At 45.6% G+C, this 72,089-nt stretch overlaps 2 protein-coding genes across 2 annotated transcripts in view; one reads left to right on the forward strand and one right to left on the reverse strand.

Annotated features, from left to right (window-relative positions):
* Positions 1 to 10,812: 10,812 nt before the first annotated feature.
* Positions 10,813 to 40,941, forward strand: GMPPA (GDP-mannose pyrophosphorylase A). Its single transcript, XM_082262064.1, has 12 exons — positions 10,813 to 10,881; positions 12,629 to 12,726; positions 14,345 to 14,448; positions 14,741 to 14,933; positions 19,826 to 19,885; positions 21,446 to 21,576; positions 23,605 to 23,736; positions 24,006 to 24,103; positions 29,834 to 29,880; positions 31,569 to 31,661; positions 34,259 to 34,427; positions 40,108 to 40,941. The coding sequence occupies exons 1-12, from the start codon at positions 10,842 to 10,844 to the stop codon at positions 40,206 to 40,208; spliced, it is 1,266 nt and encodes a 421-aa protein (XP_082118190.1). The 5' UTR covers positions 10,813 to 10,841; the 3' UTR covers positions 40,209 to 40,941.
* Positions 40,942 to 59,947: 19,006 nt separating this feature from the next.
* The window catches only part of LOC309558747 (rac GTPase-activating protein 1-like), a gene marked incomplete at both ends in the record, with an annotated part of 142,255 nt that continues 130,113 nt past the window's right edge, over positions 59,948 to 72,089 (reverse strand). Inside the window, 2 exons of the mRNA XM_082261794.1 lie at positions 59,948 to 60,017; positions 65,005 to 65,089. Coding sequence (XP_082117920.1) covers positions 59,948 to 60,017; positions 65,005 to 65,089 — 155 coding nt within the window. The remainder of the gene's footprint in view (positions 60,018 to 65,004; positions 65,090 to 72,089) is intronic.

The raw sequence follows: 72,089 nt of genomic DNA on the forward strand, positions 1-72,089 counted from the left end.
CTTATCATATTTCCAAGGGCATCCCCTATTCATATACGTTAGCTTGTACAAGGGCAAGTCCGCATCCACCAGTTTAAGCCAAAACGGCACATCCGGAGGAGACGGAGTCGACCAGCGGAGGAGTATACCCTTCTTGGCATAGAAAAGAAGAAACGAGATGAGGAGCTTGGAGTGGTGAGAGCGCTGATCATCCTCATGAATACCCAGGAGTGCGAGTTCGGGGGAGGGCAGGAGAGTCAAACCCAGCTTAGCATTAATAGCCCCGAAAACTGCCGACCAATAACTAGCAATCACAGGACAGTCCCAAAACATATGAAGGTAGGACCCCGGGTGGGAGCGACAGCGCTGGCACGTGGCCTCCCTGTCAGGATAGATACGATGCAACCTCTCAGGAGTGTAGTACACTCTATGCAGAAATTTTACCTGAATCAATTTGTCACGGGAGGGGATAACCAACTTAGGACCCGCCTCTAGGCATTCCTCCCAGCCCTCCCTGTCCAACGAGGGGAGATCAGACTGCCACCGGCTCCAGAGGCGTTCAAGTTTGGGAGACTCAGAACCCAGGAGAGAGGCATAGAGGGTAGACAAGGGTTTTAACAAGTCCCCAGGGGCCAAGATCTTTTCGATGGGATCGGGCTGGAGGAGAGGAGGCACCCTGAATTGTGATCGGAGGGCATGACGGAGCTGGAAGTACCTAAACCTCATCCACAAAGGCAGGCCAAACCCGTCCCTCAACTGCGCAAATGACAGGACCCCATCCGAGGCCATGACATCCCCCAGGGTCGTCACCCCATATCTCGCCCAGACCTGCGGGTCCGGAAGCATACGCAGGTGAGGGAGAGAGGGGTTCCCCCAAAGAGGCTGGTCGGGAGACCACTGATTAGGCTGCGCAAATCTTTTCCGGGCCACCACCCAAACACGCCATGTAATACGAGAGGGGCCGGGGACAGAATCATAAGCCCTAGGGCCACGGTACACAAAGTTACGCAAGTCTGCCAGGGAGCCCAGATGGGCCGCCTCCAAGCACGTAGCAGCATTCATAGTGGAACCCTGAAACCACCAGTGCACAGTGACCAAGACCGCCGCCCAGTAATACACCTGAAAGTTGGGAAGAGCCAGGCCCCCCAAGTCAGGCGGAAGCCACATAGTGGATCTAGCCAGACGTGGGACCGAGCCCCCCCAAATGAAGGACCCCACACAGGCATCAACCTCACGAAAAAACCTACCAGGGACCCAGCACGGGGAATTACGAAAAACATAGGTGAACTTGGGCAGAATCATCATTTTCAGAAGGTTAATTTTCCCCAAGAGATTTAACGGCAGACTGGCCCACGCGGCGCAGCGCGCCTTCAGGTCAGACAAGAGAGGTAGCAGATTCTTTTCCATAAAGGACTCAAGGGGTTTGGACACCTGGACCCCAAGATACCTAAACTCAGTCACCCAACGGAGGGGGGTCTGCGGAGCCAGCTGCCGTGCCGAATCATCAAGCGGGAAAAGCACCGATTTGGACCAGTTAATGCGAATACCAGAATACACCCCAAAGGTATCAAAAATGGTGAGTGCCGCCGCAAGAGAAGAGCCCGCATCCCGGAGATACAAAAGGGTGTCGTCCGCATAAAGAGAAATTTTCTCCTCCAGTGCACCCACCCGCAGACCCTCCACCGCGTCAGCCGCCCGGATTAAAATAGCGAGAGGCTCCAGAGCCAGAGCGAAGAGGCTGGGGGACAAAGGACACCCCTGACGAGTGCCCCGGTGGAGAGGAAACGGCCCAGAGAGGTCACCATTCGTGCGAACACGCGCTTTAGGTGCCTTATACAGCAGCTGCAGGCCATGAATAAACTTGGGACCAAAGCCGAATCTGCGTAGGACCTCCCAGAGGTAGCCCCACTCCACCGAGTCAAACGCCTTCTCGGCATCTAAAGAAGCAATAACCCTGGAGCCCGCGTTATCGTGGGTGATAGACATATTGAGAAAAAGACGCCTAATATTAATATCGGTCCCCCGCCCAGGCATAAAGCCCGTCTGGTCGACGTTAATCAACTCCTCAATAACCGTGGACAAACGAGAGGCCAAGATCTTAGCAAAGACCTTGGCATCCACATTCAGCAAGGAAATGGGGCGATAGGACGCACATTCCAGGGGGTCCTTGCCCGGCTTGGGAATAAGGACCACCACCGCCTCCTCCATCGAGGCAGGGAGGGAGTCCAGAGAGGCAAACTCCGCGAGCAGGGACAAGAGGCGCGGGGCAAGCAAGTCCACATGCATGGAGTAAAATTCGCCCGGAAGCCCATCCGCACCCGGCGTCTTACCCTTCTGCAACCCAGAGATCGCCGCCCGAACCTCCCCCAGAGTAATCACATCCTCCAACCGATCCCTGGCCGTTGTCTCCAGAACAGGAAAGGAGACCCCGTCCAGATAGGCGGACAGATCAGACAAGGAGTACTCAGCCCTAGAAGAGTAGACAGATTCAAAAAACTCCGCAAATCGAGCATTAACCCGGTCTGGAGAGGAGACAAGGTCTCCCCCCTCCAACCTAATAGATCCCACCGGCGTGGTCGGCGACTGACTCCTCGCCAACCAAGCCAAGAGTCTGCCATTTTTACCCCCATACTCAAAGATACGCTGAGCAGAGTGCACCATGGCCTTGGTAGAAGCCTCCATTCTGAACACCGAAAGAGCACGGAGAGCCCGCTGAAACTCCGCATGCCTCTCAGGCGAAGGGTCCGAGGCATAGGCCTCCTCCAGGGCAGCCGTCCTCTCCTCCAACTCCCGCAGGGATCCCAGGGCCCTCCTCTGAATATGGGAAATGCGGGAAATGTACTCCCCCCTAATCCAAGCCTTAAAGGAGTCCCACACAACCGGAGGCGCAGCAGAGTCAACATTAGAGTCCCAGTGGGCAGCCATCACCCCGGTCATCTGAGCCTGCAGTCGTTCATCCTGAGCCCAGTACCCTGATAGTCTCCAGAGCCTGGAACCCACAGCACGTGAAAGTTCAATATGCAAACAGACAGGTGCGTGGTCCGATATGCCGCGGGAAAGGATCTCCGCCCCCGTTATCAGGCGTAAAAAAGAGGCAGAAGCAAAGGCCAGATCCATACGAGACAGAGCCCGATACGAGGCAGAATGACACGTATAGGTCCTAGCCGTCGGATGCAGAAAGCGCCAGACCTCCGTTAAGGCAAACGCCTCGGCCCAGCGCGGGAGGTCCGGGGAGTCCCGCCCCGCAGCATGCAGCCGATCCAGGCCAGGGGAGAGCACCAGGTTAAAATCCCCCAACAGCAGAACATTAGGAGTGTCAAATTGCAAAAGCGTCTCCATAAGGGAGTAGAGAAGTTGGACGGAGGCGGGGGGGGTAAATACAGCCCCACTAGAACTAAAGGAACATCATAGATCCTAGCATGAATCATCACATACCTACCACTCGTGTCAGTTTTAACCTCCAGGACATGGAAGGGAAGGGACTTACGTACCAGAATACTAACCCCTCTAGCATAGGATGAGTAGGTTGCATGGTATTGGGGTCCCACCCAGGGTCTACCAAGGCTGCGCACCCTCGAACCGTGTAAGTGTGTCTCCTGCAATACACAAATATGAGGAGAATGCTGCTGCAGAAACCGAAAAACCAGAGATCTCTTAACAGCAGCATTGAGCCCCCTAACATTCCACGAAATAACCTTTATAGAGGACATCGCATGGTCAAAACATTATGTGGAAGTGGCGGCGCCCGGCCCCAGACGGTCCCCCCAGCAGAGAGACAAGCTCCCCGCCACGGGGACCCACCTCCGACGGGCACCCCCACCGGATAGATCACCACACACATGCATACAGCCAACAACTCCCACCACCTGCAAATCCGTACAGTAGCACTCCCAACATAAGTAAACAAAAGAAAAAGAAAAAAACAAAAGCAACAAACCCCCAAAACTTGCATAGGACATAAAAACAACCCCCCACCCCCCACCCCGCAACACCAACCCAATCTTGGTGAGCATAGTTCCCCAAACCGTGCAACCGCACAACCATCGGGAGGGGCGATCACCATATGAGATCTTTCCCGAAGGAGCAGCGGTCCATGCAGCAGAGATGCTGAAAAAGTAGGATCACCAATCAAGTCAGCAGCAAAGTCCCCCCGCCAAAATGTACCAGTACCAAAAATGGGGAGAGACCACCCCTCCATCCCGCTCAAGGGTGCAGAAGAAGGCCCAGGATAAAATAAAACATAAAAAAAAGGGGGGAAAAAAATAATAACCCAATAGTCCACGCGGGGTCCTGTACAGAAAAATGTTCCAGCAATTCCGGGGTAGCCAGACATTCCAACCCCGAGACAGCAAATGTACTGGGGTACCGCAGCAGGAGCCAGACAGGAACGCATAGGATAGGAACAAATAGCAGCAGCACAGTCTCCTGGAGTCCCAGGGGCACACACTTAGAGAAACATTGCAAACAACCGTAGGTAAGAACTCTTTTCCCTCCCCAAGGTCCAAATGGCAGGACTCTCAGGGAGAACCACAGGGCTGATCATCCAGGACAGCACCAGAGGCCATCAACGCTGCGGTGGCAGGGTATCCATCCAGGCAGACACATCCGAAGGGTTCACAAAGAAACGGACCGCCTCCCCATCTTGGACTCGGAGGCGAGCGGGAAACAGCACACTATATTTGATGCCGCGGGTCCGGAGAGCGGCTTTAACAGAGTCAAAGGATTTCCGGAGCTTCTGAGTCTCAACGGAGTAGTCCGGGAAGATGAGGAGCTTGGTATTCTGGTAGGATAAGGCCCCCTTCAATCTAGCAGCCCGGATCACCTCATCCCTGTCCCGGAAATTAAGCAGGCGCAGGATCAGTGTGCGAGGGGGCGCCCCGGGGGGGCCCGGCTTGGGTGGGACACGATGGGCTCTCTCCACAGTATAGAAGGGGGAGAAGCGGGCTTCAGGGAGCAGGGACCGGAACAGTTCCTCAACAAAGAGCGTCGGGTTAGCCCCCTCCACCCCCTCAGGCAGCCCCACAATGCGAAGGTTGTTGCGCCTGTTACGGTTCTCCGCATCCTCCGCCTTATACTCCAGCGCCTTCACTCTGGTCTGCAGGGAGCGGATGGCTCCGGTATGATCCCCAACCAGATCCTCGGTCTGGCCCAGGCGCTGCTCCGCCGTGGACAGGCGTGAGCGCAGTTTGTCCATGTCCTGCCGAATGATCCCCACATCCAGCTGCACCGCCTCGATTTTAGAGGTGAGGGCAGACTGGCAGGTAGCAATAGCGGCCATGACATCCTCCAGTCGCAGCTGCGAGGAGGAAGCCTGCATGTCCGGATCAGTCTGTGACGCCATATTGGAGCGAGGGAGCAGCCTTCCCGCCACTGACCTGCTTGGAGCCGTCGGGGGAGAATCCTCCAAAATGGTCGGAAACTTCAACTTTTTTCCCCTCCCCGTGGTCCCCGCAGACCTCCGGCGCATGGATGGTGGGACAGTACGGGTCCGGGAGCTGCAGGAGAAGAATAGCCGGCAGAAGGGACAGAAGGTTCAGCAGAGCTCCGGCAAGTGCAACCGCTCAGGTCTCCATCTTGGCCACGCCCCCCCGTCCTTTTGTAACTTAAGGCTTTATTCCAGAGATAGAATGGTGGTCACATGAACAGGTTACAAGTCAGAATGGATATGCGAATAGGATTGTGAATAGAGGTGAAACTGTAAATAAACATATAAAGGCATACAATCAGTATACAAACATAAACAGTATATGCATTGAGTATATAACCAACAGTTCATAGGCATACCAGCGATGCTTCAAAGGGGGGTTCAGGAATCTTCCCACAGCAACCTCAGATGCTGTCTGCTCCTTCCTGAGGTAAATCTAAAATGGAGATTCTCTCAGAGAGGGGTGGAACTAATACCAGCAATAGAGAACAGGAAATACCATAAAGTGCTGTATAACAGTCTATGTCACAGTGACATCTTGTGGACAATATTGGCATTGCAAGTTCCACTAAAATTAATTATTTTCTTATGCTGGAGGCATGACAGGACCCCTAACTTACATTTTTGACACTTTTGGGGAGGACTAGTGACATTACTACAGTAATCAGTGCTAAAATTATGCACTGTTACTGTAATAATGACACTGGCAGGGAAGGGGGTTAACACCAGGGGTGATCACAGGGTTAAATGTGTCCCTAGGGGGTGCTTTCTAACTGTGTGGGGGGTGGGCTTGCTGGATGAACACAGAGACCTGTGTTCCTAAATAGGAGGAGCACAGGAGCCCTGTGTTCATCACTGACAGAACAGCAATCTGTAGCCACATTGAGCGATCGCGGGTGCCCAGCGGCAATCATAGCCACCGGGCCCGCTGATTGGCTCCCTCTGTGGTGAAAGGACGCACATGCACGACCCCCCCCCCCCCCCACGGAGGAACGTACAGGTACGTCGTTTCGTAGGACAGTAAAACTATGGTGGCTTGTCGGCAAACAGGTGAGAAGATTCACCCTCTATATTTGTTCTGTTTACCATTATCACTGAAAGAGAAAGATAATCCAAAAATTTGGGCTGTTGCCAGAACAGAAATAGAGGGAAAATCTTCCAGCGGGGACACTAGTTCTGGTGACAACCAGGGATTCCCTTACTTCCTGTTTTGGTTATGGGACAGGAAGTGAAGGGAAATCTCCTCACTGGGGCACAGATGGCAAAAAAAAAAAAAAAAAAACTGACAGGCGTTATATAACCCTCCCTTACTCTATCCAAAACGCCCCTAGATCCCAAAGTGGAATGGTCCAGATCACATTTACAGACCAGTCAGAAAGTAGTGAGGCGGAGGTGTGTACGCATTGACTCCTCCCCCCGGTAGCGCTACGCGGCTGTCACTGGCTAGGGAGGAGAATCAGGTGACCTCTTCTACACTGTCAGACAGGAAAGCTTCTAAACAAACAGGTTCTTGGTTACCAAGGAGCCCACTTTGTAAACAGAGGGCCACCTGACTCCGGCTGGCCAATCAGGAGCCTTCCAGCCAGCAAACTACAACTTCCGGCATGCTTCACGGTGCTGACGTGCCACAGGGAGCCACAGAGGAGGAAGTGGAGGAGAGGAAGAATCAGGTGAGAGGTGCTGGTTAGTGCTTACTGTCATTGTATTGTATGGGGGATACAGCCTGGCTGTGTGACTGGAAACACCCAGTGTGCCCCCTCCATGTACTGAGCGCTGACAGGACAGGCTGGGACTTGTAGTTCATCTACAGCCTATAGAGGATGACAGGCCTGGCTGGAGGGTGTCACTGAGAGCTGCATTGTATATACACAGAGTTCACCCATCAGAGGAGTCCTTCTCTCTTCCTTCTCCAGAGCCTGAGAGCCCCCCTCTTCCTTCTCCAGAGCCTAAGACCCCCCCTTCTTCCTTCCCCAGAGCCCGAGAGCCCCCCTCTTCCTTCCCCAGAGCCCGAGAGCCCCCCTTCTTCCTTCCCCAGAGCCTGAGATCCCCCCCCCTTCTTCCTTCCCCAGAGCCTGAGAGCCCCCCCTTCTTCCTTCCCCAGAGCCTGAGAGCCCCCCCTTCTTCCTTCCCCAGAGCCTGAGAGCCCCCCTCTTCCTTCTCCAGAGCCTGAGAGCCCCCCCCTTCTTCCTTCCCCAGAGCCTGAGAGCCCCCCCCTCTTCCTTCTCCAGAGCCTGAGAGCCCCCCCCTTCTTCCTTCCCCAGAGCCTGAGAGCCCCCCCCCTCTTCCTTCTCCAGAGCCTGAGAGCCCCCCCCCCTTCTTCCTTCCCCAGAGCCCAAGACCCCCCCTCTTCCTTCCCCAGAGCCCGAGAGCCCCCCCTTCTTCCTTCCCCAGAGCCCGAGAGCCCCCCTTCTTCCTTCCCCAGAGCCCGAGAGCCCCCCTTCCTTCCCCAGAGCCTGAGATCCCCCCCCTTCTTCCTTCCCCAGAGCCTGAGAGCCCCCCCTTCTTCCTTCCCCAGAGCCTGAGAGCCCCCCCTTCCTTCTCCAGAGCCTGAGAGCCCCCCCTTCTTCCTTCCCCAGAGCCTGAGAGCCCCCCTCTTCCTTCTCCAGAGCCTGAGAGCCCCCCCCTCTTCCTTCTCCAGAGCCTGAGAGCCCCCCCCTTCTTCCTTCCCCAGAGCCTGAGAGCCCCCCCCCCTCTTCTTTCCCCAGAGCCTGAGAGCCCCCCCCTTCTTCCTTCCCCAGAGCCTAAGACCCCCCCTCTTCCTTCCCCAGAGCCCGAGAGCCCCCCCTTCTTCCTTCCCCAGAGCCCGAGAGCCCCCCTTCTTCCTTCCCCAGAGCCTAAGAGCCCCCCTTCCTTCCCCAGAGCCTGAGATCCCCCCCTTCTTCCTTCCCCAGAGCCTGAGAGCCCCCCCTTCTTCCTTCCCCAGAGCCTGAGAGCCCCCCTCTTCCTTCTCCAGAGCCTGAGAGCCCCCCCCTTCTTCCTTCCCCAGAGCCTGAGAGCCCCCCCCCCTCTTCCTTCTCCAGAGCCTGAGAGCCCCCCCCTTCTTCCTTCCCCAGAGCCTGAGAGCCCCCCCCTTCTTCCTTCCCCAGAGCCTAAGACCCCCCCTCTTCCTTCCCCAGAGCCCGAGAGCCCCCCCTTCTTCCTTCCCCAGAGCCCGAGAGCCCCCCTTCTTCCTTCCCCAGAGCCTAAGAGCCCCCCTTCCTTCCCCAGAGCCTGAGATCCCCCCCCTTCTTCCTTCCCCAGAGCCTGAGAGCCCCCCCTTCTTCCTTCCCCAGAGCCTGAGAGCCCCCCCTTCCTTCTCCAGAGCCTGAGAGCCCCCCCTTCTTCCTTCCCCAGAGCCTGAGAGCCCCCCTCTTCCTTCTCCAGAGCCTGAGAGCCCCCCCCTTCTTCCTTCCCCAGGGCCTGAGAGCCCCCCCCTTCTTCCTTCCCCAGAGCCTGAGAGCCCCCCCCCCCCTCTTCTTTCCCCAGAGCCTGAGAGCCCCCCCCTTCTTCCTTCCCCAGAGCCTAAGACCCCCCCTCTTCCTTCCCCAGAGCCCGAGAGCCCCCCCTTCTTCTTCCCCAGAGCCCGAGAGCCCCCCTTCTTCCTTCCCCAGAGCCTAAGAGCCCCCCTTCCTTCCCCAGAGCCTGAGATCCCCCCCTTCTTCCTTCCCCAGAGCCTGAGAGCCCCCCCTTCTTCCTTCCCCAGAGCCTGAGAGCCCCCCCTTCTTCCTTCCCCAGAGCCTGAGAGCCCCCCCTTCTTCCTTCCCCAGAGCCTGAGAGCCCCCCTTTCTTCCTTCCCCAGAGCCTGAGAGCCCCCCCTTCTTCCTTCCCCAGAGCCTGAGAGCCCCCCCTTCTTCCTTCCCCAGAGCCCGAGAGCCCCCCTTCTTCCTTCCCCAGAGCCTAAGAGCCCCCCTTCTTCCTTCCCCAGAGCCTAAGAGCCCCCCTTCCCCAGAGCCTGAGATCCCCCCCCTTCTTCCTTCCCCAGAGCCTGAGAGCCCCCCCCTTCTTCCTTCCCCAGAGCCCGAGAGCCCCCCCTTCTTCCTTCCCCAGAGCCCGAGAGCCCCCCTTCTTCCTTCCCCAGAGCCTAAGAGCCCCCCTTCCTTCCCCAGAGCCTGAGATCCCCCCCCTTCTTCCTTCCCCAGAGCCTGAGAGCCCCCCCTTCTTCCTTCCCCAGAACCTGATAGCGCCCCTCTTCCTTCCCCAGAGCCTGAGAGCTCCCCCTTCCTTCTCCAGAGCCTGAGAGCCCCCCCTTCCTTCTCCAGAGCCTGAGAGCCCCCCCTCTTCCTTCTTCAGAGCCTGAGAGCCCTCCCTCTTCCTTCCCCAGAGCCTGAGAGCCCCCCCTTCTTCCTTCTCCAGAGCCTGAGAGCCCCCCTCTTCCTTCTCCAGAGCCTGAGAGCCCCCCTCTTCCTTCCCCAGAGCCTGAGAGCACCCCTCTTCCTTCCCCAGAGCCTGAGAGCCCCCCCTTCTTCCTTCCCCAGAGCCTGAGAGCCCCCCCTTCTTCCTTCCCCAGAGCCTGAGAGCCCCCCCTTCTTCCTTCCCCAGAGCCTGAGAGCCCCCCCCCCTTCTTCCTTCCCCAGAGCCTGAGAGCCCCCCCCTTCTTCCTTCCCCAGAGCCTGAGAGCCCCCCCTTCTTCCTTCCCCCAGAGCCTGAGAGCTCCCCTTCTTCCTTCCCCCAGAGCCTGAGAGCTCCCCTTCTTCCTTCCCCCAGAGCCTGAGAGCTCCCATTCTTCCTTCCCCCAAAGCCTGAGAGCCCCCCCCCTCTTCCTTCCCCATAGCCTGAGAGCCCCCCCCTTCTTCCTTCCCCAGAGCCTGAGAGCTCCCCTTCTTCCTTCCCCAGAGCCTAAGAGCCCCCCCCCCTTCCTTCCCCAGAGCCTGAGAGCCCCCCCCTCTTCCTTCCCCAGAGCCTGAGAGCCCCCCTCTTCCTTCCTTCCCCAGAACCTGAGAGCCCCCCTCTTCCTTCCTTCTCCAGAGCCTGAGAGCCCCCCTTCTTCCTTCCCCAGAGCCTGAGTGTCCCCCCTTCCTTCTCCAGAGCCTGAGAGCCCCCCCTTCTTCCTTCTCCAGAGCCTGAGAGCCCCCCTTCTTCCTTCCCCAGAGCCTGAGTGTCCCCCCTTCCTTCTCCAGAGCCTGAGAGCCCCCCTTCTTCCTTCCCCAGAGCCTGAGTGTCCCCCCTTCCTTCTCCAGAGCCTGAGAGCCCCCCCTTCTTCCTTCTCCAGAGCCTGAGAGCCCCCCCTTCTTCCTTCTCCAGAGCCTGAGAGCCCCCCTTCTTCCTTCTCCAGAGCCTGAGAGCCCCCCTTCTTCCTTTTTCCCCTCACCACTCCACCAAGACTATAAAATAAAGTTTGGGCTTGTGTTGATACATTGTGATGCCTGTATGTGTTGTATTGCTGAGTTTGTCGCTTGTCACATTTAATAATGTTTTGTGTCTCTTTTTTTTTTTTTTTTTCTTTTGTAGATTTCCAAAAATGTTGAAGGCAGTCATCCTGATTGGAGGTCCCCAGAAGGGTGAGTCTTCACAACACCACACCACTTCTCTAGACGGTCATGTAGGTGGGATTATTGGGAGATCAGATATGGGCAGTTTGTAATTGCTGGGTTTTGGAGCCCAAGCCCGGCTTGCAATATTTTACATAAATATGAAGGAAATTCTCTGTTATCGTTTTTATATCTGCGTTCTCCATGCTCTATTTTGCTGGTTAATTTGAGGATCTCGTACATCTAATTAGTGCTGGGTTGCTTCTTTTTATATTACTCAGTCTTTTCTTTTCTGTAAATGACCTTTTCAAACAATAGAGGAATATTTTTGGGTTCACAGGTGTGGTCGTCGTGTATCCAGTTTCTCTGCAATCTCGGCTTTACCATTTCCTGTGATGTCATTTAGTCTGAACAGTTTTTATGACAGCAAAAGCACATTCTGTAAATCTTAGACACAAGAACTCTATATAACTGAGACTTCATATAGCGAAGAGCGTGTGCTGTAGTTTTCAAGCTTTTAAATTAATTAGCTTTAAAATAAACCTGTACTTTTCCTGCAGGAAGCCTTCACCCGGGGTCTATAATTACCAGGCAATTTTTTAAAAAGTACACATGTAGTGTTTTATTCTTTCCAAAAACTTGTGCAATGTTCCATTGGACCTGCTAGAAATTGTGACTACTTTAGCAGTGTCAGTTCTCTAGCGCAGCACCCCGCTTCTTAGCATACCATAGCCTTCTCCTCTTGTAGGAGTGTCTGTGCTGACCCAGCTACTTTGCCCATCCCCTCTCCTAATAACTTATATTGTGGGGGTAGTGAAGAAGAATACTACAAAGTAGCCATATTTTATTTAGGGGTTTCTTGACCGGTGTCTAACTGACCTTACATCTTGATTTCTGCATAGTTCCTAGTCCAATACCACTTGGCACCACAAGCAGCATGACTGTGAGGAGGGTATTCATCCCACTGACCATCAATGTAAGGGGAGTTCATCCCACTGACCACCAATGTAAGGGGCGTTCATCCCACTGACCACCAATGTAAGGGGCGTTCATCCCACTGACCACCAATGTAAGGGGCGTTCACCCCACCGACCACCAATGTAAGGGGCGTGCTTCCCACCGACCACCAATGTAAGGGGCGTTCTTCCCACTGGCCACCAATGTAAGGAGCATTCTTCCCACTGGCCACCAATGTAAGGGGCGTTCTTCCCACTGACCACCAATGTAAGGGGCGTTCTTCCCACTGACCACCAATGTAAGGGGCGTTCTTCCCACTGACCACCAATGTAAGGGGCGTTCTTCCCACTGACCACCAATGTAAGGGGCGTTCTTCCCACTGACCACCAATGTAAGGGGCGTTCTTCCCAATGACCACCAATGTAAGGGGCGTTCATTCCACTGACCCCTGATGGAATCATCTTAGCAGGGGGTTTCCTGAGACCTTGAGAAATTATTTCAAGAGTTCCTCTGGGGTATAAAGATTGAGAGAGGCTATTATAGCGTGTCACTTGAGTGACATCTGTTAGTCTGCTGGTGTTTATGACATCACAACCAAGATGGCGGCCCTCAGTAGCAGTCTCAGGACTTTCAGATTTCTTTGAACAAGATGTCTTTATACACATGTGCAACTTGTGAAGTGTGAGCTTCCGTGGTACGTATCCCAGTAATTGTTTTTCTAAGGTATACCCAGACTCTCAATGCTTTTGTACAGAAGCCCTCCTTTTGTTTTTGAGAGAAAAGGTTTAACCATTGTGCTGTCTTTTTTCTCTTTCTTTAGGTACCAGGTTTCGACCTTTGTCCTTCGAGGTTCCTAAACCTTTGTTCCCTGTTGCTGGAGTTCCAATGTTACAGCATCACATCGAGGCCTGCAGTAAGGTGAGGTTCCAGTAACGGACAACTAATCTCCACTGAACCCAGAATAAAACATAAAATTGTATCAAATACTTACCATAATTGTCCTTTCCTGGTGCCAATCCATGGCAGCACACGTGGGTATTATGCCGCCGTGTTGGCATTAGGAAAGTATCATTTCACCCCATCCCCAAGCATTTTGTCTAGGGCAAGTTTAAAGTGTAACTAAACCCAGGAGCTTGCAGTCACTATATCTGGTCTCCCCAGGAGCCTGCAGTCACTATATCTGGTCTCCCCAGGAGCCTGCAGTCACTATATCTGGTCTCCCACAGTACACAGAACATTGAAATGCAATAGTTTTAGTAAATCTAAACTGCTAAATACTTTTTGTCATCAGCAGTATATAGCAGTCTTTTGACTTCTATCAGTGTCTGTTTAAAGCTTGTAGGAGGAGTTTTCATTCTCCTCTGACTGATTCTGCAGAACCCCTGCCCTTCTGTCTGGCCAGTGTTGATTGCCCTGTGCTGATCACACGCATCCTCCCAAAAAAAAAAGAATCTAGCATAACACACTAAACTAAGCATGTGCAAACTGACTCCAATGGCTCTGTCCTATCAGGAGATGGTTTGGGAAGAAGGGGAGGGTCAGAGAAGACAGGATCAAACAGCCTATTTACACAATGCAGAGGATTAACCCCTTAGGATCCACAGTGAGTATAACAAGCATGCTTTACTGCATATACAGACTGATTTTACTGTTGTGGGTTTAGTATCACTTATAGCGTGAATGCTAACTTCTGTTTGGTTGATACAAGTCCACAGACACTTTTAGTTTCTCTAGTGAACACTGAAATAAAGTGAACCTGTTGAAAACTTCACAAGTGAAGTAACAGTTGGTCAGCAAAATCTTTCAGCATATTTTCCATTTAGTATGTGTCACTTGTGTCATCCGGTCCGTATGTCTGCATATCATCCCATCCATTTGTGGATGATATACGGACATACGGAACGCCCGTGTGAAAGAAGCCTATGCCCAAAAAATAAAGTTTTCTGATTCAGAATTTGTTTAGGTATAGACAGTCCCTTCCCTGCCTCCCTGATGTGGGACCATTGCATTGTAGGTATTGAGTCTGTTCTTTTATTATTATTATCGTCCTTATTATTAATAATAATGATATTTATTAATAATATTATATTACACATTTTATGTAGCGGAATAAAATCTACTCAACATGTTACAATCTCTGTGTGTGTGTATTCACATCAGTCCCTGTCCTCAAGCTGCTTGCAATCAAAGGTCCCTATCAAACATACTAACTAGGGCCAGTTTTTTAACCTGGAGCCAAATAACCTACCAGCTTGACTTCGGAGTGGGTGAAGCAACCCGAGTAGCCGAGGAAACCCATGCAACCACGGGGAGAACATGCAGACAGTGTCCTGTCTAGGATTTGAACCAAGGTCCCTAGTGCTGCAAGGCAGAAGTGCTAACCACTAAGCCACTGTGCTATAGTAGGAATAAATGGTGTCACTTTGCTGCAGTGATGCATAGAAAAACAAATGACCTGAGTTGGGTTATGTGGCCAATTCCCTCCTACAACTGTAGTGCAGCATTTGCTCAGACCTGTTATCCCTCCTCTCTGCAGGTACCCAATCTGAAGGAGATCCTCCTGATCGGATTTTACCAGCCAAATGAAGCTCTTAGCCGTTTCCTGGTCACAGCACAGCAGGAATTTAAAGTCGCTATCCGGTGAGCATTCATTCGCTTTTGTAAATTTGTTTTATTTGTTTGCAGATCTGTAAATATTTAACCACATTTAGGAGGAATTACTTTATATGGAACTAGTTAGAGGTTCTTTGGAAATGGATAGCCACAAAGTAAAGTATAAGACACCTTTTTAGATGCTAAATTTCCCATTGATTTTTGGGGTAATACTCTTAGGGAATACAATTTCTATTGCGTCTTTGTCTCCTTTTCATAACTGGGATCTCTGTAATCCTCTTTGCAGACTCATAGTATGAACATTTGTTCTTTGTTCCAGGTACCTACAGGAATATTCAGCTCTGGGCACTGGCGGTGGCATATATCACTTCCGGGACCAGATCCTCTCCGGTGGGCCACAGGCGTTCTTTGTCTTGAATGCAGATGTGTGCTCGGAGTTCCCTCTCCTGCAGATGTTGGAGTTCCGGAAACAGCATGAAAACACAGACAGTTACATCATGCTGGGGACAACGGTAAGAGGGGCTGCTGCTACAAAAAACATCCTATTTTTGTTGTTTTTTTTTTTTTTTTTTTATATAGTTTAAAAAGTATATCATATGCATAATGAACATACAAATTCTATTTTTACTTTCCCTATCAAGTGATGGCACAAATTGCCTGTTTAACTTCCATGGAGCACAATATTTTTTGAGGGCTGCTATAAACTTTAATATGGTTATAAAGGCACAAGTTTTTTTTACCTTCATGCATTCTATGCAATGTGCGTGAACGCCTCAGCTCTCCAGGGATTCTCCCTCCTCATTGGCTGAGACAGCAGCGGGAGCCAGTAAGCCAATGAGGAGAGAGAGGGGGCAGGGCTGGTCTACGGCTCTGTGTGTTAATGGAAATGCAGAGCAGAATGCCCCGATAGCAAGCTGTTTGCTCTGGGGGCACTTGGCAGGAGGAAGCGGCCAGGAGCACCGACGGGGGACCCAAGAAGAGGAGGATCTGGGCTGCTCTGTGCTTACACAGAGCTGGTAAGTAAAACATGTTTGTTTTTAATTTTTTTTTTTTTAACTTGTCTTTTAATATCACTTCAAGAGCAATGTGTGTTTCATGGGTCAGCAACCTTTTTCCACCATCAGACCTCAGATCAGCCCCAATTCTTGCACCTATAGAAGCGCAGAGGTTTTCCATTCATACTTGCTGCAGCTGGCAGTCCCACTAAGTGGAGGAAGAGGGTAGGCAGGCAGGCTAATAAGTCATGGGGGGGGCCTACACAGGAGGAGGGCAAGCACATCAACGTCAGACAAACCTCTCTGAAACATCATGTAGGGGGTTAGCTATGGGTGTAGAAGCACAGGACAGCTGAGTGAGCTGTCAATTACATACTACTATGGCAGTGGCATTGAATTTGTAGGGAACTAGGGTCAACTAGAGCGTCCATCATCAGGCTTGTCTAAGCTTGTGTGCATTCCACATGATGATCTGCCAGATGCCTCTGAAATTGGCGTGGTGTACCTGTCCTGCCACATGTGCCTTGGGTTGCCGATCTGTGGTGTATTTGGAAGTGAGATTCTAACTTGCATATTTTATAAAAGCAAACACTGAATGCTCCCTGAGCACAGTTCTCATTTTATTGTATGCTTACTGAATATTTATTTTATTAATATTTTTTTTTAACATGGATCGTATCATAAAATTTGAAGTTTCCATATTCATTTGTTTTTAAAAATAAAAGTTGTTTTTTTTTTGTTTTTTACTTGGCTTATCTGCTGAATGGTGCCTTGTCTATAAGCTCAGTTGCAAGGCAGCCACCTTGCTTGCAGCGATGCTGAACAGGTGCCCTGGGATCAGACTATGGCAGCTATGACTATGATAGACCTTTTAGTTCAGTTTCCGCTGTTTTTTTTTTTTTTTTTCCCCCCTCTGTACAGTATGGATTGTGACTAAAAGCATTACAGTTTATGTAACCCCTAACAATAAACTTCTCTTATTTGATCCCTGTTTGTATGTCAAATAATGTTTTATTTATATTATGGAAAAAAGGAGAGAGGGAGATGTTCTGTAGTCCTGTCTTAGGGTGACAACCCTGCTCCTGCATAGATAAAAGTACATTTAGTGAGCTTTGACAACTTAGGACAGGAAAAGATTGAGTTATTAAAACTGGAGAATGTAAAATCTGGTGAAGCTTTGCAGGGCTGGGCAGCCAATCTGTTTCTAACTTCAGTTTGTTCAGTTAAGCTTTGACAATAAAAACGTGGAAGCCGATTGGTTTCTATGCAGAGCTGCACCAGATTTCGCACTCTCCAGTTTTAGTAAATCAACCCAAAAATGTTTAATTAGCAGGCTCATCAGGTAAAAAAAAAAGAAAATGAATGCAGCCACCACATTTGGACCAGTAAGCTGCAATACGTGACATTTTTGATCTTGGGTTACCATACACTTTTTAACCGCTTGCCGACTGCGGCAGAGTGGCTTGACTGCGCAAAATCGCGTAGATCTACCTGATTTTGTGCGCATGGAGCCGCGCTAGTGGTGTGTTTAGATCATCAGAGAAACTGACAGAAGAGCCGCCTGCTTATGTAAACAAAGCAGGCGAGTCTTCTGTCACACAGGCAGAGAGAGATCAGGAATTTCAGCTACAACCCCCGATCTCTCTGTGCCTGTCACAAAGCCCTCCCCCCCCCAGTCAGTAAGCATTATTAGGCATACATTAACCCCTTTGATTGCTCCCAGTGTTAACCCCTTTCCTGCTAGTGTCATTTATTCAGTAACAGTGCATATTATTTAGCACTGATTACTGTATTAAAGTGGAGTTCCGGCCTCAAAAACTACTTTGGGCCATCCGCTTGCTCTGTCACCTGTAAAAGAAATGGATAGTCCCAATTATTTTATTTTTTTTGTTTACTTACCTTGTTATTGAAGAGAATATACTCACCTTTCTTCTACTTCCTCTGCGGCCACCCGCGCCATCACTTCCTGCTTTCATTGATTCCTGGGAGCTGAACGTCATCGCTCCCAGGAATCAATGCGCCTGCACCGGCCCCGCTCATCAGGGCATGCCCAGAAGCTGTGTAGAAATAACGCACCTGCCCCGGAAGTGACGAGCAGGGCCGGTGCAGTGCATTGTGGGACCGAAGAGGACACAGAAGAGGACGCGCTGACTTCAGCTGCCCACACCTGAGATGGCAGCGCTGGAGGAGAAATTTTCAAGGTAAGTATTTCTTCTAAAAGGTAAGTGCGACCTGGGACAGTTCAGAGGCTAGCCATTATGGAATGCACTAGCCCTGACTGTCTCGGGGGTATTTTAAGTGAAAAATAGTTTCCGAGGCCGGAACTCTGCTTTAATGTCACTGCTCCCCCAAAAATGTCAGAGGTCCGATCTGTCCGCCCCCAAAAAAAGTCCCGCTAAAAATCGCTAATCGCCGCTATTACTAATAAAAAAATAAAAAAAAATTAAAAGTCCCATAGTTTGTAAACGCTATAACCTTTGCGCAAACCAATAAAAATATGCTTTTTGGGATTTTTTTTTTAACCAAAAATATGTAACAGAATACAAATTGACCTAAACTGATAAAAAAAAAAAAAAAAATTAGATTTTACATTTTTTTTTTCTATTGGGAATCTTTTATAGCGGAAAGTAAAAAATATATTTGTGTTTTTTTTTTTTCAAAATTGTCGCTCCTTTTTTTTTTTTTTGTTTATAGCGCAAAATGTAAAAATCGCAGAGGTGATCAAATACCACCAAAAGAAAACTATATTTGTGGGGGAAAAAAGGACATCAATTGTATTTGGGTACATCGTCGTACGACCGTGCAATTTTTCGTTAAAGTAACGCAGTGCTGAATTGCAAAAAATGGCCTGGTCATTAAGGGGGTAAAACCTTTCCGGAGCTGAAGTGGTTAATAAAAAAAAAAAAAGGGCTTATTTCTTCAGTGATTGGTTCCATTCCAGGCAAAGTGATGAATTTCCCTTGACAGGCCACTCCCAGCTCACTTATACTCACTTATCTGTTTTCCTTGTTCCACACCCTTCATCTGTTGGAGTTCTGAGTCTAATCCAGGGCACACTCTGTATAGGAGATTACAGAAAGTTAATTGCCTTCTCCCCCACCCCGGTACACATTACAGTTTCTGGTCCTGGTGATTAGCAGAGTACTTTTGAAGATTTGTACTGCTGAAAAAATTACCATGGTTGTCCCCTAAAGGACTAGATTCTTCTTACAGGTATATGTCATTTTTCCCCCTCCAATTCACTGTTTATGGTACATTTTTACATTTTACAATACCCTTCAAAGTAAAATTCAACCCATTTTTTGGTTTTGAATGGAGTGGGGAGAAGGTGACAAACGGGGTTATTTGCTAAAGCTGACGAGTTCTAAATCTGGTGCAGCTCTGCGCTGCAATCAGCTTCCAGGTTTAATTGTCAAAGCTTAAGGCCCCTTTCACACAGTCCGTCCGTCAGACTGACTCCGTTTATCTCAGCGGGGGATCGATCCGCCGATCCCCCGCTGAGCAGGAGGATGACAGCTGTTCTCTGCGCTGTGTGCGGAGACACAGCTGTTAGTTCCCCATACATCTCTATGGGGGAAATCGGATGGGAACGGACCGTCTGTCCGTTCTCATTCGATTCAATCTGCTGGACGGATGCAAAATAGTGTTTCCATCCGTCCAGATTTGACGGATCGGATGTCAGCGGACATGTCTCTGCTGACATCCGATGCCCCATAGGGATGCATAGGGGGACCGTTCAGATCCGCTAAAAAAAAAACGGACAGGCGGATCTGAACAGTCCGCCTGTGTGAAAGGGGCCTTACTGTCCAAGCTGAGGTTAGAAGCTAATTGGCTGCAATGCATAGCTGTACCGGATTCGGAGTGCACCAGTTTTATTAAATCTTCCCCCCACATTGTCAACTTTTTCTAAAGATTTCTCCTCACTTCCTATTCCAGCGAGCACCAAGTATGCCAAATCTCTGCAATGGGAAAAAAGGGAACAATAAATACTTGACCCCCCACTCTATCTAAAACTTAAAAAAATTAAGCTACAAATAATACTTGTTAGCCCTGGTTCACACTAGGGCGACCTGTGAGGCGACCTGGTCGCCTCACAGGTCGCCGCAGGTCGCCTCCCATAGGAAAGCTGCGGACCCATTCTAATAGGAGCGACACAAGTCGCTCCGACCTAGAAAAAGGGTCCGGAGCTTCTTTGGGGCGACCAGGAGGCGACCGCCATAGACTTCAATGTTATGAAGTCCGTGGCGGCCGCTCCGAGGTCGCGGCGCGCTGCTCGCACCGCGATCTCGGAGGTCGCCCCTGAAAGTAGCGTCGCTCCTATGTGAACCGGCGCTTACTGGTGCTTTATTTTTCATTGTTTGTTTTATTTCTTATTGAAATCTAAATAGTTGTGTTTTCTTTTCTGACAGGCAAACCGGACGCAGTCCCTGAATTACGGCTGCATTGTAGCAAATGCAGAAACGCAAGAGGTAATGTGATTTCATCCCTGGGATCTTCCATTGACTCTGCTATATTTGGCAGAATTAGCGGTCTGTATAATCATACTGTGTCAGTGTTAAGGCTGAACGGAAAGTGGAAGTAAACTCCCTTGTATGATTTTTACCTATAGGTAAGTAAATAAAAAAGGCTTACTTGTAGGTACTGTTAATATCCCCTAAATGTGCACTATTTAGGAGATATTTACTTTTAGATATAGCCGGTGACATCACCGGCACATGTGCTCTGAAGAAAGGGCATACCCGTGCCATTCCTTCAGAGCCGTGCCATAAAGAGAAATATTGCCGAAGCCAGGGAACCCGGAAAAAAAGACCGGGTGAAGATGGAAGCGCCTTCAGCGGTGAGGGCTTAGTTTTTAGGTAAGTCTGTCATATTGTGCTAGTATGCGATGCATAATGTGCTAGTATGTGATGCATACTAGCACATTATGACCTAAACTGCCCGGGGGCCAGATTTATTATATATATATATTTTTTTTTAATGCTGTTTACTCCCGCTTTAACTGTATCTGAGCACCACAAATTGAAAAGGTTATTTGATTAATTTTTAATTTTCAAAACAAACTCCCCTATCCATCCATGTCTCTTTTGCCTCGAGCATTTTTAGCTGCAGCCATCTTGAGTAAGGGACCTTGAATCAGGCATGCAGGCAGGAGGGTGTGCTTTGCTGAGGAAGCCCCTCCTCCAGGTTAAAGAAAACATGCCCATGAATATACCTGAGACATGTGACATCATTTTGGCCTAGGCCAAAAACCAGGAAGCAACTGAAGAAATGTAAAAAAAAAAAAAAAAGTATAAAACAAATAAATATACTTTCCTATCTCTTTAAAAAGGCTAGCAGCATAAGGATCATATATAGTTCATGTTGATTGAGAACGTTTTTAGTTCTGCGTTAAGGCACAACTAAAGCATCTGCTCATCCTACCCTTTAATGATGCTACATCTGCAAGCTCCCTTCTCACCAGTCTCCTTACAGGTTTGCCACCTTTGGCCATTTTGGTTTTGTGCTCAGAGCCATTTCAGTGTATATTCTAAAGAAAAATGTTTGCATGCAGGCAGGTAAGAAATTGCAGAAGAGATGAAGTATGTCTCTCCTGCTTTAAAAAGTCTGCCTGCTTGCAAATGTTTTTGTAAGAGAATGTTCTCCCCTTAACATTAATAAAAGCGTTTTGAAATCCCTGCTCTTCTTTCTCTTTCTTTTGTGCAGCGCTTGTGGGACGGACCTGAGGGATTCTGATTCCTCAGCACCTGCACAGTAAATCGATCTGGTCCTTCCCAGAAGCGCTGCACAGAGAAGAGGAGCAGGGATTTCAAATCCTTGGATCAGCTGCGTGGGCACTGACCGTTCAGTGTCCCCGGAGGTAAGTACACCATGAAGGGGGGGAGGGCGGGCGATGGTGCACAGTGTTTACTTTTTTTCATTTTTGTTGCTGAGAAGGGGAACTAACACTTTAAAGAGATTTCTATACTGTGATGTGTGCGGGTCTCTGGTGCCCAGCAGTTGGTGTATAACGTCTCCATGCCTCTCTGCAGGTTCTGCATTATGTGGAGAAGCCCAGTACATTTGTCAGTGACATCATAAACTGCGGGATTTACCTCTTCTCACCAACGATATTTCAGCACATTGCAGAGGTTTTTCAGCGCAATCAGCAGGATGTACAGCTGTGAGTTTGACTATTGCTCATCTAGCTCCGTCTACAGCACCGTCCACTCCCTGCATCTCTCTTCCGCCCTCTCTAACCATCAATTATTCATTTACATTCATTCTTTCTCTTTCTCTCCTCGGCTTCTGTGTCCCTCGTTCCTCCTGCATGCTGGGCCAGTTGTTCCTGCATCAGGTGAGTGCTGTGTGTGGCACAGACACATGGCATGAGCACTGGGGGTGATTGTGGTGACGGCAATATAGACCCATCCAATGTTTGCCTTTTTAAAATCACACAAGCACCCCATGTATTCCACCTTGCATGATTGCACTTTCTAATAAGTTCCACACTGGAAACCTCCTCATTTTTTCTATAGGGATAGCAATAACATGTTTGCATAACATTTATTAGCTTGTCCACTCTTAAAAGACCAGTGTTATTGCTTGTAATGTAGCTTATCCATTCACTAGAGACCAGTGGCATCACATCTGTGAGAATGCATCCTATCCATTCACTAGTAACTGGTGACATCACTGATAATGGAGCCTATCCATTCACTAGTGACTGGTGACATCACTGATAATGCAGCCTATCCATTCACTAGTGACTGGTGACATCACTGAGAATGGGGCATATCCATTCACTAGAGACTGGTGTCATAATGGAAAATGCATTCTTATCCATTCATCAGAGATCAGCAAAATCATGGAAAATGTATTCTATCCATTCACAAGAGACCACTGACATCACTAAGAATACACCCTATCCATTCGCTAGAGACTGGTGACATCACTGAGAATGCAGCCTATCCATTAGAGACTGGTGACATCACAGAGAATGCAGCCTACCCATTAGTTAGAGACTGGTGACATCACTGAGAATGCAGCCTAGCCATTTGTTAGAGACTGGTGACATCACGGAGATTGCAGCCTATCCATTAGAGACTGGTGACATCACAGAGAATGCAGCCTATTCATGAGTTAGAAACTGGTGACATCACAGAGAATGCAGCCTATTCATTAGTTAGAGACTGGTGACATCACAGAGAATGCAGCCTATTCATTAGTTAGAGACTGGTGACATCACTGAGAATGCAGCCTATTCATTAGTTAGAGTCTGGTGACATCACATCACGGAGAATGCAGCCTATCCATTAGAATCTGGTGACATCACGGAGATTGCAGCCTATTCATGAGTTAGAGACTGGTGACATCACTGAGAGTGCAGCCTATCCATAAGTTAGAGACTGGTGACATCACAGAGAAGGCAGCCTATCCATTAGTTAGAGACTGGTGACATCACTGAGAGTGCAGCCTATCCATTAGTTAGAGACTGGTGACATCACTGAGAATGCAGCCTATTCATTAGAGACTGGTGACATCACAGAGAATTCAGCCTATTCATGAGTTAGAAACTGGTGACATCACAGAGAATGCAGCCTATTCATTAGTTAGAGACTGGTGACATCACTGAGAATGCAGCCTATCCATTAGTTAGAGACTGGTGACATCACAGAGAATGCAGCCTATTCATGAGTTAGAGACTGGTGACATCACAGAGAATGCAGCTTATCTATTCACTGGAGATTGGTCACATCACTTAGAATACCAAAACCAAAGTTCCAGCGCTGACGCTGTAGCAATCTCACTTCCAAAATTACAACTGACCAATGGTGCTGCTGCTTGGGAATTGCTGATGACAGCATGAATGTTTACAAAAAGGATAGAAAGCAGCGCTAACCATGGTTAGTAAATGGAAACTAGGAGAGCAGCCCATAAGAGAAAGTCATGTTTATTAAGAAAGACATGTATATTGATCAATAAAAAGGTTCAAACTACCGGTTTCTATCCTTTTTGCAATCACTTAAAATGCAGCCTACCCAGTTACTGGAGACCCAAGATATCACTGAGAATGCGTTTTTGCTGCGTTATCTCACAATCAACCTCCCTTTTGCCCGCTGTGCTCACAGCACCACCCTTTATCCAGTTGCTGGGTGCAGAATTAGCTTGCGTTTCTCGAAGTAATTGATTTGTCCTCTTATTTACTCAGTGAGGAGAACTCTAGTTGGCAGCGGGCTGAGGTTATTCGGCTGGAGCAGGACGTATTCACCACTCTTGCTGGAAGAGGTCACCTGTATGTGTATAAAACAGATGGGTTTTGGAGTCAGATTAAGTCAGCAGGGTAAGTGATTTAGACTAATATATATATATATATATATATATATATATATATATATAAATTACACCATATATAGGTGGATAAGATTTTGGAAGGAAAAAATGTGTGCTTTATTGGAATCCTCTCCTACATGTTGTACAGATCTGTGTCATGATTCAGGACAACTACAGGAAAATGAAAAGTTAAAACATTGTTTAAAGTAACAAGATTTTATATATGAGCCGTTACATTGAGCTAACGGGGAGCTATTTTACTTTGGTGTTTTTCTGCAGTTCAGCGATTTATGCCAGTCGTTTGTACCTAAGCCAGTATCATAGAACACACCCAGAGAGGCTCACCCAAACCAAGAAGGGAGGCCCGACAATCATAGGTAATGTAAACTTTATCATTGCTTTACTTATCACCATGACATCTTAGAAGGTTTACCATCCTGCAGCTATGTGCTCATTTTAACCCCTTAATGACTGAAGGTAAAACAAATGTTAATGCCTGAACACAATTTTGCAACTTTGACATGCGTTAGTAAAACTGTGCATATCATCTCAACTACTTTGTGCAGCCGGGTGGATTATACTGTGGCTTATTTTTTATTTTTTTTTCTAGGACAAATTGGGCTTTCTTTTGGTAGTAAATAGTTGTGGATATCTCCTGATATATTTTTTTTGGATTATTATCAAAGTAAAACTGACCTTTGCCACTGGCTTGCACCCAGTGTGATCACACACAGAAGGAGCCCATTGGCGGGTACTGCGTTGACTCATTGTTTACCAGGACCTGCTGATCATCAAGCAGAGAGACAGAAGAATGGCGGTCTGCCTATGTAAACAAGGCAGATCGCGGTTCTGACAGGAGGGAAGCCATGGATCCTTGGTTGCTTACTCGCATTTTTTTTACTTGAATGCTTCCTTGCATTTTTTTCCTTTCCAGAAATGATTTATTATCACTATTTTATATATATATATATAAACAGACGCACTCATACCACTTCTTGACTGCACATTTCTCTTCTCTTGATGAATACACATGGATCTCTGCAGTCTCCTGTTATCTCCGCCCTCATCCAGCCCCCACCAGCTCTGTAGCTCTCCTTAGCTTATCTATGACTCATCCCTCCACACTTTCTGGCAAACTCTCAGGAGAGTGAGAGACAGAGCTGTGCATGATGTCATTAGCTTAGGCTAATGACTAGACAAGAAAGGAAGTGGGCTGTAAGGGATATTTACTGGCAGAAAAAAAATGTTTTACTTTGACAGCATATAAAATAACAAGGGCAGAAGTTTTAATAGATGGAAAGGTGAAAAAATGACTGAAGGTCTGCTTTAGGGAAGTGCACAAAAAGCCATCCGTATGCTGCTTGCACTGCATCTCACCCGGTGTTCCGTGAAAAAGCCATACCCGTGAAAATTCCCTACCCACGTCGCTTCCGTTGCACCTACGTCATGGAACAGCTGAGGAGCTTTCTAGTGCGCATGCTCGGAGGGTAGGGAATTGTCACTGTAGTGTGTTCTAACGTTAAAACATCTCGGCTGCAACATGAATCATCTCTGCTCCTACCCCTGTCACTTCCCTGATCTTGGCTACTAAATGTAAAAGCGGCGGCGGGTCTATGAAAATATAAATCACGGAGCCGCGATCTCCGTCATTTCGATTTCATAGACCCGCCGCCACTTTTACATTTAGTAGCCAAGATCAGGGAAGTGACAGGGGTAGGAGCGGAGATGATTAATGTTGCAGCCGAGATGTTTTAATGTAACCGCCGAAACAGCTGATGCGGTGTAACGTTAGAACACACTACCGTGACCATTCCCTACCCTCCGAGCATGCTCACTAGAAAGCTCCTCCAGCTGTTCAATGATGTATCCGGAGCTGTGAGCATGCGCACTGCTACGCTGCTCAGCTGTTCCATTACGTTTCTGCCAGGAAGTGACGTGGGTATGGAATTTTCACGAGGTATGGTTTTCTAACGTTACACTGGTCCCCTCGCTCACTGTGACAGTGATAGGTCACTTTCAGCGGGGGTCAATCATCCCTTCCAGTTGCTGTGTGGTCTGACCCTGACTAGTTTTGTCTCCTGACCTTTTCGAAGGGTTGGCCATACGGCACAGCAACACTGTTTAAATACCCTTCCCCCTCAGAGAAATTAACCCCATGTGCACCATCAATGTGACTGTGCAATCCAAGTGGAGACGAAAGCAACAGCAGAAAAAGGAGGAGGGAACATTAATGGATTGCATCTTTGAGTAAATCCTCTTTTGACACATAAAGAAGCCAATATGTTGAGTCTGGCCTGAAATGTGCCTCTAGGAAGGCCATGAGTAAATTTTGGATTTGTATGTGGACACACCTAAAGTGTACAAGAAACCCCAATTTGAAAAAAAATACTTTCTATTAAATCCCCCTTTGTCATATAATAGAATAGATTCATTTAGGAGGGGCTATCAGTGGTTTGAAGAATAAATTTTCCATTTACAATCCCCCATTTCAAATAACCATTATGTGGAGGTTTTTAATTTAGTGTTGAATGATCTAGAAAAGATTGTTCCTAAAAAAAAAAAACGTCATCATCCCTAAGGGCTCTTTCATTTTCATTTCAGACATTTTTCATGCACAAAAAAAGTGCCTGAAAAGCTCAAGAAAAAATACTTCCCTTTTAAATCAATGAATGTCTTCACACTACGGCTGTGCACTTCCATTGCGGCACAAAAAATCCTGCTTGCAGCACCATAGCAACATGTTCGGGGAGCTAAAAAAAAAGTGCACTAAAAACGCACCTTCCAATTGATACCAATGAAAAACAAAGTGAAACCGCAGCAAAAAACGCGCTCACAATACGTTTTTGGTGCAGTTTTTGAGCCCCATTTCTTTTTAAAAGCCACACCGCAAATGGGGAAAAATCGCATTTTTTGACGTGTTTTTGCTTGGACCAGTGTGAAAGTGCCCTAAATATATAAGGGAGGGAATAGAAAGTCTGGAGAATAGGAAGGATGTTGTTATACACCCTGCAGATAAGGCAGAAGGAGTGGTAATTATGGATAAAGGATTTTATCATTCCCAATTGTCTGAGATGTTTACTGACTCCAGTATTTATGTGAGATTACTGTAACTGGGGATCCAACAGATGATTATAAAAAGGAATTAGAAGGACTGGGGGTATAAATCCAGCATGCTAACAAAAAAAGAGAAAAGTTACTTAGTAGCTAATGTTTGCAGAACCCTTATTATTTATACTTCACCCAAAATTCACAAAGATATTCACTGTTCCCCAGCAAGACCAATAGTAAATTGTATAGGTTTAGTTACATCAAGGCTGGGTGAGTGTTTAGACAAATTCTTGCAACCTAGTATTATACAGTAAACCCCCGCTCTACGGCAGTTCCGTTTTTGCAGTCCCGGTATATTGCGTTTTTTTTCTGTAATGGTATTTTACTATATAATCAATGGAAATTAATTATTTTTGTGTTTTCCATAGCTCTTGCTCTGTCTCTCAGTATCTTTTATGTGTTTAAATTAGTTTTTTTATTGTTTTAAAAGTGTGTTTAAAGACCTTTAAAATGCTTTTAAAAGTACAGTGGCAGTTATAAAAACATGCCTACGGTGTATTTAAATAGGGTTTTTCTATTTCGCGGATTTTCACTTTTCGCGGGTGTGTCTGGAACGTAACCCCCGCAATGGAGGGGGGGTTACTGTAACAATTTAAGGCTTATTTAAAAGACACAAAGGATTTTCTACAATTGTTAAAGGAGGATGATTTGAAAGATAAATCGGAAATCCTTTTTGGTGACAGCTGAAGTTTCCTCCCTGTACACCATTATAGAACGATGATGATGCCTTAATTACGCTCTCTTTGTAAGCCGGGTGACATTCCTTTTGCCCAAAAAAGTTTTTATTTTGAAGAAATTATTAGTTTTCGGTTTGTCACGTAACTATTTTTGGAATCAGGGGGAAGTACTAAAGACAAAAAAAAATGCTGGCTATGGGAACTAAATTTGCGTTTACCAAAATTTTTATGGTGAAATGGGAAGATAGGATCATTTTTTGGAAATCTGAGACCTGTGTTTATTTATTTCATTATCAATTTATTGATGATCTTATGTTAATTTGGAACAGATAAGCAATTAGAGTCAGTGAGTGCAGAGGAGAGGTGGGGGGCTCTGCAATTGTCACATGGAGTTATGAAGAGGAATGCATGATTTTCATCACATGGATGGATTATTTTGAACTGTTTAATTTATATTACACTGGTGTGATGGCCAATTGAGTACTTTTATAGCACATGTATACCTATAGGAGCATGTTGTCATTTATTTAAGCTTTATGGAACAATTTAGGCACTATTTTGTTAACGTTAACACTTTATTTTCATTATTCTGGTTTACACAGTGTTAGATTTTATCTAGATTGTGAATCAATTTGGATATGTTAAGGATTTTTGCAATTGTTTATGGTGATCGTTCTATTTAAAAATTACCACTAAGGGGAGTTGAGAGAGAGATATATAGATAGAGGTAGATAAAGCAAGATATATCTGTGTGTGTTTATATATATATATATATATATATATATATAAAAATATATAATGTGTGTGTGTGTGTGTGTATGTATGTATATTCTCTATCTTTATCGTTTTTCTTGCTTTTTTTTTTTTTTGTCTTAATGTGCTTTTCATTTGGGAATACCTTTGTAAAGCTACAAAGCAGTTTTGTCTTTAAGGCTCGGTTCACACTATTGCGATGCGGGAAGGCTGCGAATTCGCAGCCTGTTCCCGCATCGCACACGCACCCCCGGCAGTTCACACTGCCATATGCGATCCGCTGGGGGTGTCAATGTAATCTTAACGACACCCCCAGTTTGATCGCATATCGCAGTGCGATCGTGCAGTTCGCACAGGATCGGATCGCACAAGTGTGAACCGCTGTGCGATCCGATCCTGATGCGGCAGCAAAAATGCCTCCTGTGCGTCTTTGCTGCGGGTGCGGTGCGAATTTAGCCATACAAACTGTATGGCTATACTCGCACCGCACAGCTGATCGCATGTCATGTCGGAGCAGTGCGCTCCGACATGACATGCGAACCCGGCACACGCAGAAGTGTGAACCGGGTCTTAAAATGCAACACCTAATCTAATCTAATCTCTTCGAAATCCTAATTGGTAAAAGGAGTTTTGATATGCTCACCTTTTTTGTCCTTCAGACTTCGGTACTATGTACTGCTCCTGATGTCCATCATGTGAATGTATGCTAGAGCATTGGTTACGTGATCTCTGCTGGATGGGCTTAGGGGGGCTGGCAGGCAGGGCCAGCCAGTCAGCAGCTATGCCCGATTTTTGACTCTCGGCCTCTTCAGCAGAGATGCTGGGTCCCTGATCACATGACTGGCTCTAGAAATCCCTATACCATCTTGTCCTTTTAGCCAGGAAAACAGGGCGGGTGGTGGTCAATATTTCAGTGTCCATTGGCGTTTTAAAGTATATCTATAACCACTTTTATATATATATATATATATATAATATATATATATATACACATTTATTTTTATTTTTTTTGGGTAGAGTGGAGAAGGATTAGAAGACACATTTTTTTATCAGACTGGAAGTGAAGGAATCAAATTCATACAGAAAAAGAGAGAAATGCCCAAAGGCACTTTGAGTCACGCATATAATCAAATCATAAAATATAATCAAACGGAAGTGAAGGAATCTATCCAACAGCAACCAAACAAGTTGAAAAACTAAAACTAAAAGGAGAATGCTGCAACCCCTGTCAGCTTTTTATTGTCTGTTTCTCTGTTAGACTTTCCCTCATTTCCTGTCTAGTAAAACTTGTCTCCAAAACATTAAGAACTGGATAGCAGTAAAACCTGACAGAGGTTCTATACTTTCCCCATTCTATTTTAAAAAAAAAAAAGTTTTTTTTATAGACACACTTTAAATAAGCCGTATAGACTCCAGGCTAGACCTATTCCAATGAGCTTAAAATTAATGTGCAAAGCATTACATTAGTCAGTCAGATGATCCCTATCTGGTCCTATTGCTAATTGCAAATAGTTTTCAGGTAAAACATGCCAAACCAGTTATGACAATTATATATTTTTACTTCTTTAGGAAATGTGTACGTTCACCCAACAGCCAAGGTTGATTCATCAGCTGTGGTAAGTAAAAGTGTAATTGGTTGCTACAAGAGAATGCATTATCATTTGTTGTTGGATATATCGGGACTTTGGCTTCATTAGTCTGGGGGTAGATAAATACATAGAAATTCCTACCATGTTCCTCACTCCCGCAAGCTTCTTTCCTGCTGTATGAGTGTTCCCCTGAAGCCGGTTGCCTTTGTCACTCCACTGCTCAAAGGCATTCCAATATCTTCAAATACAATGCAGGACCAGCAATCCAACATTGTAAGTAATGATGAGGAGGGCCCGCACACACCCTGGGATGGCCTGCCCCCACATCTATGTTGGAGAGTGGGAAAGAGTTCCACCCAAAAGTTGAACATCTGCTTTAAATACTGCTGACCCCCTGACATGCCACATTTGGCATGTCATATTTTTTGGGGGGGGGGGGGGGGGGAGTGGGTACCTAGATTTGACAGGTACCCGCTCCCACTTCTGCTCGAGCAGACGTTCTCCTCCCTCCCTCCCTCCCTCCCTCCCTCCCAGAAGATTGTCCCAGAAGATTGGCCAGCCATTCACAACGTGCAGCGTGACTCGCACATGCGCAGTGCGCACCACAGCCAGGTGCCCACACTAGAGATGCCGGTGCTACCGAGAGGAGAGGGAGAGGATCGAGGGTTTGGGGCGACCGCATCACTGGACCGTGGGACAGGTGAGTGTGTGTTTATTAAAAGTCAGCAGCTACACTTTTTGTAGCTGCTGACTTTTAATAAACACAAAAATGAGTGGAACTCCGCTTTAAGTACAGCTGCTCATTCACTATCTCTAGACAAGACAAACATTTAACCCTTTACAATCTGAAAATCCTCATTGCAAGGGTCATTTTTTTTTCACTGAACCCAGAGTTCAGCTTTCAACTGTTAATAAACCCACAACAGTAAAATCAGTGTGTATATGCGGTAGAGCATGCTTGTTCTCACTGTGGAACCGAAGGGATTAATCCTGCACATTGTGTATAAAAGGCGGTTTGATCCTGTCTTCTCTGATTCCCCTCCTTCCACTGTCCCCAAACTTCCTGATAAGACAGCCTTTGGAGTCACTCTGCACATGCTCAGTTTGGTGTGTATTGCTAGAGAGTTTTTTTTTTTTCTTGGGAGGGTGCATGTGATCAGCACAGGGCCAATCAGCACTGTCCAGACAGAGGGTCAGGGGTATGCAGCCTCATTTGTATATTTTACATTCACATCAGTCCCTGCCCTCAAGGAGCTTACAATCTAAGGTCCCTAACTCACATTCATACATATACACACTATGCCCAATTTTAGACAGGAGTCAATTACCTTACCAGCATGTCTTTTGATTGTGGGAGGAAACGGGAGTCCCAGAGAAAACCCAGGCAGGGACACGGAGAAAATGCAAACTCCATGCAGGTAGTGTCCTGGTTGGGATTTAAACCAATGACCCCAGTGCTGCCAGGCGGAAGTACTAACCACAAAAACTGTGCTACCCTATGGAGGAGAAGCTGTTTCATACTAGATGTGTTAGGTCTAGCGTCAATTTCTCCAGTAGACGGCAGTATAACTCCCGATGTTTGATTATTTATCTTAAAGCTTTGTGCTTTTAATGGGCTACGGGACAGTATTTGTATAATCTCTCAGCAACTGTGTCAACAGCTCAGATTGAACAACGCATATCGGCTTCTGTCAAATTTCTGCTCTTCTTTACAGCTGGGTCCAAATGTGTCGGTTGGAATGGGAGTGACTATAGGCGCTGGAGTGCGGGTGCGAGAGTCTATTATCTTACATGGTGCTATACTGCAGGTGAGAGAGCAGAACCCCTGAAACATGTCTATCTAATCACACATGACAGTGTTTTCTATGGCAGGGCTTGACAAATTTGCTTTGAACCTAGGAGCCAGTTTTTCTAATTAACAAAGATTGCTGACCTGTGTACAGAGCCCTGTATGTTTGTAAATGCAGGACTCTGTGCTGTGATTGGCTACAGCCGATTAGTAGGTATAAGCCATAAACCATTGGCGGGGACCTGCTGATAAAATCCCGCTGTAGCCAGTGTCCGCGTGGATCAGCAGGGATCGCCCACAAGTGTGCCCCTAACCCGGAACAGGCTGGATGATGCACATGTACGTTATCCAGCCTGCTCGTGCCACCTGCCTGCAGTAAATGTACTGTGGATGGGCGGGTAGCAGTCCATATAATTATATGGGGGAAGTTGCGCTGCATTTGTAGAACTTGTAGGTTTTTGAGGTGTGGGAACACCTTATATAAGTGAGCCCCTCTGAGAGACCCGTTGGTCTCAACGTGGGGGGGGTCACTAATATAAAACATGGTCCTAAATCAGTACTAGAACTACATCCTTCTCCCTCAGGGACATGAGCTGCTTCCAGGGATACACTGCTGCTGCCTGCTCTGATTCAGGATTCAGCAAGTAAAGGACAGCCTGGCCCTTCCATCCCACAATTTCCCACTCTAGTCTAGGAGAGACCAACTACAGACCAGGCTCCCAAGAAGGACATATACACACAGGGGAGCTAGCAGGAACTACAGTACAGACAACATTGAGGAGCCTGGGGGGAGAGCGGGGGTCAGGTGAGTAGAGATGAGGGGAGCACTTAATGCAGCCAACACGAGCTACACCGGCCAAAGCTCTCCATGGGATGTCGCCTCTCACACAGCTCCATGTCCCAGGCTTGGGAAGACACATTTACCACCACCACCGGCGATGACTACTGAGGTCAGCCACTGACAGGGTACCGAACCTCCGCCGTCAAGACCAGCCTGCTAAGCCAAAATTGAAGGCAGCAAGATCTACGGGTAACCCAGCCATCTGATGCCTTGTCTAAATGACAGCCGCTGAGGGCAATGCAGGCGGGAATCCCACGGCCCGTCCAACCAATGCTTGGAAAACGGGGGCGGGCCTTGTTTGAAAGAAAAAAAAAAAGATCATAAGGAGATGGCCAATGGGATCGAAGAAGGAGGGACTTGACGGCGATTGCCATGTGTCATGGCCAATCGCTTGCACTCTATGCTCATGCCTGGTGCCAACAGTAAATAGGCTGAGAAAGGCCAGGCACCAGGATGCAATTTCTAGTCGCAATTACGACCTGGTGCATGGGATTTGTCGAGCCCTCTTCTATGGTAATCCTTGTTCAGAGTTGACCATGATCCCATTCCTCTAGAATACAGTACAGCTAGGCTCATTGATAAGGCTAAGTTGGTGGCCCATAGCATCCAATCTGATTTCATTTTGTTTTCTGATGTAAAAACAACTTGAATGTTATTGGCTGCTTTGAAATTTATATAAATAATAATGTCAAAGTGGTGCACTATTCTTTGTAAGCAACAATGTGTGCTAATTATATATCCATACTCATGTTGCGATCAATAAACCAGTACATATCCATAAAACAAACCTAGAACCAAATAGCATTGAGATTAGTTTAAAACAAAGGATTAGTGCCAACAGTGCACCATGAATCAAAATTGCCAAGAACAATGTGGAAAAAGTGGAAACTAAAATAAAATAATATATATATATTTTATTATTATTGTTATTATTATTATTATTATTATTATGAATGTTCTTCCAATAATAAAAGGTAGGTCCGTGAGTCTCCTATACATGCAGTGCTTCCTCATTAAAAAACTTCAGTGTTCAATGTGCAAGATCCATCCACCTGCTATCCACCTTTGAGTGCAATGCGTGCTCACCTGCAGCACAAAGGTATTGTGCAGCACATAGTAAACCAATCCACCTGGGGGAGTCCAATGGCTTCCCTTGAATCCTCCTTTATTCAGAGTGGAGCAGCTCAATGATTTTATATAGACAAACACAGTGATTTCATAGTGTAGTATGTTTAAAAAGCATTTATTGATTAAAAAAACTTCATCCAGAACACTCACATTTAGATAGGTACAAAACGCATGGTATCCAAGTCTTTATGTGCCGCGATCGGCTTCCCGGCACGGGTCGTAGTGTGACCGACAAGTCTGACGTCACTGGCTCCTCTTATGCGTTACGTCACTGGTCACGTGACTTCCTCATAATCCCTAAAGAATCCCCAATGTGATCACAATGCTATTTGGTTCTAGGTTTGTTTAAAGGATATTTACTGGTTTATTGTCATCTCAGTGCAGCAGCCAGGGGGAGCCAGAGGACTTTTGCAATGTCCCTGACATGACTTTTCCTTCAAATGTCTTTTGTTGCAGACCTATGTATTGAAAATCTTGATAGAAAGAGCCAGCACATTCATATATAACATTTGTTACTGTATAGCACACAGGGTGTCACACCTCAGGGGTATTCCTGACCGATTCAGTGGGTACATCCACCTGGTAAAGTTGTATGTGTTTTACAGTGGCAAGCAATAGTCTTTTTTTTTTTTTTTTTCTGTCTGCAGGATCACAGCTGTGTATTGAACACCATCGTGGGCTGGGACAGCAGCATTGGACGCTGGGCTCGAGTGGAAGGAACGCCCAGTGACCCCAATCCTAACGACCCGTATGCCAAAATTGACAGTGAGACCCTGTTTAGGGAAGGGAAGCTTACCCCATCCATAACTATTCTAGGTAAGTGAAAATTATACCTAGACCTCAAAAAAGGGGAAAAAAACAAAAAACAAGCCTGTTTCTGCCAGGAAAGTGAGTTACTTAATTGTAGGCCCATTATAGTGCACAGGAGTTAAAGTGATTCCAGTTCTTTCCCACATGGGAAAACTCAACGGTTCTTGAGAAAGATGGTTGGTCTTGCCCCCGCCTGGGCACAGTTTGCCCCCACTAGTGGTGTCCGGATGTCCTGAGGACATGACCAGCATCACCTGTTTTATTATTGAGCTCCTTATACTCCTTATCCTTATATCTTATTGTTTTGTTTTATTTTTTCTGCATTGTTTGTACTGGCTATGTTAAGTCATGCACTAACAGACCAAACATTGGATAATGCCCTAGCTGGATATTTGTATCATTACTTGAAAATCTTTACTAAATATATGGTAAAAAGAAAAGAAAGTGGTTCTAAATAGTGATCGACCGATATAATTTTTTTAATGCCGATATCCATACCGATATTTTGGTCATCGGATATTGGTATTGGCTGACATCTGCCGATTATTTTCGGACATGTAAAAAAAAAAATTGTATTTTTATTTTTTGTTAAAAGTACTCCTTGTGGAGGGATCTGGGGGTCTAAAAGACCCCAAACCCCTCCTCGGCACCGAAAAGCAATTCAAAAATTCAAGTTTGGCTGTTTTGAATGCTGTCAGTTTTTTTTAATGTCATATTACTTCAGGGTTTTTTACATGGAGACCGGGGTCTTCTCTTCAGCGGCGGTGGTGGAGGTAGGATGCCTGGGTCTCCTGGTAGGACGGGAGACCCGGGTGAGCTGCGGGAGGGGGGGGCGTCACCTCCCGCTCCTTGTAATGACAGCCGAGCGGCTTCTCAGTGGCATCGGTTGTCATTACAAGACAGCCGACTGTCGGCTATGGACGCCGGTACCGGGGTGATGCCTCTAGCTGCAGGCATCACTCCGGTACAGCACTTTTCCGAAATATTGGCAATATATCGGTAACCTCAGGGGCCGATTCCGATATATCAAGGAAAGTACATATCGGCCCTCGATATATATCGGTGTTGCCGATAATCGGTTGATCCCTAGTTCTAAAGTTGAAGGTTTTTACCTTAAAGAGGTTGTAAACCCACTCTTAGAATTTTTACCTATAGGTAAGCCTATAATAAGGCTTACCTATAGGTACTGTAAATATCTCCTAAACTTGCACCGTTTAGGATAGGAGAAATTTACATTTCATGCAGCCGATGACGTCATCGGCGCATGTGCTCTAAAGAAATGGCCACCCTTGCCGTTCCTTCAGAGTCCTGTGCGTGACCAGCGGCTCCCGCGCTCAGGGGGCCTCATTGCAGGAAGGAAGATGGCAGAAGATGGATGCGGCTGCCAACGGGAACAATGAGGGTTAATGCAATGCATACTAGCACATTATGCCTTTACTTTGCAGGGAAGAAAAAAAAAAAAGGAAGAGTTTACTTCCTCTTTAATGCATTCAGTATGTAGCTTCCCCCTAATACTTACTGAGCCCGATCGTGATCCAGCAATGTGCAGAGCGCCTGCCCTCCTTGGTCTCTGCCTCTTCTTTTGCTGAGCCATTGGCTCTCACTGCTGTCAATCACAGTTGGTGAGAAGGGGACTGGGTTGAGCCCCATTCTGTGTGTCTTATGGACAAACAGGGTGGGGCTTGGGAATGAGCATGCACATGTGCCCCCATAGCATAAGGAATAGGAGGAGCCCGCAGTGCCGGCGGGGGACCCGAGAAGAGGGGGATCGGTCTGCTCTGCGATGATCAATGCGATGCTCAATGGTGCAATGATCAATGGGTAAGAGCTTACTTTATTGTTTAAAAGAAGACCCACAAGGTACATGCCACGCCGGGTCCAGAGTCAGGCAGGAGCACTGTCCGAGATGGAAGCCGGATTGGAGATGGCAAGTTGCCAATAGCCGCTGTGTGTTGGAGATGGAGAGGAGCCTTGCCGGAGCGAGGATTAATCATCACTTTTGTTGGCTCTGAAGAAGGTCCGTCCTTTGAAGTGCATTAGACGGTTGGGTCTTGGACAGGGCCCCTTCCCTCGGTTAGAAGTCGTGGTCATTCACGGGCGTATAGCCACATACTGTGGGTGGCCTGATGAGTTTTTACTATCGCGCTGTTTGTCGGGAGAGAGGCAAGGGCACTGACGGGTTAAAAGAACTCATTAAGTCCTCCCAGTATTATTCATTTCCCGCCCCTCCTTTGGCTTTAAATACCTCTGTTGCTGTCTTCCCCGTGACTTAATAAAGCGCATGCGTGTGAAACAAGTAGTCACGGCAACGGAGGACGTTTGTGTTCCACCCTGGTTCCTGCAAGGCGAACAGCCCTCTTCCGAACACCGTGTAAGGGCTCTGTGCACCGCAGTGACGATTCATCCTCACTCCGGTGAGGCTCCTCTCCATCTCCAGCACACAGCAGCTATTGGCAACTTGCCATCTCCAATCCGGCTTCCATCTCAGACAGTGCTCCTGCCTGACTCCGGACCCGGCGTGGTATGTACCTTGTGGTTCTTCTTTTAAACAATAAACTAAGCTTTTACTCATTAATCATCGCATCTGCATCCTCCCTGGATTATTTAAGAGTGTTCCCATGCGCCGCCTACAAATGTGGTATGTCAGTGAGACTTGTTTAGGTCTCTGGCTGCTGCCTCTCTGTAAGCGACTGGGGGATGAACAGGTGTAAGGGAGTACTAGGCGTAGAAATGCCTCATAGTTGAAGTTTAATTTTAAGAAGTTTCATCGTATAATCCCAGTCAAACCAGGGCTATACGATCTGACCGCACCAGAAAACTTTAACCCCAAGTTGATCTCCGGTTTCAGACCTGTACCAGCCACAACCATCCACATTGCCCTTATGAAGGGAGAGACAATTCCCCTGAAACACATTGGATTTTTGTTTATGATACAAGTACTTTAATAAACTTTTTAAAGTGGATCATTCGGTAGTAAATCAAAATAGGCGAAAAGGCAGGATTTTTAATGCGGAGAAGACATGCTTTGTCCCTTACCCTCCTGGGGGATGAACAGGTGTAAGGTAGTACTAGGCGTAGAAATGCCTCATAGTTGAAGTTTAATTTTAAGAAGTTTAATTGTATAATCCCAGTCAAACCAGGGCTATACGATCTGACTGCACCAGAAAACTTTAACCCCAAGTTGATCTCCGGTTTCAGACCTGTACCACCCACAGCCATCCACACTGCCCTGAAGAAGGGAGAGGCAATTCCCCTGAAACGCATTGGATTTTTATTTATAAAACAAGTACTTTAATAAACTTTTTAAAGTGGAACGTTAGGTAGTAAATCAAAATAGGCAAAAAGGCAGGATTTTTAATGAGGAAGAGACGTGCTTTCTCCCTTCTGCCTTTTAAGATTACCTACCTGCCTGTCTGCCCCTGTACAGAGAGCTGCAAATGTGCAGCCCACTTTAGAAATTCACCATTGCCGAAGTCAACCAAACTCCAGCACGGGAGTGACATCATCCCCACCCAGCCAATGAAAGTGACCAGTGTTTGATACCCAAAAGCCGGCTGCCTGAAGAGCAGCTGGTGGGGAGCTCCAGGGCCTTGCTGGAGCCGAAATTAGTGTATTTCCGCTTTTAAGCCCAACGTCAACTGTGAGGTATTTCTACGTTGCCGCTCCTCTACACCTATTTATAAGAACAGAGAGAGGGCACCCCAGGGCATTATCTTTAAACACCATTTATTAAAAAAAGGAAAGTAGGTTATTATACTCGCAAACCAATATAAAGTACATGCTTATTTATTTTACTATTATAATATATTCTTACAGGTACCTAGCGCTGTATATTTATGCAGCACTTTACATATACATTGTACAGTCACATCAGTCCCTGCCCTCAAGGAGCTTACAATCTAAGGTCCCTAATTCACATTCACACACCTACTAGGGCCAATTTAGACAGGAGCCAATTAACCTACCAGCATGTCATTGGAATGTGGGAGGATACCGGAGAACCCTGAGGAAACCCACACAGGGTCAGGAAGAACATGTAAACTCCAGGCAGGTAGTGCAGTGGTTGGGATTTTAACTGGCGACTCTAGTGCTGCCAAGCAGAAGTGCTAACCACTTGGCCTCTGTGCTACCAATCATGAATATCCAAATCGAAAACTGCCAGAACTGCTATGCATGACTCGTTGGTGAAGATGCCACATGGGTCTGCAGATTCTGACACGTTTCGAGGGGGGGGGGGGGTTGCCCCCCCCCCCGTTTGCCCCCCCCCTCGAAGTGCATCAGTGTGCTTGGACGACCCCAGTCTGAGGAAGGCAGCAAGGTGTGGGGACCATTAATGAGTGGAATTGGTTTGGATGGATCCATGCAATTTGGAATGAGATTTCACCTAAAAATTTGAGCACCACTCCTGAGCTCTGGAGGTTGAACTTAGTGTTGCTCCTCTATACCTGTTCTGGGTTGACTTTAGGGGGGTCATTTTTCAGGATCTGAGTAAAGTTCAGCAATATGGGCGGCAAGGTAAGTATTTGCCTTCAATTTTTACAGGTAAGGCCAGCCATAGACCATTCAAATCTCACCCTGTTCAGCAGGAACCAGCCAATATTCGAACCGTTTCTGGGCAGGTTGAATGTACCAAGTTGATTGATCAACTTGGGTACAACCTGCCTGCTGGGTTTTCTTGTGATTTATAGCAGCCGCTAAGGATAATCACTGTCTTCTCCTCCACCCGCTCCCACCTCCCCACCGGGAGAAGGCCATTGCTGATTCCCCTGTCAGGACTGTGTGTTGATGGGGGAATCGTGTGGTTGCAGGAAAGAAATTTGCACCATGTATGGCCAGCCTAAAGCTGGATACACACTATACAACTTTTGTTGTTAGATTTCCTTTAGATTTACCTTCAACTATGTAGTCAGTGGTGTATTTAGGTTTTGTGCTGCCCTAGGCCTGACTAAACTTGTGCACCCCCTAATTTAAATATGACCCACCCCTTCCTGTAAAGGCCACACCCCTTCCTGTTTATGACTCACCCTGTCATCTGTAAACCACAGACCATAACCACAGTCTATCAGTGCCCATCAGCATAGCTTCATCAGTTCCCATCAGTTTAGCCTCATCAGTTTAGCCTCATCAGTGCCGCCTCTTTACTCATATCAGTGTGGCCCCATCAGTGGTCACCAGTGCAGCCTTATCAGTGCCCATTAGTACAGCCTTATGTCACAGGATTAGTAAGATTACTCTTTTAAGATATTTGGACTTGTGTTTGCTGCCACTTATTGTAATTATAGGATTATTTCACTTATTTGTATAATAAATAGGAAGTCCATAGTCATTATACAAATAATTAAATATTTTTTTGCTGCCCCCCTGCAAAATGCTGCCCTAGGCCTGGGCCTTGTTGTCCTAGGCCAGGATACAGCACTGTATGTAGTGCAAGGGCCTGTCTGATTGCATACAAATTGAAAGTGTTTAGATTTGACCTTGTATTATAAGGTTTTGGTAAATCTAAAGGAAAAAAAAAATCTAAAGACAATTGTATAGTGTGTATGGCCCATAAGGCTTTATTGGCACATGTTGATGTGAAAGGGTCATGGAACAGTTTCTATAATGAGGTTACCATTTGATAGCACACCTCATTCATCAATAACTTCATCTGCTAATTGGTGTTCTAATCCGTTTATTTGTCTTCCAGGCTGTAATGTCTCCATCCCCGCAGAAGTTGTCATATTAAACTCCATCGTCCTGCCACACAAGGAGCTGAGCCGCAGCTTCAAGAATCAGATTATTCTGTAATTGGGGGGACGAGACACCAGAATTTTCTGCTTACAGGGGGCCGGGAGAACTGTCTGTGTTCCGGGTCACAAAATGAATTGTCCCCCCGTAGCCGTTGTACCAAGAACTGAGATTTGTATTATAGCAGGAAGATGTAACACGGACCTCCTAGAGTTTTCTCAGCCTTTAGGCACCGGGCCCCTGGAGCCCCCAACACAAACCGGACTGCTGAAAGGGACTGCCACCAAGAGATTATGCACAGTGCTGGAGGCGGCTCACTGACAGCTTATTAACCCCTGGGGCATTCTTTCCATCCTGATAACAATCTTAAGTACTGGATGTCTACACGGCTGCAGGCACGGTCACGCACCCTGCAGAATTTATTAAAAGTCAAGTTTTGAGAAGTCTCTCGTACCCTTTCCTGACCTCTTCCTCTATAGCTACAAGACTTTACCGCCGCCGCACCATGTAGATGGGAATGTAAGCTTTTAACGCCAGTATATCGGTTACAGATATTAGGAGCGGCCATGCCGGTCCAGTGAGCTATTTGTACAATGTGGAGGTGACGAGATTAGAGCACACAATTGTTAAGGTTCCTCTACCACTGAACACATAGCCGGGGGCCAGCGGCTGCTGTTATTAGTTTACAGAGAAAAATGGAAACTGCTTTCAACAAGGAGAAAGTTCTGGAAGAAAAGGGTCACCCGGCTGAACATACATCACAATTCTAAATTAATAAAAAATCGCCACTAGGCACCATTTGTATTGTGTTTTACTGCGGAACTGCATTATAATGTAAAGGGACCCTGTCACACAAAAAAAAAAATTGGTAAAAGCACAAAAAAGTAATTTATTGCAAATGTTTACTTGCAGTGGTTTTTCTTTCTATATATATTTTTTTATTCTCCTGCAATATGCTTCTTAACCACTTAAGCCCCGGAAGATTTTACCCCCTTCCTGACCAGGGTTTTTTTTGCGATTTTTTTTTTTTTTTTTTTTTATTTATTTATTTTTTTTACTGCGTGACTTTAACGGACAATTGCGCGGTCGTACAATGTTGTACCTAAACGAATTTGACGTCTTTTTTTTCCCCACAAACAGAGCTTTCTTTTGGTGGTATTTGATCCCCTGTGCGATTTTTACTTTTTGCGCTATAAACAAAAAAAGAGCGTAAATTTTGCAAAAATAACAATATTTTTCAAATTTTTTTATATGAAATTCCCCCCCCCCCCCCCCAAAAAAAAATGTAAAAATCAAAATTTTTTAACATTTTGGCCAATTTGTTTTCTGCTACATATTTTTGGTAAAAAAAAAATCGCAAAAAGCGTATTTTGATTTGTTTGCGCAAAAGTTATCGCGTTTACTAACTAAGGGAAAGATTTCTGTCATTTTTGGTGTTTTTTTTTTTTTTAACGTGTAATGGCGGCGATCTGCGATTTTATTTTTTTTTTTTTTTTTGCGGTACTGCGACATTGCGGCGGACAGAACGGACCCTTGACTGACATTTTTGACACTTTTGGGGTTACCAGTGACATTACTACAGTAATCGGTGCTATACATATGCACTGTTACTGCAAAATGACACTGGCAGGGAAGGGGTTAACTTTATTGGGTAAGGAGGGGTTTTACTGTGATTGGACATGGCTACTAGTGTAGGAACAGTGATCAACGGTCCTACATAGTAGAACCGTATGAGCACCATTCCTACACAGGGAAGAATGACAGGCGGCTTGTTTACATTAGCCGCCTGCCTTTCTCCCTTCACGGAGGACGATCGCGAGTGACCGGCGGACATCGGGTCCGCCGGTCACGCGCACTGACTTCCCAGTGACCGACCCGGGGCAGGCACGCGCCTCCGCGGGCGCGCGCTCGCCCGCTATTGGCTCACAAGGAAGTGACAGGCTAGTGACGTATATATACATCACTTTGCCTGGCCGGGGCTGACCGCCGCCGTATATAATCGTGCGGCGGTCGGCAACCGGTTAAAGCAGAACTTTACCAATACCAAACTTGATAATACAATTCTATACTCAAAGTTCTTTAGCAAGGAACATATACTGAACAAAATTATGAACGCAACCCTTGTTTTTGCCCCATTTTTCATGAGCTGAACTGGAAAAAAAAAAAAATCGAAGAAAACCGGGATTCATCGGTGAAGAAAACACCTCTCCAAAGTGGCAGACGCCATCGAATGTGAGCAATTACCCACTCAATTCGGTTACGATGACAAACTGCAGTCAGGTGGAGACCCCGATGAGGACAACGAGCATGCAGATGAGCTTCCCTGAGACAGTTTCTGACAGTTTGTGCAGAAATTCTTTGGTCATGCAAACCGATTGTTGCAGCAGCTGTCCGGGTGGCCGGTCTCAGACCATCTTGGAGGTGAGGATGCTGGATGTGGAGGTCCTGGGCTGGTGTGGTTACATGTGGTCTGCGGTTGTGAGGCTGGTTGGATGTACTGCCAAATTCTCTGAAACGCCTTTGGACACAGCTTATGGTAGAGAAGTGAACATTCAATTCACGGGCAACAGATCTGGTGGACATTCCTGCAGTCAGCATGCCAATCGCACGCTCCCTCAAAACTTGTGACATCTGTGGCATTGTGCTGTGTGATAAAACTGCACATTGTAGAGTGGCCTTTTATTGTGGCCCACCTAAGGCACACCTGTGCAATAATCACGCTGTCTAATCCGCATCTTGATATGCCACATCTATGAGGTGGATGGATTATCTCGGCAAAGGAGAAGTGCTCACTAACACGGAATTAGACAGATTTGTGACCCAATATTTAAGAGAAATAGACTTTTTCTATGTACACAAAAGGCCTTAGATCTTTGAGTTCAGCTCATGAAAAATGGGGGCAAAAAAGTGTTGCGTTTTATAATTTTGTTCAGTGTACATTCCACGTGAATATTTTATGCTACCAAAATTAGTGTGTGCTGTAAATTGGCTCCATTGTAGGTCCTGTTTCTTCTTGCTGGAGGCAACCATTTTGCTGAAGCCCAGAGCCCCTCAGCAGCAGTAAATCTTTAGGCTGTTAGCTGATGGGCCTCTAGTGGCTCTGATTTTTGGCACAGTGCCTAAAACTAGAGAGCAACTGAGCATGTGCAGAGTAGGGAAAGACAGTGGGGTTGATTTACTAAAGGCAAATAGTCTGTACACTGCATGTGCAGTTTCTCTAGATCTGAGGAGAACATGCAAGGAAAATTAAAAAAAAACAGCATTTTTTTTCTAGCACATGATTGGATGACTTCAATGCGGCAGTCCAGGGGGAGTTCTGTTCACTGGTTCAGGTGTGAATTATTGCCTGAACCGGACCCAAAAATGTGCAGAACCCTTTTTAAAACCTTGTGTGCCGGTTTAAAAATGCATCCAATTCGCATATATGTGAACTCAGGCTTACAGTCCACTTGCAGTGCACAGACTTTTTGGCTTTAGTAAATAAACCCCATTGTATTACTGGATTTAAAACTGTATAGGAATTTATTTGTAATGTTTTTTACAGCTACAGTGTGTGTTTAGGATCATTATCCATTTGTAGAAGCCATCCTCTCTTTAACTTCAGCTTTTTCACAGATGGCATCAAGTTACCATCCAAACTTTCGATCGCCACTGTATACCTGCAAAAGGGGCCATTAGTAGGACTTTGTTTTCTAGCTAAAGTTCAACTTTAACTTGCTAGAGATTTGACACTCCAGAAAATGTCAGTTTCCTAGCACAGCCCCCTCCTTCCTTGCACATCATAGCCCTCCCTGCCCCCTCTTCTAATTACTGTGTCTACTCTCTGTGCTGGCCCAGCTCCTCCACCCCTTTCTTCAACTCCCTACATATCCTTTTATGTAGGTGCCTGGGGAAGGAATATCATCTAGGTCTGTTGACATCACATCCAAGATGGCGGGGCAGTCTCAGGCTTTTTGATGTCTACACAAGTGAAGCTTTTACAGGTAAATAAAATGCATTAAATCTTATGGGAATACTGTTGTTGAAAAGAATGGTCTGGCAACGGGGGTCTCTTAACCAGTTATCGACACTGAGAATACAACACACCCCCCCCCCCCCCCCCCAAAAAAAAAAAAAAACATAATCAAAATAGACAGGGCGAATGCAATACATCCTATCTTTCTGTCTTGTGCTTCTAACAGTGTCTGGTTAAAGCTTGTAGGAGGAATTTTAATTCTGCTCTGACTGTCCTTTGAGGCTGCAGAACCCCTGAACCTCTGTCTGGACAGTGCTGATTGGCCCTGTGCTGAACACTTGCACCCTCTCAAAAAAAAAAAAAAAAAAAAACACTCTCTCGCAATACACACCAAACTGAGCATGTGCAGAGTGACTCCAAAGGCTCTGTATTAGCAGGAGACGGATTGGGGACAGTGAAAGGGAAGGATCATAGAAGACAGGATCAAACAGCCTTTTTACACAATGCAGAGGATTAACCCCTTAGGTTCCACACTGAGTATAACAAGCATGCTTTACTGCATATACAGACTGATTTTACAGTTGTGGGCTTAGTTACATTTTTACTGCTGATGATTTGTTTATTTCTATATTTGAGGCTTTAATGTTTGACTAGTTTTTATTTGTTTTCTAATTTATCTTTTTTTTAAAAATAGAACTAAGGCCCCTTTCACACGGGCTTTCCGCTCCAGTCCGCCTGTCAGTTTTTCAGGCGGACCTGATCAGACGCTCCATGCAGCCCTATGGAGCAGCGGATGTCAGCGGAGACATCTCCACCGACACCTGCCACTATCAGATCCGATCCTGTCCGTGAAATCCAGACGGATGGAAACTCTATTTTCCATCCATCTGGGGGATCGGATCGGATGAAAACGGACAGGCGGTCTGTTTTCATCCGATCTCCCATAGAAGAGAGCGGGAATCTGACAGGTCTGTCTCTGCAAAGTAAGCGGAAACGGAGATGTCATCTGCCTGCTCAGTGGGGATCAGCGGATTGATCCCCGCTGAGCAAAACTGAGTCCATCGGGCGCACCGCTCGTGTGAAAGGGGCCTAAAGGAAAAACTTTATTTCCTTTTGGATAGAGCAAGGGAGGGTTTTAACCACTGTCAGAAATCCTGGGCTGTCACCAGAACTAGTGTCACCATTGAAAGATTTCTTCTCTAGTACTGTTCTGAGAACAACCTAAAATGTAGGATTTTCTTTTACTTTCTATCACTTACAGTGATAATGGTAAACAGGGCAAATAGCGAGGGTGAATTTCCCATAACGTGGCACAGACGGGAATACAAACCTGACAGGTGGTCTAATCCCTTCAATCCAAAACTAAAAAAGTTATACTTTAACCAGTTGCCGACTGCGCACAGTATATTTACTGCGGCAGTCAGCCCCGGCCAGGCAGAGTGACGTAGGTCTACGTCGCTCGCCTGTCACCGGGTTTTGAGCCAATAGCGGGCGAGCGCACGCCCGCCTCGGCTTCTTCACGGAGGAGTGCGGGCGTGTGACCGGCGGACCCGATGTCCGCTGGTCACACTACGATCGTCGGTAGAGCGGGAGAAAGGCGGAGCGGCTTATGTAAACAAGCCGCCTGTCATTCTCCCCTGTGTAAAAATGGAGATCAGACGGTTCTACTATGTAGAACCGTTGATCTTTGTTTTTACACCAATAGCCATGTCCCACTACAGTTAGAATCACGCCCCTAGGACACACTTAACCCCTCCCTGTCCAATACAGTTAACCCCTTCCCTGCCAGTGTCATTTTTACAGTAACAGTGCATATGTATAGCACTGATTACTGCAGTAATGTCACTGGTAGCCCCAAAAGTGTCAAAAATGTCAGTCAAGGGTCCGATCTGTCCGCCGCAATGTCGCAGTACCGCAAAAAAAAAATCGCAGTTCGCCGCCATTACTCGTTAAAAAAAAACCCACCAAAAATGACAAAAATCTTTCCCTTTGTTAGTAAACGCGATAACTTTTGCGCAAACCAATCAAAATACGCTTTTTGCGATTTTTTCTTTTTACCAAACATATGTAGCAGAAAACAAATTGGCCGAAAATGTTAAAAAATTTTGATTTTTACATTTTTTTGGGGGGGAATTTCATATAAAAAAAAGTGGAAAATATTGTTATTTTTGCAAAATTTACGCTTTTTTTTTTTGTTTATAGCGCATGATCAAAAAATCGCACAGGTGATCAAATACCACCAAAAGAAAGCTCTGTTTGTGGGAAAAAAAGGACGTGAAATTCGTTTAGGTACAGCGTCGCACGACCGCGCAATTGTCCGTTAAAGTCACGCAGTAAAAAAATCGCAAAAAACCCCCTGATCAGGAAGGGGGTAAAATCTTCCGGGGCTTAAGTGGTTAATGTTGCTTTCAAAAATTGCAAAATTGGAAAAAAACTTATTTGTATATAACTTTAGAATGTTTTGTGCCAGAATTACAATGCCTTTTAAAACATGAAAAATTACAGAATACACCTTATACTTTTTCCAGTAGGAGGTCCCTTTCCTACATTTTTTTTTTTTTTTAACCATATCCCAAAACACTGATGTCCTCACTTCCCCCCTGTGGTTGATATTGCACTCTCCCGGGCACCTCCCCCCTACCTTGTATACTACTCGGCACATCTGTCTAAACCTGACATCACTATTATTCACACTTCTCTTCAGCAAGACATTTTGTCAAGTGTTGTCCCCCATATTCAGGAGCATGTTGTCTTTGGTTGCTGCTCCATGAGAATTTCCCTCAGGTTCTGCTGGTGGCCTCCTTTTAGACAACCAATGTCCGGCTTTTCCATCTAAGGTCTCTGCAACTCTTCTCCTCACTACGCGGGGAGGTTAGCGCCATTAAATTATTTCTCCCTTTCTTTTTTTGTTAATTGCACACTCTCTCCCTGTTCCACAGTTCTCAAACTTTGCCCTGAGCTATGATATGCCTTCTACCCCATGTTCGGGTCAAAGATTGCCCATATTACGAACTGAAAAGTCTTTCTGCTTTCGCCACTGGTCAACTCCTTTTGGCTTTTGACACTGGTCAACTCCTTTTCCGGTTTAGTATTGAAAATGTTCACATTGACTGTGCCTGTTCTCAGTACCCCGTTATGATATTGTTTAACTCCACATTCAGTCTATAGATGACCCAACACTTGCTTACCTCTTTTACCACCCATCTTCGGTTATGTGACTGATCTGCAGACTCGTAAGCCTCGTACACACAATCAGATTATCAGAGGAATTTTAGTCTATTTTTTGTTGCATGCTAGTCTCATATGGAAAGTGAAGGGGTTACTGTCATACGAAAATTCTCGTACGACAGAATTCAACTCCAGAAGTGATGTCATTTGTGGAATTGTTTTGTTTGTATTCTTTCGTTTACGAGCATGCCTAGTCTTGCTCTTATGATTTGTTTCGGACAAAAACTGTACTAATTAAGTGAATATCTGGCATTGTGTTCACATACAACAAAAATTTTATAGCCTGCACATTCAGCTTTTGTCGTACGGAAATTCGTAAAACGGCTGTCGAAAGCACTATACCAACGATCCGAAAATCGGCAGATTGTTCGTAGGACTAAATTTTACTTCCAATTTTCTTATCGTGTGTACGGGGTTTTACTAAGAGATCTCCCTGGGTCACTAATTCCCTGATCTTTACCAATTGGCCACATTCAAACCTGTAGTTCAAGGACCCCTCTTTCCTGACAGTACATCGATGGCTTCCCCCATACTGTGCATTTCATCATGTGAGGTAATACTCACCTAGTGTGATAACAGGCAACTCCATCCTACAACTTCTACCGCTGGCAATCGCCAAACACCTAGCCCTTGGTACCCTGCAGGTCTTGGTTAGGCCTTATAGATCCTCTTCCTAACACCTTGGCTTTCGCACACTCTGTGCACTTTCAAACAAACTCCTCTTCTTCATCACATGTTGTGATTTTCTATGCCCCCTGGGGCCCTCCTCAGGTGCTCCTGTCTGTGTAAAGCCCTCTCTTTATACTAAAATAGGGTTAAAAGGAGTTTCTGAAAGAATAAAACCTCCATACAGAACTATCATTCAGCATTGGCTTCCCCGGTCTTCTCACCAGGGGTCCCTTCATTGTTCTACGCTACACGGGGACCAGATACCCTAAAACAGTGGTCCTCAACCCTGGCCTACAGGGCCCACTAACAGGCCAGATTTGCAAGATAACTGAAATACATCCCAGGTGATATCATTTGCTGCTCAGTGATTGCAGTACTCTAGTCTGCATCTCCCCAAGGTAATACTTAAAATCAGGCCTGTTAGTGGGCCCTGAGGACCGGAGTTGAGGACCACTGCCCTAAAAGGCCCCTACTTGCTTTCGTAGGGCTCCTCTTCTCACTCTGTGTGGGAATGTCATTCTCCTTCCCATGTCCTGTCTTAAATGCATATCAATTAAGTAGGGTTCCCCTATTGATTGGGTCACTGTCATCTGGCTGCCTGCCACATAAAACTTTGTAAACTGACCATTCCTCACTGGGCAGTCCCTTATTGGATCCCTCCCTCCTCTTCCACCTGGCTGGTTGGGTATTTTCTCTAAGGCAGCCCATACATAGTGCAAATTTCTTTCCTGTAACCACGGGTGGCAGGAAAGAAATTTGCAGGATTCTCCCATCAACACAGACAGTGCTGACAAGGGAATCCCTCCTGGTGAGCCATTTTCTGCGCCCAGGCGGGTGATGTTTGTGATTATCACTAGGAGCTATAGCAGCTGCTAGCGATAATTGCAAGAGAATCCAGCAGGCAGGTTGGACCCAAGTTGGTACATTAAGCCTGCCCATTAACAGTTTGAATCTCAGCCGGTTCAGCAGTATGAACTGTACTATTCATTTTGAACTGTCTAGGCCGGCCTAAGGCTTTTACCCTCCTTCCCTACCTGAGCCTATTTTCCCAAAGCTATAGGGCAGGGATCCTCAATCTACAGCCCTTCAGCTGTTACGGAACTACACATCCCATGAAGCATTGTAAAACTCTTGACATTCACAGACATGACTAGGCATGAAGGGAATTGTAGTTCATGAACAACTGTAGGAACATAATTTGAAGACCCCTGCTCTAGGGGGTTCTTAGGCTTTTTATAGCATCTAGCATCTGTTCCTCTTCAAGTGGCAGAGCCATCACATGCTTTTTTCTATTCTCATTTTAAAACTATTCTTTACAGATGGCTGTTGGACTCTGCTTATGTGTGCTTCTGCTGTCAACTGTTGGTTAGGGTCCATTGACCCTTCTTTTTTTTTTTTCCTTTGGGTCTGTTCATGCTGTATTTGTTGCCCACACCTTTCTATTTTACTGCTTATGGACTTACCATAGTTTGACATGCCTATACATTCTATATCTTGGAGTACAGTACAGAACACCATGTTGTTCTGCGATCCCCCTACTGTCTGCTAAAAAAATTGGCGCCTCAGTGGACGAGGTTATATGGGTACACTGGGGGGGTTCTTAACCAAGCTTTTGCCAGTGTATAATCACCTGAAGGCAAAGGCCTCAAATCTAGGGACTAAGATTTTATTCTAACATCCTGTACTGTACTCAAAGACATGGAATTAAAAAAAAAATCCCCTTTTTAAATATTTACTGAAGCTGAAACCTGTGCATTACTCATTCCTGACCTGACTCGTTACTCCTGACCTGACTCTGGCTATCTCTGCATTACTCCTGACCTAACCCCTCTCTTTCTGTATTACTTGCGATCTCTGCTCGCTCTGTGTTATATACTCCTGACCTGGCCTCTGCGTTATTGCTAATGGTTCATCTGAGCTACTACCTTTTGTGTAATGCCTGGTCAGCCTCAAGAACACAGCACTCAGCCTGGGAAGCCTCTGCAAACCTCCATGTGTAATCTGTGGAAAAAAGGCTTGTGCCATGGAAGTCGGCTAAAACATTGTTTTATTAATGCAGGGGAACAGTCAAAAAAAAGCCAACGCTTGTTGGCCATCAGGCCTTAACCACTTGCCGACTGCCTAACGCCGATCTACGTCGGCAGTCAGCCCCTCACAGGCAAAGTGACGTAGGGCTACGTCACTAGCTTGTGAGGGTCTAGGGAGCGAGCGCGTGGTCACGGACCCCCCCGCGCGTGTCACTCGGCGATCGGCGGGGGAGAGGGAGAATGTCAGGCAGCCTGTGTAAACAAGCCACCTGTCATTCTCCTTGCTGTTAGGATACTGATCACTCGGATCTAGTATGTAGATCCGTTGATCAGTGTCCATACAGCTCAAGCCCCAGCCAATCACAGTAGAAAGCACGCCCCTAGGGATACACACAGCCCCTCCCTCCCAAATAAAGTTAACCCCTTCACTACCAGTGTATTTTTACAGTAACAGTGCATATATATAGCACTGATTACTGTAGAAATGTCACTGGTAACCCCAAAAGTGTCAAAAATGTCAGTCAAGGGTCCGATCTGTCCGCCCCAATGTCGCAGTACCGCAAAAAAAAAAAATCGCAGATCGCCGCCATTACACGTTAAAAAAAAAAACAACAAAAATGACAGAAATCTTTCCCTTTGTTAGTAAACGCGATAACTTTTGCGCAAACCAATCAAAATACGCTTTTTGCGATTTTTTTTACCAAACATAGGTAGCATAAAACAAATTGGCCGAAAAAGTAAAAAAATTTTGATTTTTAAATTTTTTTTTTGGGGAATTTCATATAAAAAAATGTGAAAAATATTGCTATTTTTGCAAAATTGAAGCTCTTTTTTTGTTTATAGCGCGTGATCAAAAAATCGCACAGGTGATCAAATACCACCAAAAGAAAGCTCTGTTTGTGGGAAAAAAAGGACGCCAAATTCGTTTAGGTACAGCGTCGCACGACCGCGCAATTGTCTGTTAAAGTCACGCAGTGCCGAATCGCAAAATACCCCCTGGTCGGAATGGGGGTAAAATCTTCCGGGGCTTAAGTGGTTAATTAATCATGGCTTATGATTAAGGCCTAATGGCTGAAACCCGTTGGCTTTTTTCACTGTTTACCTGCATTCATAAAACAATGTTTTAGGCCAACTTCCATGGCACCAGCCTTTCTCCCATTTTTTAATGTATTTATTGCTGATGCCTACTCTCTCTGCGTTACTTACTCCTGATACCTCTGTATTAGTTACTCCTGACCCCTTCACTCCCCTGTTACCTACTCCAGATTCCTGCACTCCATGCATTTCTTACTCCTGACCCTTGCACTCTGTGCATTGCCTACTCCTGACACCTCCACTTTGTGCCTTACTTAACAAAATGGCAGAAAAAGAGGTACACCCTAAATGGGACTATAACGGGCAAGCTATTCACGTAGGTAAAATTAAATTGCGAATTTTATTGATACACATATAAAGTATAATGAAGACAATCACATAATTTCTTTGTGACCCATCAGGGTCCTCCTTTGTAATTTATGGCCAACTTCTTGTTTGTACAATCAGTCGCCATTTTTTACTGTATAAAAATTATGCAATTGTCTTCATTACTTTAAATGTGTATCAATAAAATTTGCAATTTAATTTTATCTACGTGAGTAGCTTGCCCTTTATAGTCCAATTTAGGGGGTACCTCTTTTTCTGCCATTTTGTTGAATGCAGGGATGAGGGCAACACACTCAAAAACTCCCATCTAGACCCAACCACTTGCATTTCTTTGTGCCTTACTTAAGCCTCGTACACACGCGTCGAAAATTGGCAAGGAATTTTCGGCCAACGTCCGATCTGCCGATTTTCGGCTTGTTAGTATGATGCTTCCGACAACCAACTCCGACTTTTCGGCCGAAAAAAATCTGGTGTGCAGACTATAAAATTTTTGTTGGCCGTCAACACAACGGCCGATTTTCGTGCAGTCAGTACAGATTTCGACAGGGAAAAATCTGATGAGCAAGTCTGGGCATGCTCAGTGAAGAAAGAACACAAAGAAAGAAAACCAACACATGACATCACTTCTGAAGTAGAATTTTGTTGGGCGAGAACATTTGTGTGCAGTCTAGGCACATTCCAACCAACAAAACACAACTCTGGACAAAAGACGGACGATCGGTCGGCCGATAATCATTGCGTGTGTATGGGGCTTTAGTCCTGACTCCTGACATCTAAACTCTGTGCTAACTTCTGACCACAGCAGCATAGGCTCAGGTTTTATTTAACCATACCCTTTAAGTCCCTCCCACTGTTACCGAAAGTTTGCCATATCGACCCTTTTGCTGTGGGGCACCGCCTCTTTCCTTTGCTCATGATGCCCAAGGCATTTTGTCTTGATACCTTGAATGTCTGCCTCTTGTCCCAAATGATGGGGACTGATTTTTCAGGGCTTGGTAATGTAAAATAGGGGTGATTTTGGTGGATGCGGCTACACATGGGAATGTTTTGTGGGTGTGGTTTATAAGTGGGCACGGGCAATTTGGTGTCCCCAGAATCTTGTAACCTCATTTCATACTTAAAATTGTGACCCTGGTATCCTGTGGTTTCACACACTCTCACCCTGCCCCCCACCTTCCAGTACACTGATCCAATCAACAGTGCCGTTCAGGGATCAGAGAGCGATTGATTAGAGCAGTGTTCAGGGACTGGCTGCTGCTTATGTGAGTATTGGACTGATTCACCTATGTGTGGCCAGAAGGCCACAACATGGAATTTAATCCTTGGTGCAGCAGTTTGTGATTGAAAAAAATAAAAGCAGCCTATTTTTTCCCTGTAAATACAGTCTGACTGCATTACAGTAATAGGGGGGTCCAATGGGGCTTTATATACATATAATATATACAGATTGCACCTTGAGTTTTGAAAGAGGAAAGCACATTATAAATGCTGGCGGTTTAAAAATATTTGTATAAGGCATCGCTAATGTTTAGCATAAAGGAAAGTAGAAAAAAAAAAACATGATTCAGCACATACACTAATGTGCTGTAAATCACTTACCGCTGCATTAAACAAGGACACTCCTGCAGCAGATGTTTTGTTCTGAAGCAATTGCTTGGTAACTTCTACTGTGTGTGTGTGTGTGTGTGCAGCCAACTATCCACTAGGTGGCGATGTTCTATAAGATTATATAGGCAGGGTGGTTCCTCAAGAGCTGCAAGCTGGCCATGCCATAAAAAGTATATTTTACATTTTATAAAGTCCTTGTTTAATCCCAACATTGTTTGGCTCTGGTAGTTTTACTTAACCCGCGCAGGAAGCATAGATGGACAACTGGTGGTATGTTCTAAAAGGTCTGAACTCCCGACTAATCCTCCTCACTATTAACAGTGTGTATTGTGTAATGACGCTTTTCCACTGCATGGTACGGCTCGGTTTGGCGCATTCCCCTTGCTTGGTACGTGTTAGAACGGTTCCGTACAGCGGCGCTTTTCCACTACATGGTACGGCTCGCTTAAACGGTACCACCTCGGTTGGGGTACCAAGCGGGCCGTACCTATACCATATTCCACAATTCTTTGCATGCAGCCTTGATTGTTCGGCACTACTAGCCGGTGATGGGTCAGAGAATTGTTGTAATCCCACCCACTTACTACTTTAGTGTAAAATCAAACCGAGCCGAGTAGAGCCTATACAGTGCTGAAACGTGCCGACTCGTACCACGCAGTAGAAAAGCAAACTGAGCCGAGCTGGGCCAAGCAGTGCCGAGTGGAGCCGAGCCGGTACCCGCAGTGGAAAGTGCCATAAGAGAGCTTACAGTTTTAGCCATATATGGTTTCTTCTGGACTGAATCAGTTGATGGCTACTTCTGTCTCTGGGGTGGGGAGTTCTGTAGTTTTTTGGTTCTGCCACCCCAGGACCATGGACTTTCGAAAACTCCTCAAACCCCCCCCCCGCTCATGTTATAGTCTCACGGCCCCGGCAAGAAAGTGCAACATAAAGAGAACCTGTGTACCCCTGCTCACATTTGTGGATGGTGGTCCCCCGGTTTTGGACGCAGCGTGTTCCCCTTGGTGTCCATTCCGGGGGTGTACCTTCCGAAACCGTCATTTTGATGCCCCCTGACCGCCCCCCTTCCATATCTTTTCAAGCTGCTGGGTCGGAGTTCCTACCTCCCCCCCTAGCTGTTCTATCCTTTACTCTCCAACTACCTCTTCTGAGAGCATTTGGCCCTGTTGCACACCTGTTTGGGCCCATGTGGGTGGGGCTCGAGCCCGAGCCACATCGGCCCCTTCTAACGCGAGTCGTACCCAAGTGTTAAATGTGTATTTTGTTCTGCCAGGTTACACGCGACTTATCTTTGTTTTTGTATATACTGCATATTTCAGATTCCTGCACCTAGGTGTGGTCTACATTGCTCTCGGATGTGTAATACTATTTGTCTTTATATTTGCTGATTGTGCCACATTGTTATCACTTGTCATCGTGCCTTATTGTTTTTCCCAATAAAACGTTTATTCAAAAAAAAAAAAATAAAGAGAACCTGTGAAGAGCGCTGGCACTGCCAACAACAGGCAAGCTCTTGGGCCTTCTAGTTCTATCTTGCATCATGGCCTAAAGTAAATCTAAAGGATATTACAGGTATATCTAAAATAATCCAGGATCCAGTAACTATGTGATACAAAATCCTTAAAAAAAAAAAAAAAAAAAAAAAAAACTTTGTGTCCCAAATCCCCCTATATTTGTGTCTCATGCACTCCCCCCTTCCTGGCACTGCAGCCTACAATGGGAGGGTTTCGGCAATAGAGGCAGAGCTGCCAATCCAGAAAGCAGTGGGCAGGACTAGGTGTGTCCAGGTGCTGATTTTCAGGTTAGTACAGTGGTCTCCAAACTGTACCCTCTGCGCATCATTCCTCCCACTGACGCCAATGATGGGGAATTACTCCTCCCATCGATACCAACAGTTGGCACTTTTCCTCACACCAGTAACTAATGGTCTACTGACCATAGGCATAGCTCCCAACTGTCTCTGATTTCAAGGGACTGTCCCTGATTTGGAACAATGTCCCACTGTCCTCCTGATTTGTCCCTCATCTATAGATTTGTATTAAGAAATGCACTTTTTATCTTTCAAAAACGTATTTCCCAGAGCTAAACCTTTCATCCAATTTCTAAATGGCTGCATTTGTAAATTTTAAAAGCCAATATAAAAAAAAATGGGAAGAAAGTGACAATCAGTGAAAAACCTTAAAATCCCCTAAGTAATATCAGTAACAGTTTGTATTAAGACACAAAAAATATTTTAAAGTGAAACAGATATAGTATTTGTGTAACGGCAGACCGCTGTTCTGTCAGTAATGACCACAGGGATCCTGTGTTCCTCTTATTTAGGAACACAAGTCTCTGTGCTCATCCAGAAAGCCCATTCCTCACACAGTTAGAAAGCACCCCCTAGGGACACATTTAACCCTTTGATCACCCCTGGTGTTAACCCCTTCCCTGCCAGTGTCTATTACAGTAAGGCGCCTTTCACACTTGCGGACCGTTCAGATCCGCCTGTCAGTTTTTCAGGCGGATCTGAACAGATGCCCCATGCATCTCTATGGGGCAGCGGATGTCAGCGGAGACATGTCCAATCCTGTCTGTCAAATCCGGACAGATGGAACCCCTATTTTCCATCCGTCTGGTGGATCGGATCGGATGAGAACGGACAGGCGGTCCTTTCTCATCCGATTCCCCCATGGGGACAGCGGGGATCTAACTCCTCCATCTCCGCAAACAGAGTGGAGACGGAGCTGTCATCTGCCTGCTCAGTGGGGATCGGCGGATCGTTTTCCCTGCTGAGCAGAACGGCTCTGTCGACGGGACGGAGCCGTGTGAAAGGGGCCTAACTGCATATTTTTAGCACTGATTACTGTAGTAATGTCACTGGTCCGCCCCAAAAGTGTTAAAAATGTCAGTTAGGGGTCTGATCTGTCCGCCGCAATGTCGCAGTCCCGCTAAAAATCGCAGATCGCCGCCATTACTAGTAAAAAAAAAAAAAAAAAAAAAAAGACATAAATCTTTTCCCTAGTTTGTAGACATGCCAACATTTGCGCAAACCAATCAATATATACTTCGTGATTTTTTTTACCAAAAATATGTAGCGGAATACAAATTGGCCTAAAATGAATTAATGAAATTTTTTTTTATTGGGAATGTTATATAGCAGAAAGTAAAAAAGTGTTTTTTTTTTTTTTTTTTCAGAATTGTCGCTCTTTTTTTGTTTATAGTGCAAAAAAAAAAAAAAAGAAATCGCAGAGGTGATTAAATACCACAAAAAGAAAGCTTTATTTGTGAGAAAAAAAAAAGGACATCAATTTTATTTTGGTACAGCGTCGCACGATCGCGCAATTGTCAGTTACAGTAAAGCAGTGCAGTATCGCAAAAAATATCCTAGTCATTAGAGGGTAAATCCTTCCGGTCAAGAAGTGGTTAAAGAAAGTAAATGCACCCACAATAAAGCAATGAATAAAAGCCGTATGTGAAAAGCCGCCCGTCCGTATGCTGTATCCAGAGCGCGATGGGCTCCACAGACCGCAAACAGGAGGCCGGAAGTGACGCAATGACGCTCTATGCATTTTGTCGGAATGACGTCATCAGGAGCAGTGTCATCTACGTCCACCTCACGTGTTTATACTGTGCGGTTGCCCAGCACATTGGCGGCCATGACTGGAAAATAACAAAGCCAGCCAATCTTAGTATCATGGTCCCCCAATAATATCCGGGGTCCCAATATCCGTGGTATATAATACAATATGAACTAGTATGGATTAATATGGACAGACGCTCTCCATCCAATCTGACAGAGCTTGAGCTATTTTGAGAGAAAGCAAAGCTGGTAGAGACATCCCCAAAAAGACTCAAGCCCTGTACACACGTACCGATTGTCGGCCGCAAATATTCGGCCGCCGACCGATCGGCCGATTGTAGGCTTGTTAGTATGATTCTTCCGACAGCGCATTTTCGGCCGAACAGAATTTGTCGTGCAAGGCATTAAAATTTTTGTAGGCCGACAACAGAACGGCCGATTGTTCGCCAGTCAGTACAGATTTCAGCCGACAATCAGCAGATTTGCAAGACTGGGCATGCTCAGAGAAGAAAAAAGACATGGAAAGTTAACCATCACATGACATCACTTCTGTAGTCGGCTGTTGTTGGCCGACAAAATTAGTGTGCAGTCTTTTGCACTTTTCAGCGGACACAACAGCCCTGGACAAAAGATGATCGGTACGTGTGTATGGGGCTTTACAGCTGTAATTGCAGTGAAAGGGTTCTACAAAGTATTGACTCGGGGGGGGGGGGGGGGGGGTGAATACAAATGCACACCACAATTTTCACAGATTTGTAAAAATTTTTGAAAACCATTGATCATTTTTCTTCCACTTTACAATTATGTGCCACTTTGTGTTGGTTTATCACATAAAATCCCAATAAAATACATTTACGTTTTTGGTTGCAACATGAAAAAAATGTGGAAAACTTTCAAGGGGTATGAATACTTTAGGCCACTGTTCTTCAATAGCAACACAGACAACAATGGTTGTAAATTACCCAATCTCACCCACACCAATAGGGCCTATCGCTGTGTCGCTTGGTGAGAATCTCGGGCTTGGGGCTACTCTAAGCCCCGAGTCATACTGCTGCGACTTCTGCAACCTGTGACACATGACAAAAAAAAAAAAAAAAAAACGCGTCAATTTCAGTGGGTGCTCTACTTTTCTGCGTCTTTGGTGCCACTAGCATGCCATAGACTGCAATGATAACTTCACAAGATAGTCATATCTTTGTGACTCTGACTGCGACTTTAGAGGGATTTTTTTTTAACCACTTTACCACCGGAGGATTTTGCTGTCTTACGTCCAGGCCACTCTTTGCGATTCGGCACTGCGTGAGTTTAACGGACAATTGCGCGGTCGTGCGATGCCGTACCCAAACAAAATTTACGTCCTTTTTTTCCCACAAACAGAGCTTTATTTTGGTGGTATTTGATCACCTGTGCGATTTTTACTTTTTGCGCTATAGACAAAAAAAGAGCGTAAATTTTGAAAAAATAACAATATTTTTCACATTTTTTTCTATGAAATTCCCCCCAAAAAATGTAAAAATCAAATTTTTTTAAAATTTTTGGCCAATTTGTTTTATGCTACCTATGTTTGGTAAAAAAAAAAAAATCACAATAAGCGTATTTTGATTGGTTTGCGCAAAAGTTATTGCGTTTACTAAGGGAAAGATTTCTGTCATTTTTGGTGTTTTTTTTTTTAACGAGTAATGGCGGCGATCTGCGATTTTTTTTGCGGGACTGCGACATTGTGGCGGACAGATCGGACCCTTGACTGACATTTTTTACACTTTTGGGGGTACCAGTGACATTACTACAGTAATCAGTGCTATATATATGCACTGTTACTCTAAAAATGACACTGGCAGGGAAGGGGTTAATTTTATTGGAGAGGGAGGGGTTAATGTATGCCTGGTGCTTACTAACGTGTGTGGGGGGAGGTGACTGAGTGACACAGGGACAGATCACATGTTCAGCTATGCTGAACCCTGCAATCTGACCCTGTCTGTCACTTAGGAGATCCACCCGCTTTGTTTACACAAGCGGGCGGATCTCCAGACTCGATTCCCCGACGATCGGGGAAGAGCGGCGGTGATCACCGCTGCTCCTCCCCTGGCCCGACTCCCGCTGTGACTGAATACAGCGGGAGCGAGCCTCCAGCGGCGCGCGAGCGCCGCCCACAAGGGGAGGAGTCCATCGACGTAGGTCTACGTCGCTGGCCGATAACGAACCAGTTTGCCGCAGTAGAGCTCCAGTGAGCGGTCGGCAAGTGGTTAAAGCCAAAGTTGCTAAACATCGTCACATTAAAGGTGCATTGAAGTTGCATTAAGTTGCAATGCAAAGTCGCACTGGAAGACACATGACTTTGGGGTTGTAGCAGTGTGAACCGAGCCGGACGGGCAATACTGAACACAAAAATTCTTCAAGCTGTCCTGTATTGTCATCAGAGATGTATAGTAACTAAGTAGAACTACTTCACTACTGTACTTAAGTACCGAAAGGCGGTATCTGTACTTTCCTGGAGTAGAATTTTTTTCTCCTACTTCCACTTTTACTTCACTACATTTTTTCAATGATTTCAATACTTCTACTCCGATATTTTTTTTGTGCTGCATAGTTACTCGTTACTATTATAAAAATTACCACTGCCAGAACAGTAGATGGCAGGTTTCATGAAGCTCAAAACATGTGTATTATCAGCGCATACGAAAATAAAAGCTACTGTATGTATAAATAAAAGCTGCATTTGAAATAATAAAAAACAATATGATGTTCAAACTTTTGACTTCTTTCTTTAATAACTACATAACACAGTACTTGTACTTTTACTTTCAGTACTTGAGTAGCAAAATTTTTTAAAAAACTACTTGCAATACTTAAGTACAAAAAATGATGAATACTTTAGTACTTCTACTCAAGTCACTTTTTGATCGAGCACTTGCACTTTTACTCAAGTATGGGTTTCGAGTACTTTATACAACTCTGATTGTCATGGAGCATTTCCAAAATTTTGGAATTGAGCCAGTCATTACCTGGCCCCATTGAGAAGAGGAAAGAACAGCGTATACCTCGTGTACTACTTCCATAATAACACTAAGCATTGCAATGAACAGGCAGGATGCCCACCCCCCCCCCCCTCCCCCAAGCCATGTCGCTGGGAATAAATCACAGGGAAAGACGCTTCAACTGCAAAAATAGTTCATTTTACAAAATTGACACACAAATAAAAGTACAAAGAGAATGACCTACACACCAAATACAAGAGGAGTAACACATTGCAGTGAACAGGCTCAATATATACAACACAAAACAGTCATGTGATAGGTAAGTGCTCAGTGATTTGGTATTGTGGTTTGTTTTAGTTGTTTGGCGAAGTGAAAAATCTTCCGGGTTTCTTTATCACATCACTTTTGCTGGCAGGCTCTGTTCTGTACACAGGAAACACAGAAAAGGATTGTTGGGAGTTAGATTTAATTTTCCTAAAAGTGATTTTGATACATTTCTTATTTTTACTTGCTTGCTGTTCCATATTACTTTATATGTGGACAGTGCTCCCTCTACTGGTCATGCGAATACATGTGGATTTTAAAAATGCTCCCGCTAGTGCTGGGATGTCAAACTCAATTTCATCTAGGGCCACTTCAGCATTACGGTTGCCCTCAAAGGGCTGGTTGGATCTGTAAGACAATATGTCAAGAGCACCCCCCCCCCCCCAGTGGCGTAGCGTGGGGGGTGCAGGGGGGGCCAGCCGCACCGGGCGCAACATCTGGGGGGGCGCATCCGCAGTGTCTCTCTGTCTGTCTGACTATGACATACACAGTTCACACACTGTCTGTGGCTGCCTCCATCTTTAGGCTGGGAGATGTCCAGCGAGGCCGCCCTATGGCTGAAAATGGCAGGTCGGGGCGGGGAGGGGCTGGACTGTGCCTCACCTGTCCATTGGTGTAGATGGGGTGGCGTTTCAAACCAAGCCCCGCCTATGCCGCCTCTCCTCACTGCTCAGTCAGTTTAGCAGCGAGTAAGTCAGCAGCCTGGCGCTGTCACAGAGTGGGTTTTTTATTTTAATCACCTGATTAGAGCCAGAGGCTCTAATAGGCTTCAAAAAAGGATGGACCCGGGGCGCAGAGCAGTGTGCCCCGAGCCCACCCATTGTGGGACAATAGCAAATTAAAATCCGCTATTGTCACACGGATCCTCCTCCTGGCCAATTAGGAAGCGGGTCCGAGATCCGCTTCCTGATTGGCCCATAGGAGGAGGTGGGAGGACTCGAGGAGACGTGGGGAACTGAGGAGAAGCCTCTCTGCAGAGGGCACGCTGTGGTCAGTCTGCATCGAAATGGGGCACTCTGGTCATTCTGCATTGAAAGGTGGCACGCTGGTCACTCTGCATTGAAAGGTGGCACGCTGGTCACTCTGCATTTAAAGGGTGCACTCTGGTCTCTCTGCATTGAAAGGGGGCACGCTGGTCTCTCTGCATTGAAAGGGGGCACGCTGGTCATTCTGCATTAAAAGGGGGCACGCTGGTCTCTCTGCAATGAAAGGGGGTACGCTGGTCATTCTGCATTGAAAGGGGGCACGCTGGTCATTCTGCATTGAAAGGGGGCACTCTTATCATTCTGCATTGAAAGGGGGCACGCTGGTCATTCTGCATTGAATGGGGGCACGCTGGTCTCACTGCATTGAAAGGGGGCACGCTGGTCATTCTGCATTGAAAGGGGGCACGCTGGTCATTCTGCATTGAAAGGGTGCACGCTGGTCATTCTGCATTGAAAGAGGGCACGCTGGTCACTCTGCATTGAAAGGGGGAACGCTGGTCACTCTGCATTGAAAGGGGGCACGCTGGTCACTCTGCATTGAAAGGGGGCTCGCTGGTCTCTCTGCATTGAATGGGGGCTCGCTGGTCTCTCTGCATTAAAAGGGGGCATGCTGGTCATTCTGCATTGAAAGGGGGCACGCTGGTCATTCAAACTTGTATTTAGATGCATTTTACTTTAATTACATCAGTATTTTCATAACAAACAATACATGTGCTTAGGGGGTAAGGGTTTCTTTAACTAATCTAGTGGAAGAGACTCAAGTACTAAAATCCCGCGGGTTAGGGGGCACAAATTACTTGCCTTGCCCCGGGTGCTGACAACCCACGCTACGCCACTGCCCCCCCCTTACATCAGATGTCAAAAAGTCCCCCACCCTCACATCACAGTGCACCCCCCTCTACCTTACACTGCTGCTGGGAAGAAGCTGGGGGTGGAGCCGAACAAATAATGCAGGGTCTGGAGGTGGACCAGATGAGGGCTGGAGTCAGCTGCCAGAGTCTGCTGAATGCGGAGACGAGGGGGTGCTGTAGCTGCACAGAGGCGCAGGATCTATAGGAACAGTTATGTTCTGTCCTCTCTTCTGCAGACTGCTGAGATGGGGGGGGGCAAAGACGATCCTCTCTCTGCAGCTGCACAGAGATGCATAGGATTTGGCGGAGGAGTTCTGTCCTCCTCTCTGCTGCCGGAGAGGTGTGAGGGCCACATAAAATGGCCCTCACTAGTGGTCCTGTGTATATCAAGCAATCTAACATAAAATCTTTCCTGCACTGCTTTGCTGTGGAAATGCATGGTAAGGCTCCATTCACACTGCCGCGACTTGTCAGCCTGACAAGTCGCGGTCCCTCGCGGTCCATTGACTGCTACAGGACCCGTTCTAATAGGAGCGACACAAGTCGCTCTGACTTAGAAAAAGGGTCCTGTACTACTTCGGGGCGACCTGGAGGCGACTTGCATAGACTTCCATTATGTGAAGTCCGTGCAAGTCGCGCCGAAGTCGCGGTGCACTGGACTTCACATGTCGCCCCCGAAGTCGTGCCGCTTCAGTGTGAATGCGGTCTAAAGCTGAACACCAGGCAAATGGCTAAACACAAAAGGTTACATACATCTATGTGAATGCAGTACTTGCCAAAATATTTCAGTTTCAGATCAGCCAGTCTTGTGATCCAGGCTTTGGAGACATGTCCTTTTACATTAATAGTGAGTGTGAAGAATACCACTTATGTTGAAGGTTGGTAGGAAAAATCTTTTCTTTACGGTTTTATCATAACTTATCTAAGGGACAAGAGGCGAGACTCAACTGAGGCCATATAGTTGGTTCTGCTAAGTAACATTGGGCCCAAGCACTATGTAGGCACCATCAGACAGGAGGCCTGGATCCACCACTGCTCAAATAACTCCTGGAGAAACCCTAGAGAGAATGGTTGACCCAAGAGATGGATACTAGTAAATCTAGACTTTTGAATAAAGCCTCGTACACACGTGTCGAAAATTGGCAGGGAATTTTCGGCCAACGTCCGATCTGGCGATTTTCGGCTTCTTAGTATGATGCTTCCGACAACCAACTCCGACTTTTCGGCCGAAAAGTCGGTGTGCAGGCTATAAAATTTGTGTTGGCCGTCAACACAACGGCCGATTTTCGTGCAGTCAGTACAGATTTCGGCAGGGAAAAATCTGATGAGCAAGTCTGGGCATGCTCAGTGAAGAAAGAACACAAAGAAAACAAACCAACACATGACATCACTTCTGAAGCAGAATTTTGTTGGCCGAGAAAATTCGTGTGCAGTCTAGGCACATTCCAACCAACAAAATACAACTTGGACAAAAGACGGATGATCGGTCGGCCGATAATCATTGCGTGTGTACGAGGCTTAAGTCTAGACAGGCGCTCAATCCACCATGGCTCAAGGAACTTCTGGAGGAACCCTGGAGAGAATGGCTGACCTAAGTGATGGACACTAGTAAATCTAGACCTGTGAATAGGTCTAGAAAGGAGCTCAATCCACCACTGCTCAAGGAACTTCTGGAGGAACCCTGGCAGAGTATGGCTGACCTAGGTGAGGAACAATGGTTCTACACAGGAGATCAATTTACCAGTGCTCATTGAACTTCTGGAGAAACCTTGGCAGAGAATGGCTGACCCAAGTGATGGATACTAGTGAATCTAGTCCCGTGAATAGGTCTAGACAGGAGAGCAATCCACCACTGCCCAAAGAACTTCTGGAGGAACCCTGGCAGAGAATGGCTGACCTAAGTGATGGATACTAGTGAATCTAGTCCCGTGAATAGGTCGTAAATCTAGACCTGTGAATAGGTCTTAAATCTAGACCTGTGAATAGGTCGTAAATCTAGACCTGTGAATAGGTCTAGACAGGAGCTCAATCCACCACTGCTCAAGGAACTTCTAGAGTAGCCCCGGCAGAGAATGGCTGACCTAGGTGAGGAACGATGGTAAATCTATACCCGTAAAAAGATTTAGACGGGAACAATCCACCACTGCCCAAGGGAACCCTGGTGGTGAATGGCTACTAGTGAATCTACTCTTGTGAATAGGTCTACACAGGAGATCAATTTACCAGTGCTCATTGAACTTCTGGAGAAACCTTGGCAGAGAATGGCTGACCCAAGTGATGGATACTAGTGAATCTAGTCCCATGAATAGGTCTAGACAGGAGAGCAATCCACCACTGCCCAAAGAACTTCTGGAGGAACCCTGGCAGAGAATGGCTGACCTAAGTGATGAATACTAGTGAATGTAGATTTGTGAATAGGTCTACACAGGTGACCAATTTATCACTGCCCAAAAAAACGTTTGAAGGAAACCCCAGTTGAGAATGGCTGATCTAAGGAATGGCCAATGGTGAATGTAGACCCATGAACATGCCTAGATTCAGGGCTGCTAATAGAAATCACGGGGCTCCGTATAGCCTACCTGGCAGGGCCCCCCGAATATGTCAAGACAATATTTCCACTAAAAATACACGTAGACACAAACATAACAGATAACCTTTGTGAATTAGCCCTTTTTAATTGTTTTCTATATATTTTTTTTTTTTTTTTAAAGAGCCAAATTTTTTTTTAATGTTAAAAATGTTTACAATTATTTTACTTTTTTTTTTTTTAATTATTACAATGTTTTTTTTTTTTTACAATTTATAATTTTAACAGGCTACAGGGAAGACTGCAGTGCAGCGGGAGGGAGGGGTGGGGCTGGGAATGGCACAGTGAAAGGGGGGCACACTGGGGGGGGGGGGGATCAGGAGCAGGCAGAATGGAGAGGGAGGTTGGTGTTGGAGAAGCAATTACATGAACGATGCCCTGTGTCTGTGTCTCTCCCTGCAGCAGCTGAAAGCTGGCAGGAGGCAGAGAAAAGGTCTTTCAGCTGCTGCAGAGAGCTGCACAGGGCATCCTTCTGTAATTGCCCCTCCGCCCACCTGCACCGATTCCTCATGCTAGTGGGGCCCCCCTTTGTGCCTGGCCCCCCTACAGGAGGACTGGTGGTCCCCCCCCTATCAGCAGCCCTGCCTATATTCATCTGCTTGTAGTAAATCTGCTCCTATATGCTGTACATAATAATTCAAGAAAGCAAGGATATTACTTACAGATAGGGGGAGGGGACTAGGAGTTTCAGAGGAGTAGCCAGCGCAGAGTTCATCTCAGGAGACGTCAATGGACGGAATAGACGCTCTGATTGGAGGAAAAAAAAAAGGACAAATTACTCTGCATCACATCAGCAATTCCACAGCTGCCAATGCTCTTCATATTCTTTCTCCACTAATGGCACAATGGAGACCCTGGCCTGTGTCACAAATAATAAACACACTACACAATATTTTCCCACTGGGGTGTATCACCTATGTCATTCAAACACTATGGGTCTCACTCAAGAACATCTCCCACAAATTATATTTATCATAACAGAAATATCATATGTCCATCAAATATCCATAATCCTAAAACTTCTAATAACCGGAACAATCTTGAAGTTTGTAAAATGTAACTTTGTGAAGTTTCCCACACATTTCCTTCCTTAAATTCTGTGACACGTAGTCACTATGCCCTGTGCGTAGTCACCGCTGTGTCACACATGAAAGGAGAGTTTTCTATTAAGCTTATATTTGATTGTCACATATAACTATTGCTTATATTGTTATTACAATGCTGATATTATAGCATTAAAGTGTGTGCTGTGATCCAGAGATTTCTTTTAGGTGTTTTATTTAGGATTCACAATTACGGATATTCATTGGACATGTGCAATTTCCAATATGATAAATATTATAATATATTTCCGACATGGGAGATGTTCTTCAGTGAGACCCGTAGTTCTTTTTTTTTTCCATTCAATAAGTTTTTATTGAGTTTTTACATAAGCAAATATTAGAACAAATATAACAGGAATTACAGATTTTCAACAGGTTCCAATGCATGTACACAGATAAATGAACTATAACATAGAGGAATCAGGTATAACCAAAGCATTACAGGTTATAAAGAGGTATGGCAAGTGGAAAAGTGGTAGTAAAAAAGAAAAAAAAAAAAAGGGGAGTAGAATAGGAGTGAGAATCTCCACCGTTCCGGGCCCAGAACCCTAAGGAGCATTGTCACTAGGTCCGGTTGGGGGGAGCACCACCACTATCCTTATGGCTATTAGGCAGGTATTATTATTTCAAGAGAGTCTTAATGCCTGATTTAGATAGGGCCAGCTTTCCCAGGACTTTTGGAATTTTTTATATGACAGGGAATTGATTGCTAGAGATTTCTCTAGGAGATAATTGTCATTAACCAGAGATATTACTTCAGGTAGATTGGGAGTGGTAGTAGATCTCCAATTGCGGAGAATAAGTGTCCTGGCTGCTAACAGTATGTGAGTTACCATTTGTCTATGGCTGTGAGGGTATATGTCAATGTTAATATTTAATATTGCCAGTTCTGGATTTGGGGGGGAAAATACTCCTGTGCATGAGGAAATACACTGGAATATTTTATGCCAAAAACTCGTGAGGGATGTGCAGCCCCACAGGATGTGATGCAGGGTACCTGTTTTGCCACATTCCCTCCAGCAGAGTGAGGGTATTGACGGGGCCATCTTGGCCAGCCTGTATGGTGTGTAATACCATCTGTTGATGATTTTAATTGTAGTTTCCCAGTGATTAGTGCATTTGGAAAATTTATATATAGAGCACAGTGCTGTATGCCACTGTTTGAAGGTAAGATTTAGCTTCAGATCTTTCTCCCATTTAAGCATATTTACCGTTTTCTCGGAGGTTGTATCGCTTGTTAGGATATTATAGAAGGTAGTTATACCTTTATTGGCTGGGGGGTTTGATACCAGGAATTTCCATGTGGTTAGATTAACATGGGTGGAGGTAAGGGAGTGTTTCCCTAGTAGAAAAAGTATCCTTGATAGGGTCAAGGATGTTTCGGGCGGTAACTTAAATTCTGACATTATGTCTTCTCTATTTTTGAGACCTAGGGGTGACCAGAGTTGTGAGATTTGCGTTAGTCCTAGGGTTTTTAATTTGGAGACATTCAGATTACTGTACATAGTCGTGAGGATAGAAAGTGGTAGGTTGTGAATGTCAGTAGGTATGGCTCTTGGTTCTATTTTGTTTACTGTTCTCCAGGCTTGGAGAGAAGCCTTAACCGTAGGTGGCAGTTTGGCTAAGTTCCATGGGATCCAAAGGTCTCTTAGCAGCATTAGATTAAGGTTAGAGGTAGGTACTAGGTATTTTTCGATATCTGACCAAAGGGGGGTATCGTCACGGGGGGTCCAGTGTTTAAGCTGGTCAAGTCTAGTGGCCCAGTAATAAGCGGAAATATCGGGTAGTCCCGCTCCTCCTCGGTGTTTATGATTTGTGAGTATATCATATGCAACTCTTGCTTTTTTACCCAGCCATAGGAATTTCCTCAGTGTGGCTACAAGAGTGTGTAATTGTGTTTTGGTGAAAGGGACAGGGAGGGCTCGGAATAGGTAGAGGATTTGTGGTAAGATATTCATCTTAATAGCAGAGATTCTAGCCCCCCAGGATAAGTTTAGGGAAGCAATCCTTTCTAATTCAGATGTTAGCTTTTGTCTAAGGGGGCCTAAATAATTTTTAACAAGATCTGTGGTTTTGGAGGTAATATAAATCCCCAGGTACGAAATCTTGTCTGTAGTCCAGGGAAAGGGACAGGTGTTGATTAAGGTTTGTTTAGTTTCAGGAGATACTCCTAGGTCAAGGATTATCGATTTCGTGGTATTAATTTTGTAAAATGAAATTTCACTAAATTTAGTCAAGGTTTGGTATGCAGCGGGTAGAGAGATTTCGGGTTTCGTCATCATTAATATAATGTCATCTGCAAATAAATTTATTTTATGGTCATAACCATCAATTTTAAAGCCATGAACATGTCCGTTAGAGCGTAGGGCTGCAGCAAGTGGTTCTATAATTAAATTAAAGACCGTAGGGGATAAGGGGCATCCCTGTCTGGTACCATTGGATATGATGATCGATTTGGACAGTGCCCCTGAGGCGAAGACTCTGGCAAAAGGTTGTGAATAAAGTGCCATAATGGCAGAAAATATATTACCTCGAAGGCCGAATTTGTGTAGGGCGGCCGTCATGTAGCTCCAGTTGACTCTGTCAAACGCCTTCTCCGCATCCAGGGAAAGGAGGAGAGAAGGCGTTTGACCTTTTTCAGCCATGTGTAGCACATTTACTATACGTCTAGTAGCGTCCGAAGTTTGGCGACCTGGTATGAATCCCATTTGATCTTTACCTATGAGGGAGGGAATCATCTCCTGTAGGCGCCCTGCAAGCATTTTGGCATAAATTTTAATGTCTGTATTCAACAGAGATATAGGGCGGTAGTTGCCCGGGAGAGATGGGTCCTTCCCTGCTTTTGGTATGGTAACAATGTATGCTCCGAGCATATCTGCAGGAAAACTCGTCTCGGTTGCAGCTTTAGTATAAACATTCAGTAGATGTGGTATTAGAGTATCGCTGTATAATTTATAATATTCACTTGGGAACCCGTCGGGTCCCGGGGATTTACCGTTGGGAAGTGAGTTTATAGTTTTCCTAATTTCGTCATGCGTAAATGGCGCATTGAGTATAGACAATTGTTGTTCGGTAAGGGTCGGTAGGTCTAATTTGTCCAAAAAGGCAGATATTTCAGCTGTAGTCGGGGTGTGGATGGTATTGTCCTGGTCAAGATTGTATAGTGATTGATAATAGGTTGCAAATTCATTTGCTATGTCTTTAGGATGGGTATATTTGGTATTCGTCTGAGTGTTAGTCATGTGGGAGATTTTGGATTTAGTCTGTTTGGCTTTGATTCTATTAGCCAGTGTTTTTCCAGGTTTGTTAGCGTGAGCATAGTATGTCGTTTTGAGTTTACGGAATATTTTGTCATGTTGTGTAAGCAAAAGTTGACGTAGGTCATGTCTCAGGTCATGAAGGGTATTGCCTAAGGATGAGTCAGGTACAGCTTTGTGTTTTTGTTCTAGGGTGTTGATTTGGGACAGAAGGTTAGAGAGTTTTTGGTTGTATAATTTTTTCATTATAGAATTTTGTTGGATGCATATGCCTCTTATGAATGCCTTATGGGCACCCCATAAGGACCATGGATTAGAGACCGAGTTTTCGTTTAAACTAAAGAATTCCTGCAGGTGCTGGGATACACACTTACCAACCTGTTCATTCTGAAGGTTTCTGATGTTACATCTCCATACTTGCCCTGCAGATCTCGGGATTCCTTCATTCACAGTCATTTCTATTGCTGCATGGTCGGACCATGTAATGTTTTTAATCTCTGCAGAGGTAGTTCTTCCCAGGAGGTGCCAGTCCACCAGAAAGAGGTCAATCCTAGAATACGATTTATGTCGTGCTGAATAGAAGGTGAAATCTCTTTCTGATGCATGAAGGCACCTCCATGCGTCGTAGAGATGTTCACTATTGAGTAAGTGGAGCAGAGAAATCCTACGACCTTTTGGGGAGGCAGAGGTGTCTATGTCCGGATCTACTGTGAGGTTGAAGTCTCCACAGATGACCAGGTTTCCATATTTCTTCTTGGCAATGAAAAAGTCATGTCAGCTTCCCGCCAAATCAATGACCTGTCAGGAGAGTTTGCAGGCCTGCAAATCTTGCCGGACTTATCACGGCACACTCTACAGAAACGACGCAACCTATCGACCATTACTAAAGCGCTTAGAAACCACAAGATTCCACACAAGTGGAAGTACCCCGCTTCCCTGGTCATCACCTATAATGGGAACTCTACCACAGTCACAGCGCTTGAAGAAGGGATTGCCCTGCTTCAAAAATGGGGGATACTATTACCAGCGGAGATAACCAACCCCCACAGGGGGCCTGGCCCTTCTCATTTACCCGAGGAATGGAATGTTGTGTCCAAAAAGAAATCGGGAAAACAAAACAACAAATCCCACGCGGATGGTTTTCCCACTACTCATCCTCAAAATCACGGTCCCCAGGCCCATGGATCTTCCTAAATCCATATGGCCCCTCACCCAGAACTGTTATTAACTGTTTCGGTTAATCACGGACCTATACTACGGTCCCTTTTTTTACTAGTTCATACCCTTCTTCCTTGTTCGTTTTTGTTTTGTTCTTCCAATGCACATCTTGTACACACTGGTTATACCTTCATTCCTCTCTCTCATGAAGCCCACCAAGCCATTAACCGGGCTATCAATTATACTAGCGCCACATCGCCAATAAATGAATCAAAATACCCACCGTAATGCCTTTCAAGTGTCTCTCAATCAATGCTAACGGTCTAAACCACCCGGTTAAGAGATTCGCAATGTGGAAAGAAGTGAAATCCTCAAACGCCGACATCCTTTCAGTCCAGGAGACACACTTCCAAACCGCAAACCATCCCAAGTGTTCACACAGAGACTTTCCCAACATTTTCCTAGCAACATCCCCAGCTAAGAAGAAAGGAATCCTTTTTGCCATAAAAAACACTATCACCTTTCAATTGAAGGAAGAGATTGCTGACCCAGAAGGCCGCTACCTGATCATTACAGGAGACTTTAATAATCTACAAATGACCTTTGTCACAATCTATGCGCCAAATACACATCAGCTCAGATTCCTGCGTAAACTTTTTAAGCTCATTGCCAAGACCCGTAGTTCTTGAATAAATATTCTCTCTCCACACAGACTAAAGAGATCGGTTCTGACAGCTGCTGTAAAACCTTTTTATGTCCTTATCAGGAGGGGGACTGGAGATATTTACAGGGAACATAGAAATCCATTTTAAAAAGGGAGACTAGAATGGCTTTGATCAATTTAAGAAAAAAAAAGAAAAAGTTTATAAATGAATATTATACTGCAATAATAAAATCTCTAATACGTTACAAAAATAAAACAAAAAAAAAAAAGTATAACCAAAAAGGGGGGAAGAGATCTGCCACAAAAAGGTTTTAATGTAGGCCTGGTTGCCTCCATCCCTAAATTTGTATTGTAAAAGAAGAAGAAATACGGGACTTTAAATGAGTTTGCAGCCAGGCATATGTGTTTCCAAATGAGTATCATGCAAAAAAACCCCACACAAGGAGGGGGATCCATAAAGAGTTAACATAATATCAATTGTACAAATTTATTGAACCATATTTATTAATCACATATACAATTATTGCAAATAAGGATAAATACACTTATTTCATATAAAATAAAATCTGTAAAAATAGTAGGTTACATATGACATCAATTTCTCTATAGATACATGGTCTGGAAACATAAAAACATAATCGTCAGGCATTTCTCGAATCAGCCTTTGTTTCCTTTCTCCCTAATTGGAATATTTCTGGATACGTGACACTATCTCAGGTAGTGCCCATTCCATTGATTATCAATTTATTCCCCTTTTTTCCCCTTCTCCTTTTTTCCTTTAATATTACTTTGGTATAATTGAGATCCTTTATTTATTTTTACCCTGCTTTTCTCTAAGCTCCTGATGAATGGACTGAGGTCCACGAAACGCGTAGAGCCTACATTTACTCAGCTATATATTCAAGTGTTTTTATGTTTCCAGACCATGTATCTATAGAGAAATTGATGTCATATGTAACCTACTATTTTTACAGATTTTATTGTATATGAAATAAGTGTATTTATCCTTATTTGCAATAATTGTATATGTGATTAATAAATATGGTTCAATAAATTTGTACAATTGATATTATGTTAACTCTTTATGGGTCCCCCTCCTTGTGTGGGGTTTTTTTTGCATGATACTCATTTGGAAACACATATGCCTGGCTGCAAACTCATTTAAAGTCCCGCATTTCTTCTTCTTTTACAAAGTATAACCAAAGGCTAGCGATCGACCGATTATTGGCAAAGCTGATATATTGAGGGCCGATCTGCCCTTTCCCTGATATATCGGAATCGGCCATCAAGGTGACCGATATTTTGGAAAGTGCATGTACCGGAGTGATGCCTGCAGCTAGAGGCATCACTCCTGTACCGGCGTCCATAACCGACGGTCGGCTGTCTTGTAATGACAACCGATGCGGCTGAGAAGCAATTCGGCTGTCATTACAAGGAGTGGGAGGGAACATCCCCCCCCCCCACCCGCTGCCTTCTGCAGCTCGCCTGGGTCTCCCGTCCCACCGGGAGACCCGGGCAACGAGCCTGCACGGCCACCGAAGACCCGATCAAAGCCGCATTTGGCT

The sequence above is a fragment of the Pelophylax lessonae genome (genome assembly GCF_965119305.1).
Source record: "Pelophylax lessonae genome assembly, chromosome: 6".
Taxonomy (NCBI): Eukaryota; Metazoa; Chordata; class Amphibia; order Anura; family Ranidae; genus Pelophylax; species Pelophylax lessonae.

Bases quoted from the DNA above. Each gene is read 5' to 3' on its own strand.
- GMPPA (XM_082262064.1), top strand. From the start codon at position 10,842: ATGTTGAAGGCAGTCATCCTGATTGGAGGTCCCCAGAAGG. The intron at 19,886-21,445 runs GTAATGTGATTT...GCCTCTCTGCAG, and splicing joins CAAATGCAGAAACGCAAGAG to GTTCTGCATTATGTGGAGAA. The intron at 24,104-29,833 runs GTAATGTAAACT...TTACTTCTTTAG, and splicing joins GGGAGGCCCGACAATCATAG to GAAATGTGTACGTTCACCCA.